Source organism: Salvelinus fontinalis, unplaced genomic scaffold (assembly GCF_029448725.1).
Source record: "Salvelinus fontinalis isolate EN_2023a unplaced genomic scaffold, ASM2944872v1 scaffold_0059, whole genome shotgun sequence".
Taxonomy (NCBI): domain Eukaryota; kingdom Metazoa; phylum Chordata; class Actinopteri; order Salmoniformes; family Salmonidae; genus Salvelinus; species Salvelinus fontinalis.
Genome location: NW_026600268.1, coordinates 232,705 through 300,840, shown reverse-complemented (window position 1 = coordinate 300,840; position 68,136 = coordinate 232,705). Strand labels below are relative to the sequence as shown.

The following is a 68,136-nucleotide window of genomic DNA, read 5'->3' as shown; positions in this document are numbered from 1 at the left end:
CAATCAGCTCCTTTGTCTTGATCAAGTTGAGGGAAAGGTTGTCTTCCTGGCACAACACTGCCAGGTCTCTGACCTCCTCTCTGCAGGCTGTCTCATCATTGTCGGTGATCAGGCCTACCACCGTTGTGTCGTCCGCAAACTTAATGAGGGTGTTGGAGACGTGCTTGGCCATGCAGTCGTGGGTGAACATGGAGTACAGGAGGGAACTAAGCACGCACCTCTGAGGGGTCCCCGTGTTGAGGATCTTTGTGGCAGATATGTTGTTGCCTACCTTTACCACCTGGGGGCTGCCCGTCAGTTGTTGAAAAACAGAGACGAGTGTACGTGTAATTGTGTATAAACTCTGTTTATACACACACATACATACTGTACATACAAACATACACAAAAGTATGTGGACACCCCTCCAAATTAGTGGATTCTGCTATTTCAGCCACACCCGTTGCTGACAGGTGTATAAAATCAAGCACACAGTCATGCAATCTCCATAGACAAACATTGGCAGTAGAATGGCCTTACTGAAGAGCTCAGTGACTTTCAACGTGGCACCGTTATAGGATGCCACCTTTCCAACAAGTCAGTTTGTTGCCCTGCTAGAGCTGCCCTAGTCAGCTGTAAGTGCTGTTATTGTGAAGTGGAAACGTTTAGGAGCAACAACGGCTCAGCCGCGAAGAGGTAGGCCACACAAGCTCACCGAACGGGACCGCAGAGTGCTGAAGCGTGTAAAAATCATCTGTCCTCGGTTGCAACACTCACTACCGAGTTCCAAATTGCCTCTGGAAGAAATGTCAGCACAAGAACTGTTCGTCTGGAGCTTCATGAAATGGGTTTCCATGGCCGAGCAGCCACACACCATCCTAAGATCACCATGTGCAATGCCAAGTGTCCACTGGAGTGGTGTAAACATTTGGACTCTGGAGCAGTGGAAACGCATTCTCTGGAGTGATGAATCACGCTTCACCATCTGGCAGTCTTACGGACTAATATGGGTTTGGCGGATGCCAGGAGAACGCTACCTGCCCCAATGCATAGTGCCAACTGTAAAGTTTGGTGGAGGAGAAACAATGGTCTGGGGCTGTTTTTCATGGTTCGGACTAGGCCCTTTAGTTCCAGTGAAGGAAAATCTTAACGCTACAGCATACAATGACATTCTAGACGATTCTGTGCTTCCAACTTTATGGCAAGAATTTGGGGAAAGCCCTTTCCTGCTTCAGCATGACAATGCCCCCGTGCACAAAGCGAGGTCCATACAGAAATGGTTTGTCGAGATTGGTGTGGAATAACTTGACTGGCCTGCACAGAGCCCTGTCCTCAACCCCATCCTACAGTTTTGGGATGAATTGGGACGCCGACTGCAAGCCAGGCCTAATCGCCCAACATCAGTGCCCGACCTCACTAATGCTCTTGTGGCTGAATGGAAGCAAGTCCCCGCAGCAATGTTCCAACATCTAGTGGAAAGCCTTCCCAGAAGAGTGGAGGCTGTTATAGCAGCAAAGGGGGGGACCAACTCCATATTAATGCCCATCATTTTGGAATGAGATGTTCGATGAGCAGGTGTCCACATAGTTTGATCATGTAATGTAAATGCATACATAAATACACAGATTGACATGACAGAGACAAGTGTATGAATTAGTGTATGTTAATTCCTTACCTACACATAAATGTAGGCAGACTGACATAGAAAGAGACAAGTGCACGTTAATTACCTACCTACATACAGCATGGCATGACTGAAGAAGAAGAAGTTAATCAATGTCAGAGCAAATTCCTGTCATCTTTTGTTCATGGGCAATAAACTATCTTCCAGCCTATTCCAATTTAGATATGGGTGGTCAAATATGTAACTTATTAAGTGGAAATGTTCACTATACAATGTACTCTATGGCCTTGACTTCCTTTACGTTATCAAACTAAACATGGTTTACGATAGTTGTGACTTCCTGTCATTGTAAACTACATTATATTCTGACTTCTACAGGAAGGAACATAGTTGAGCAGGAAGTGGATCTGGGTCAACTCCCTGACTGACACTTCCTGTTAAGGTATCCATAGTAACTCTGTTGTAGGGTTAGGGTTGAGGCTAGGGTTAGGCTTGTACTGAGATGTGGACATGAATCTAGGGTTAGGGTTGAACCGACATGTGGACATGAAGCTAGTGTTAGGGTTGAGGCTAGGGTTAGTGTTAAGGTTGAGGGTTAGGGTTTAACTAGGATGTGGACATGAAGCTAGGGTTAGTGTTAGGGTTGAGGCTAGGGTTAGGGTTTAACTAGGATGTGGACATGAAGCTAGGGTTAGGGTTGAGGCTAGGGTTAAACTAGGATGTGGACATGAAGCTAGGGTTAGGGTTTAACTAGGATGTGGACATGAAGCTAGGGTTAGGGTTGAGGCTAGGGTTAGTGTTAGGGTTGAGGTTAGGGTTGAGGCTAGGGTTAGTGTTAGGGTTGAGGCTAGGGTTAGTGTTACTACTGTTACCGAAAATGCTTGCCCAACAGAAACTGTAAGTATTAATTACATTCCTACACTCCATGTTGATAATGACGACTCATTTCCATCACATCTACTGTTGCATGCTGGATTATTTGGTTGCTGAATCAAGGCGTCCACGGTCACATCTATGAATCAGTGGCTCCTATCACAATGGATATGTCTCTCTGACAGAGTACAACAGAGCATTAAAGAACCAAACATCCTGCCTGAGCAACGCTCCAGCAGTATCCTATATCACATTATCTAAAAACACAGCGGCAGTGGTAGTCTACACTGTACGTCCTAGAGAGTGATTGTTTTGTTTTCTGCTGAACAGTAGAATGTTTTGTGTGTGTGTCCTTGACAGATAGATAGATGCAGCCAGTCAGGCCATGTGCTGGTTGGACTGGAAGCTGATACCACAGCCCTGTACTCCAGTGGAGGCTGCTGAGGGGAGGATGGCTCATAATAATGGCCGGAATGGAGTCGATGGAATGGTACTACAAAACATATTTGATACCACTCCATTCCAGCCATTATTACGAGCAGTCCTCCCCTCAGCAGCCTCCACTGCTGTACTCTCAGGCCCAGCTCTATAGGATAGGGCGGGAGGAGGGCTACACTCTGCTCCAACTCAGGTCTAACTATCAAGGCCTCTGATAAGTGCTTCATCCTCTGACACGGCAAGAGTGGAGATGCCCATTGTGTCCATACACACGTGGCCAGTGAAATAGGATGTGGAGATGAAGGTAGGGTTAGGGCTACTACCGTTACCAAAAATGATTGCCCAACAGAAACTGTGAAGTATTGATTACTTTCCTACACTTCTTGTTGATAACGATGACTCATTTTCATCACATTCCATCCTATCTACTGTTGCATGCTGGATGAGTTGGCTCACTCAGGTGCTGAATCAAGGTAGTTCACACCACTGTCACACCTTGGATTTGATTGTTTTCGACATCTTTTGTGTTTTTATGTATCTCTTTCTTTTATGCATCTCTTTCACTGCTCCTGTTTGCTTTGACTTCCCTAATGTGTGTTTGCGATTTTAAATGCACTTTGATTTGAATCATTGACTCCTATAAAACAATCTGGAATCTTGAACTTAAACGAACCCCGAGGCTGACAACTGATCTCCCTTTCAGACAGAAAGTGCAACATGGAGCATTTGTGGGAACCAAACACCCTGCCTGGGCAACACCTATATCACATTATCTAACAACACAGGGTTTTCAGTGCAGTAGTCTTCAATCAAGTAACGTTGCATTTCCTCGAGTGATTATTTCGTGTGTGTGTCCTTGACAGATCGATAGATGCAGCCAGTCAGGCCATGTGCCGGTTGGACTGAAAGCTGATACCACGGCCCTGTACTCTGTATACAGCATCTCAAGCCCAGTGCTAGGATAGGGTGGGAGGAAGAGGGCTACACTCTACTCCAATTAGGGCCTAACGTTTAAGACCTCTGACTCTGATAAGTGCTTCATACTTTGGTACAGCAAGAGGGGTGATGACCATTGTGTCCATACACACACTAGCACTCACGCACACACAGACAGACTCATGTGGCCTGTGAAAATGGTACCTCTCCCCATCCCTCGTAATGGACAGGATGGCTTTAGCTTTAATCTTGTCTGGCCCTGTTGGTGTGTGCGAGTGTAAAACATATTTTCTCAGAGGCTATTGATTGACTTCATATAACCTTTTTCATATGACCGTTAGATAGCAATCCTAAGGACTCTACATTCAAAACAACAACTTGTTTTCCAAGTTAGGTAGTGTTTACCCTCCCTGTTCTACTCACGTTTAGGACCCGTTCTATGGACATGGCTTTCCCGCTCCCCTTCCTCCCTCCAACTGGGAGAACATGAACGTGCCGCCCCTCCCCCTTGACAGATGTGAACAGCTCGCTGAGACTTGCTCTGGATGTGTGTGTGCGCGTTCCTCCAGAGGTCCAGACAAGGGGTTCCTAGAAGTCAGGAAGTGTTCCTCGAAGCACGGCTCCAGAGTGAGAAACCCATCCAAGTCAAACATTGGGGCCGCTGTCAAAACACACACACACTCTATTGCCATCAACTCGCCCCCTAGAGAGACTGCACACTACACTGACCGCTCTCTATCCTGTGCCTACTGTCAATGCTCCACAAAAATAAACATCCGTTCTGATTGGTGTAATCCAGGTTGTTGATATCAGTCAGATAGTGAGTCATTTATTGGACCTCTTGTCATGTTGTGGACAAACCTGAAATGTGTTTTTAACAGTTAAGGTTGACCTGCATCAAGTGAGTAAGGTAAGGTTGAACGATCACCTAATGATGTGGCTTAACATCAACCAGAAACAAAAATATAGGCTCCATACATTTGCTGCAGTTTGTAATTAATCCCCTAGTTGATTGACACACCAGTGCATCAATCTAAGTAACAATTTAAAAAATCCCCATCGAAATCCATCAGTTTAAAGGAAAGGTTCACTGATGTTTTATATTATATTGTTTTTGTGCATCTCTGAGTGGTGTTCTATCGATTCCCTTCGTCATTTCATGTTTTCACGTGTATCTGAGTTATTAGCGTTCAAGCAGGCAGAAATCCGGCCAGTATGACGTAGCACTGTGATAAAGTCTCTCACTACACTGGAAGTTAATAAGTGTAAGACTTTTACATCGCCAAAACGTCTATCATACGTGTCAAATTTCAAAACTGGCCGATGTCATAACTCGGAGGATGTCTTCTCTAGAATGAGCCATTGATCAAATTTTTGTGATATTCCTACCTCGAGAAATGTGTAATTTAACAGAGGGTCTAAATGTCCAGAAAGCTATTCTAGTCTACATCACGGGTGGCGTAGGAATTTATTTCTAACCCCCTAAATCAGTGGTTCCCAAACTTATTCACTCAGGTCCCCATTCCAGCATTGGGGAACATGCACGTACGCACACTGCACGTCTATTTCAAACTGTTCACACCTCTCTTGTTGGCGGAGAGAACATTTAGCAGTTTAAAGCTAATTGTCTTGCAATTATATACATTTTGCCATGTCTAATGTTTAATCATGTGATATTTGAGTGACTCAAACATTACAACAAAATCTATGGGCTAAAAAACCTAGCTAAAATAAACGTTAGCTGACATGGGCTAGTTGATCTCTATATTTCTGACAAGTTATAAATAGCTCTCTAGGGCCTGCAATGACCGACATGACAAGAGGAATACTGATGATGCACTACCCAATTTCGAAATTGCACCTTGTGCATTCTACTTTTACAACTTTCGAGAGTAAGTTGAAATCCCAACAAAGTTCCTAAAATAAAAAAAATAAACCAGTGGCCTAAACTGTTCAAATTGTGAAGGCTCCTCCTCCCTACTAGCTTTTGCCCAATGAGGTGATGGGCCTTTGCCTGGTGCCCCATAACTCAGCATAATCGAATCCACCCAATGTGCCGCAAAATTAAACATCAGTTCTGATTGGTGTAATCCATGTTGTTTAAACAGGTTAGATAGAAAGACATTCATTTGTTGACCTGAGTCACCTGACCTTAAATGAACCTCTTGCAACCTCTTGTTGAGGAGAGTTTGTGTCTGTGGAATAACATAAAATGTGTTTTTGGTTGACCTGTCAAGAAGTGTTCTTCGCATCACTGCTTCTCTGTCAGAGAGAAACCCTTCCAAGTCATTCACCCTCTGTCAAAATACCCCACTAACACACACTCACTCAGACTGAGACAGAAGAAGGAAACAGAAATAAAAACGCATTAAAAAGATCTATCTAGTCTACTAATGAGATAGGAGCACACCTCAGTTTAGCTGGGAAAGGCTGCTTGGAAGGTTTGAGTGAGATCGCCTCACTGTGGACAAGAACTGCCATTACACCATCAAGCACTAATCACAATTACCTGTAGATCTGAAATGGAAATCATCAAGGTTCTTTATAAGAAATTGAATATGAATACTGTAGCCTATATCTCTATATGGTTTCCTTACTGTAGTCTTGAAGATCCAGTGAATGACAACATGATACAGAGCTCCCCAACATCGAAGGAGGGAGTCGAATACTGCCGCCTTGGTTGATACCTCTTCTAATGCCCTGTGTTTTGCGCAATCATTTATCTTGTATCTAAAACCTTTTCCAGAAATGATCATTACACCAAAAATCGAAGCAATTGACTTAGGATGGCCCTGAACTATATGACATGAAAGTAAAAGAGGACAGTTTGATGAAAAAGCTTTAAATAAAGGTTCAAATCCAGGCATGTCACATAATTGCACAAAACACTCAGACCTACTCATAACATTAACTTTGTCATATGAAATAATACAGTATATTTGATTGTATCCTACACACATACACTGAGTATACACAACATTAAGAGCACCTGCTCTATCTACGACAGACTGACCAGGTGAATCCAGGGGAAAGCTGTGATCTCTTATTGATGTCACTTGTTAATCCACTTCAATCAGAGTAGATGAAGGGACAGGTTAAAGAATACATTTTTAAACCTTGAGACAATTGAGACATGGTTTGTGTGTGTGCCATTCAGAGGGTGAATGGGCAAGACAAAATATTTAAGTGCCTTTAAACGGGGTATGGTAGTAGGTGCCAGGTGCACCGGTTAGAGTGTGTCAAGAACTGCAACGCTGCTGGGTTTTTCACGCTCAACAGTTTCCCATATGTATCAAGAATGGTCCACCATCCACAGGACATCCAGCCAACTTGACACAGCTGTGGGAAGCATTGGAGTCAACAAGGGCCAGCATCCCTGTGGAACGCATTCAACACCTTATAGAGTCCATGCCCAGACGAATTGAAGCTGTTCTGAGGGCAACAGGAGGCGCATCCCAATATTAGGAAGGTGGTCCTAATGTTTTGTACACTCAGTGTATACATGCATATCTAGAATGACATAACCATAGATATCTAACACCGTACCGCCATGAGGCATACATGAATACAGAGAAGAACTACTGTCCCTCTGGTCCGTCATCTTAAAAACAACAAACATGAAAATGTGCAAAAAAGTAGATTCAAACAGTCTGACATTTTGTTTAGCTACGCTAGGAAAGCAGCACAACATCCAAATAGAAGCATTTGAAATTTCACTTACTGCTACATTACTGTATTATTAATACTTAGGGGCAAACTTAACTTCCATTTAAATATCATTTTCACGTAGTCAGCATTGACGTCAATGGGAGACTTTGGGATAGATTTCATTCGATCGGCCCTTTCCGACTATGCACCATTGAAAGTCAACATTTCCGCGGAGACCGCATTCACGGTAAACGCTGCCTATGTAGGCTCAATCGGGAATCACCTTTAAATGTCAATGGCGCTATAACGAGGATCATCCACACTTCCGGATTGAATCCAGGCCTAAGTGAGACTAAGTGAAAATTTGACCTAAATGGAAGATAGGATTTGCCCCTTAATTAATTGTTATACAATCGTCAGTAATAACAGAGTGTATAGTAATAGCAGTTACAACTACTGTAAGCAGCGTCTCTGGTGCAGTTACTGGGTGAGTTATGGTATAATACATGGACAGGTACTGTATGTCAGTTTTAGCTTGGGGTCAATTCCATTTCAACTCAAGTCGGTTTAGGACAGAGCCTTGCTCAAATGTACACAGATTCCTAGAACCAACACTGAAAGAAACGGTGGCAATTCTAACAGAGGGCCTCTGTCAACATAGACGATTAACACACACCTACAGTGTCTTCAGAAAGAATTCACACACTTAGATTTTTTCCACATTTTGTTGTTACAGCCTGAATTAAAAATGGATTAAATTGAGATTTTGTGTCACTGATCTACACACAATACCTCATCATGTCAAAGTGGATTCTTTTTTTTTTTTTATTAATAAAAAAATAAAACCTGAAATGTCTTGAGTCTATAAATATTCAACCCATTTGTTATGGCAAGTTCAGGAGTAAAATGTGCTTAACAAGTCACATAATAAGTTGCATGGACTAGTGTTAAACATGATTTTTGAATAACTACCCCCTCTCTGTATCCCACACATACAGATAATTGTAACGTCCCTCAGTTGAGCAGTGAATTTCAAACACAGATTCAACCACAAAGACCAGGGAGGTTTTTCAATGCCTAGCAAAGAAGGGCACCTATTGGTAGATGGGTAAAAATAAAAGCAGACATTGAATAACCGTTTGAGCATGGTGAAGTTATTAATTACACTTTGGATGGTGTATCAATACACCCAGTCGATACAAAGATACAGGCGTCCTTCCTAACTCAGTTTCCAGAGAGGAAGGAAACTGCTCAGGGATTTCACCATGAGGCCAATGGTGATTTTAAAACAGTTACAGAGTTTAATGGCTGTGATAGGAGAAAACTGAGGATGGATCAACACCACTCTAGTTACTCCACAATACTAACCTAAATGACAGAGTGAAAAGAAGGAAACCTGTACAGAATAAAACTATATCCTGTTTGCAACAAAGCACTAAAGTAATAGTACAAAAAATGTGGAAAAGCAATGCAATGTTTTTGTGGGCAAATCCATTACCGAGTACCACTCTACATATTGTAATTGTTAAGGACTGGGGGAGTTTTTCTGGATAGAAATAAACAATGCAGCTAAGAACAGTCAAAATCCTGGAGGAAAACCTGGTTCAGTCTGCCTTCCACCAAATACTGGGAGATAAATTCACCTTTCAGCAGGGCAATAACCTAAAACAGAAGGCCAAATATACACTGGAGTTGCTTACCAAGAAGACAGTGAATGTTCCTGAGTGGCCGAGTTACAGTTTTGACTTAAATAGGCTTGACAATCTATGGCAAGACCTGAAAACGGTTGTCTCGCAATGATCAATATCCAATTTGACAGAATTTTGAAAATAATAAAAGGTAAATGTTCCACAATCCAGGTGTGGAAAGCTCTTAGAGACTTACCCGGAAAGACTCACAGCTGTAATCGCTGCCAAAGATGCTTCTACAAAGTATTGACTCAAGTTATGTAAATGAGATATTTCATTTTCAATACATTTGCAAACATTTGTAAAAACATGTTTTCACTTTGTCATTATGGGGTATTGTGTGTAGATGGGTGTCCCAAAAAAAGTATATATTTTGAATTCAGGCTGTAACACAGCAAAATGTGGAATAAGTCAAGCAGTATGAATACTTACTGAAGGCACTGTATATGGCCTCAACTTACCCCCCAAAAGACATCAGACATAATAAATAACACTTTTAGTAATTGACACATATTACATTACCAAGGTTGTTTAGATCGACTAACAGGATGAGGCAGAATTCGTCTATTTTCCAGACCTAAGCAGTGCGTCATGTCCAGTAGTTGATGTTATGAAAGCTGTGCTAATGTACATAACAGGGTGGGAATTGGCATCAATATTAAGTGAAATTCCACATTCCCAAGTAGATATGAAATGGAGTTGAACAAAACCTGGTAATAATGGAAGTAGAGTTGGACCTTGGCGTAAGCAGCTAGTTTCCATTTAGGATTCTTCATCAGTGCCACTAGGGGAGCGTTCCTGTGAGAGGTGGAACAGGAGAGGAGAGAGACAGAAATATAAAGAGAGAGAGAAGGGGGAATATTTCTGGGTGTCATGCACAATATGGCCAACACATTTTTGCAGAGGGATCATAAAACAAAACATCAAAGATGGAAGGTGCAAACAAACACACACACCTCCTCTCCCCTCACCTCCTCCTGCTCCTCTTCAGTGTCGTCGTCGCTGACTACAGGTTTGGCTCGGGTGCGTCCCATACGTCTCCTACCCTTCCCCCGGTCACTACTCTTCTCTCTCCGTCCCAGGCGGATCTTCACCTTCACTGAGCGGGCTAGAGGATGGACACACACACACATTCATATCATACACATGCAGATGCAGACACACACACACCACAGGATCAACACAACACAGTTTATTGGTCACAGAGATGGCTGGTTTAATCGTTCTCTCTCCGTCTTTCATTCTTTATTTTTCTCAATATTTTTTTCCCCTTCTTCCTTCCTATGCTTCTTCATTCCTTACATCCTTTCTTCAGTGATGACTCACACTCTGACTCGGAGCCTTCGTCCAGGTCCTCCTCCTCTTCCTCACTGTCCTCTCCCTCGCTGTCCTCCTCCTTCTCGATCTTCTGTCTCAGACTGGTGAACACCGACTGGAGCACGATGGAGTCCTCGTAGATCTGGGAACGAGGCAGCAACCAGACGATAGACCGATGTAGCTATTTTAGGCTCATGCACAGATGCAGTTGGACACGTGGCAACAATGGTATTGTTATTTGGTCCACTGCTTATTGTTATTCAGCCTTAACCTGCTTCAAAACATTCAAATAAAAAGTTTATCAAAAAAAGGACTGGTCCCTTGATACATTTTTATACAGTAACAAGAGCGCATATAGGAAGAGCAGATTACTCCTGTAATCAGCATCTCTAATGAAGTTACTGGACGATGTGAGTTAAAGTCGATAAACACACAAAGTCATTCACTTATTTCATATATTGTTACATCTATTGTTATCGATGTGTTTGTGTTGTTGTGTACTCATTCCAGTATAAAGTGTGTGTGTCTCACCAGTGATCCCTCCAGGTTGAAGGTCTGTGCGTTCTGAAAGAGTAGCATCACATCTCTCTCCAGGTCTCCTAGACTACGGTATCTGTGGCTACGGATCCTCTCCTACAGGAGGGGCAGACAGGGGAGAGGGAGAGAGAGAGATTAGAGGGGGGATGAGAATGAGAGTGTGTGTGTGTGTGTGTGTGTGTGTTAATTGACCTTGATTTTCCTGAAGTCGACAGGCTTGCGGATGAGCTCGTAGTACTCTGGCAGCTCTTTGCGCGAGGGCAGCTGGATGAAGACCTCACTCAGTTGACGACCATTACTGCTGTGAAAGACATCACCAGAGACACTGATGTTAGTGCCCGTAGTACTGATGTTACACAGCAGTTACACAGATATTCTGTATTGCAGCATGTTGTGGCCCATATGGGAATCAGTCTCACAACTCTGGTGTTGCAAGCACCTTGATCCAACCTAGCCTGGTCCCAAACATGTTTGGCATGACAAGGAGTGGCGTGACGGCACAAACAGACTGGTACCCAGGCTAGCTCAAACCAGCATGTAAGTCAAAATTGTAAAGCAAGCTAAAGAGAACACTAGCCTCAGTCTTACCTGTCTTTGTATTTAATAACAGCGTCCACTATCTTCTTCATCTTCTTGGTGAGAGCGGGGGGGTTGGGGGAGAGTTTCTCTGCGGGGGGGCGTCCCCTCTTCTTCTGTCTCTTCCCGTCCTCGTCCTTGTCCCGGCTCCGCCTGCCCCCCGAGGAGGAAGAGGGGCCAGGGAGGTCATCGCGGTCACGCTTTCGCTTCCGGGTGGTCTTCTTGTGACGCACCTCCTCCTCGATCTCCTCTAACGTGCCTTCCTCAATGGCCTGGAGGGAGAAAGAGAGAGAGAGAGAGCGAAAGAGAGGGAGGGGGAGAGAGAGAGAGAAAGAAAGAGAGGGAGGGGGAAAGCGCGCGCGAGAGAGAGAGAGAGAGAGAGAGAGAGAGAGAGAGAGAGAGAGAGAGAGAGAGAGAGAGAAAGCGAGAGAGAGAGGGAGGCAAACATGATGAGCACCTTGTCACTTAATAAACAACATCAAATGAATACACCAATTCCAGAGTGTAATTTAACCCCTGACCCTTGACCTCTAACCTTGAGCCACTGCTTCTCAGTGAGTGAGTCACTGTAGTCCACCTCCTTGCGCTGGCGGGACCCCCTCCCGAACATCTTCTCCTCTTCCTCCTCACAGGTGAGTCTCTCCACCTCTGCGTCGTCCTTCATGATCCAGGTGGGCAGCTCGTCCTCCTCCATCAGACGGGGCTTACGGCGGGGGTTACGAGCGTCCTCACGCCTCCTGTCCAGGTCCATACGCTGGAGGGGGAGAGGGAGAGACAAGGAGAAGGGGCAGGAGAGAGAAGAAGACAGAGGTAGAGGGAGGAGAGGAGAAAGAGGAAACGAAGGTGTAAGGTAGTAGGAAGAGAATAGAACAGAGTATTCTGCATCATTGTAAGTATAGATATTGGATTGGCCCTTGACACGTTGACCCAGAGAAATTTTTTTTTTTAATTTTTTTTAAATTTAACCTTTATTTAACCAGGTAGGCAAATTGAGAACACGTTCTCATTTACAATTGCGACCTGGCCAAGATAAAGCAAAGCAGTTCGACACATACAACAACACATAGTTACACATGGAGTAAAACAAACATATAGTCAATAATACAGTGAAAAAATAAGTCTATATACAATGTGAGCAAGTGAGGTGAGATAAGGGAGGTGAAGGCAAACAAATATATGTATAAATAAATAAAAATATAAAAAGGCCATGGAGGCGAAGTGAGTACAACACAGCAAGTAAAATAAAAACAAAAAAAACACTGGAATGGTTGGTTTGCAGTGGAAGAAAGTGCAAAGTAGAGACAGAAATAATGGGGTGCAAAGGAGCAAAATAAATTAATAAATAAATACAGTAGGTAAAGAGGTAGTTGTTTGGGCTAAATTGTAGATGGGTTATGTACAGGTGCAGTAATCTATGAGCTGCTCTGACAGCTGGTGCTTAAAGCTAGTGAGGGAGATAGGTGTTTCCAGTTTCAGAGATTTTTGTAGTTCGTTCCAGTCATTGGCAGCAGAGAACTGGAAGGAGAGGCGTCCAAAGGAAGAATTGGTTTTGGGGGTGACTAGAGAGATATACCTGCTGGAGCGCGTGCTACAGGTAGGTGCTGCTATGGTGACCAGCGAGCTGAGATAAGGGGGGACTTTACCTAGCAGGGTCTTGTAGATGACCTGGAACCAGTGGGTTTGGCGACGAGTATGAAGCGAGGGCCAGCCAACGAGAGTGTACAGGTCGCAGTGGTGGGTAGTATATGGGGCTTTGGTGACAAAACGGATGGCACTGTGATAGACTGCATCCAATTTATTGAGTAGGGTTTTGGAGGCTATTTTGTAAATGACATCACCGAAGTCGAGGATTGGTAGGATGGTCAGTTTTACAAGGGTATGTTTGGCAGCATGAGTAAAGGATGCTTTGTTGCGGAATAGGAAGCCAATTCTAGATTTGACTTTGGATTGGAGATGTTTGATGTGGGTCTGGAAGGAGTTTACAGTCTAACCAGACACCTAGGTATTTGTAGTGGTCCACATATTCTAAGTCAGAGCCGTCCAAAGTAGTGATGTTGGACAGGCGGGCAGGAGCAGGCAGCGATCGGTTGAAGAGCATGCATTTGGTTTTACTTGTATTTAAGAGCAGTTGGAGGCCACGGAAGGAGAGTTGTATGGCATTGAAGCTCGCCTGGAGGGTTGTTAACACAGTGTCAAAAGAAGGGCCAGAAGTATACAGAATAGTGTCGTCTGCGTAGAGGTGGATCAGAGAATCACCAGCAGCAAGAGCGACATCATTGATGTAAACAGAGAAGAGAGTCGGTCCAAGAATTGAACCCTGTGGCACCCCCATAGAGACTGCCAGAGGCCCGGACAACAGACCCTCCGATTTGACACACTGAACTCGATCAGAGAAGTAGTTGGTGAACCAGGCGAGGCAATCATTAGAGAAGCCAAGGCTGTCGAGTCTGCCAATGAGGATGTGGTGATTGACAGAGTCAAAAGCCTTGGCCAGGTCAATGAATACGGCTGCACAGTATTGTTTCCTATCGATGGCGGTTACGATATCGTTTATGACCTTGAGCGTGGCTGAGGTGCACCCATGACCAGCTCTGAAACCAGATTGCATAGCGGAGAAGAAATGACCATGATGACCAACAGACACTAACTAACCATGAAGTGGTCAAACTCCTCCTCGCTCCTGGCGATCATCTGGTTGACCGTCTCATCGTCTGGCACCTCGTCCTCCTCCTGAGCGGTCAAACACACATCAATGGACAGACACAACACACAGCAGGACAGAAGGACATGAGCAAAGCTATAGCTCTATCCACTCTAGCCTGGTTCCAGATCTGTTTGTGACCATATGACCAATGACAAGAGGATTTATCAGACAGAACAAACAGGTCTGGGACCAGCCTATCCAATCCACCACTCTGTAAAGAAGAGCTCTGTGACAACATCAAGGAATGGGTCAATATATACAACATGTAATTTACAGTACATGTAAAGTCTTTAAAACAGTATTAGCATTCAAAAGAAGTGTAGATGAAATACCATCCACATTGTTTTTGTCCACCTAAGACAAATACACAAGGCACAAAATATGTGAGAGAAAGAGAGTGGTGAAAAGAAGAAAGAGGGATTGAAAGAAAGAAAGAAAGAGATGTACAACGGATGAAAAAGAGGAAGAACAGTACAACGGAGAGAGGTAGGTGTGTCAGTGGGCAGCGTGGGAATTCTGAGGGTGTGGGAGTCCCGGGCTTTCGTCAGTCACACCCACCCAAGACCCCCCAGACTTCCACACGCCGCCCGGGGCCCCGACCTCGTCCTGTTCCTCGTGCTCCAGGATAGCCTGCAGGAAAGCCCGGCGCTCGTGGCTCGATGACTTCTGGTCAAACATGCCGGCCTGGATGACCTTCTGGTCCACGTTGAGTTTGTACTTGGCCGCTGCCAGGATCTTCTCCTCTACGGAGTTGACGGTGCAGAGACGCAGGACACGGACCTCGTTCTGTTGGCCGATGCGGTGCGCACGGTCCTGGGCCTGCAGGTCCTGGAGAGAGAGGGAGAGATGGTTAGAATACGGTAGGATACTTTGGGCTGAATCGTTAGATATTCGTTGTTCAAATTCCGATGGCTAGCAATGATTCAGTTAGCATCTGGCCCATGGTGGCATGTCAATACTAACATGGCAAGTTTAGTGGGCTATTTTGTACTTCTAACTGAATACTCACTCAAGTAATGTTAAAATATGACTTCAACTACTAACATTGCAAGTGTACCTGCTGTGGGCTCCAGCCAATCCCTTAGGAGTTGTGTGTGTGTTACTCCCCCTACCTGGTGAGGGTTCCAGTCAGAGTCGAAGATGACCACGGTGTCAGCTGACTGCAGGTTGAGGCCCAGCCCCCCGGCTCTGGTACTGAGCAGGAAGATGAAGTACTGGGAGGCCGGGTCGTTAAACGCCTTCAACAGCATGCCCCTGTCATCTGCTTTGGTGGTGCCTGGAGGGAGAGGGGGGCGGAGGGCGGAGGGAGAGAGGAGGGGAGAGGGAAGTGGATGAGTAAAACACAGCAACTAAGAGAGACAGAAATCCCAACTTTGATTTTGTATCATATGCGTAGCAGACATGGGTTCAAAAAGTTTATTTTCTAGACTATAAAATACTTTGAGTATGATTGAGCCTGTATGGAATGCCAGATGGGTGGGGTTTGTACCATTTGTTCTCTTGCACCAGGCATGTATTAGAAAGACGCCAAGTAAATATTTGAACCCAGTTCTGATACCGAGACACACACACCGTACCGTCCAGACGCAGGTGCTTGAAGTTGCGGTAGGCGAAGTAGTCCTCCATGATGGTCATGAGTGAGGTCATCTGACAGAACAACAACACCTTGTGGTTGGTGGCCCTCAACTTGGGCAGGATACGGTCCAGCACCTCAAACTTCCCTGAGGCTCGGTACAGGTCAAGACTAGGGGCAGAGAGAGAACACAACCAGGCCAATAGAGAGAAAGCATTTCGGGTCGTTGTTGTGAAAATTATTCTCAATCAACTTATGCACTTACCCACTCACTATCCCTCCGGAAAATCCTAAATGCTCAGAGAAAGATTCCTGTGAACAAATTCAGAATTGTGGCGGGGTTAGTTCATCAATAGAAAGTATACTGCCACTGTATGTACCTCTATCTGTGTGTGTGTGTGTGTGTGTGTGTGTGTGTGTGTGTGTGTGTGTGTGTGTGTGTGTGTGTGTGTGTGTGTGTGTGTATTCCCACTGTACCTCTATCTGTTGGAACATGTAGGGATGGTTACAGATCTTCCTCAACTGCATGATGGTGTTCATCAGAGTCTTGGTACCTCCTTTACCCTACAATAAACACACAGATATTATAGGAGTAGTTCAGGATTTACTCTACAATAGACACACAGATATTACAGGAAGAGTTCAGGATTTACCCTACAATAGACACACAGATATTACAGGAGGAGTTCAGGATTTACCCTACAATAGACACACAGATATTACAGGAGGAGTTCAGGATTTACCCTACAATAGACACACAGATATTACAGGAAGAGTTCAGGATTTACTCTACAATAGACACACAGATATTACAGGAGGAGATCAGGATTTACCCTACAATAGACACAGATATTACAGGAGGATATCAGGATTTACCCTACAATAGACACACAGATATTACAGGAGGAGATCAGGATTTACCCTACAATAGACACACAGATATTACAGGAGGAGATCCGGATTTACCCTACAATAGACACACATATATTACAGGAGGAGTTCAGGATTTACCCTACAATAAACACACAGATATTACAGGAGGAGATCAGGATTTACCCTACAATAGACACACAGATATTACAGGAGGAGATCAGGATTTACCCTACAATAGACACACAGATATTACAGGAGGAGATCAGGATTTACCCTACAATAGACACACAGATATTACAGGAGGAGATCAGGATTTACCCTACAATAAACACACAGATATTACAGGAGGAGTTCAGGATTTACCCTACAATAGACACACAGATATTACAGGAGTAGTTCAGGATTTACCCTACAATAGACACACAGATATTACAGGAGGAGTTCAGGATTTACCCTACAATAGACACACAGATATTACAGGAGGAGTTCAGGATTTACCCTACAATAGACACACAGATATTACAGGAGTTCAGGATTTACCCTACAATAGACACACAGATATTACAGGAAGAGTTCAGGATTTACCCTACAATAGACACACAGATATTACAGGAGAAGTTCAGGATTTACCGTAAAATAGACACACAGATATTATAGGAGGAGTTCAGGATTTACCCTACAATAGACACACAGATATTACAGGAGGAGTTCAGGATTTACCGTAAAATAGACACACAGATATTATAGGAGGAGTTCAGGATTTACCCTACAATAGACACACAGGTATTATAGGAGGAGTTCAGGATTTACCCTACAATAGACACACAGGTATTATAGGAGGAGTTCAGGATTTACCCTACAATAGACACAGATATTATAGGAGGAGTTCAGGATTTACCCTACAATAGACACAGATATTACAGGAGGAGTTCAGGATTTACCGTAAAATAGACACACAGATATTATAGGAGGAGTTCAGGATTTACCCTACAATAGACACACAGATATTACAGGAGGAGTTCAGGATTTACCGTAAAATAGACACACAGATATTATAGGAGGAGTTCAGGATTTACCCTACAATAGACACACAGATATTACAGGAGGATTTACCCTACAATAGACACACAGATATTACAGGAGGAGTTCAGGATTTACCGTAAAATAGACACACAGATATTTCAGGAGGATTTACCCTACAATAGACACACAGATATTACAGGAGGAGTTCAGAATTTACCCTACAATAGACACACAGATATTATAGGAGGAGTTCAGGATTTACCCTACAATAGACACACAGATATTACAGGAGGAGATCAGGATTTACCCTACAATAGACACACAGATATTACAGGAGGAGTTCAGGATTTACCCTACAATAGACACACAGATATTACAGGAGGAGATCAGGATTTACCCTACAATAGACACACAGATATTACAGGAGGAGATCAGGATTTACCCTACAATAGACACACAGATATTACAGGAGGAGTTCAGGATTTACCCTACAATAGACACACAGATATTACAGGAGGAGTTCAGGATTTATCCTACAATAGACACAGATATTACAGGAGGAGTTCAGGATTTACCCTACAATAGACACACAGATATTACAGGAGGAGTTCAGGATTTACCCTACAATAGACACACAGATATTACAGGAGGAGTTCAGGATTTACCGTAAAATAGACACACAGATATTTCAGGAGGATTTATCCTACAATAGACACACAGATATTACAGGAGGAGTTCAGGATTTACCCTACAATAGACACACAGATATTACAGGAGGAGTTCAGGATTTACCCTACAATAGACACACAGATATTACAGGAAGAGTTCAGGATTTACCCTACAATAGACACACAGATATTACAGGAGGAGTTCAGGATTTACCCTACAATAGACACAGATATTACAGGAGGAGATCAGGATTTACCCTACAATAGACACACAGATATTACAGGAGGAGATCAGGATTTACCCTACAATAGACACACAGATATTACAGGAGGAGTTCAGGATTTTACCACTTGATGTTAGATGGTTCCTCACCATGAAAATAGTATATGGGCCTGGGGAAACTAATCTGTTTTCTTTAAACTGCAACTTCAAACTTTAGCTGACTTTAGCCACCACAAGCTATGCATTTATGGAAGTGAGGCATGTGAGACTGTTTTCAAAACAAGACAAAACTAATATTGCCTTGTACATTTTATAATTATTTTACCTTGTAATATAATCAAAAAGCTTCTTACACATATTCATATATGCAGAATATGATCTAAAAAGAGCATATTTTACAAACTGTATGTTTTGGACAAAGAACTTGAGTTATTCCTCCTCACCTTCTTGTCCTTCTCAGAGCCGTCTGTCAGTAGGACTCCCTTGGCCTGCATATGTCTGTACAGAACCCTCTGGAGCGCTGACATATCACACTTTATTACATACTCCACCTGGAGGACAGAGAGAGAGACAGAGAGAGACACAGCGAGAGAGAGACAGAGACAGACAAAGAGAGAGAGAGACGCAGCGAGAGAATAAAAGAGACAGAGAGAGACACAGCGAGAGAGAGAGAGAGAGACGCAGCGAGAGAGAGAGAGAGACGCAGCGAGAGAGAGAGAGAGACGCAGCGAGAGAGAGAGAGAGACGCAGCGAGAGAGAGAGAGAGACGCAGCGAGAGAGAGAGAGAGAGACGCAACGAGAGAGAGAGAGAGACGCAGCGAGAGAGAGACGCAGCGAGAGAGAGATGCAGCGAGAGAGAGAGAGAGAGAGAGAGAGACGCAGCGAGAGAGAGAGAGACACAACGAGAGAGAGAGATCAATAAACCAATCAATCAGCCAATCAATCAATTAAAACCACAGAATGGAGATATTATGCAAACAGAGTCAGCTGAAAAATACCTGACAGCATAGGTAAGAGGACACCCAATGGACAAAATACTGAAGAAAGCTGTGAACACAAGTTTGTATTTAAAAGAAATGTGAAGATGGAGAGACGACCTATACCTTTTCCGGTAGCTGAGCCTCTACTTCCTTCTTGAGCCTGCGTAACAGGAAGGGGCGGAGCACCTTGTGGAGGCGACGGATAATCAGGATGGTCTCCTCTTCATTTAGATCCACCTGGAGAGAAGAAGAGAACGGAGTTAAATATTATTTAATTTCATGAACAGAAATGTATACAATTGACTAAAGGTACACTACTGTTCGATAGTTTGGGGTCACGTAGAAATGTCCTTGTTTTTGAAATAAAAGCAAATTTTTTGTCCATTAAAATAACATAAACTTGATCAGAAATACACTGTAGACATTGTTAATGTTGTAAATGACTATTGTAGCTGGAAACGGCAGATTTTTTATGGAATATCTACATAGGTGTACAGAGGCCCATTATCAGCAACCATCATTCCTGTGTTCCAATGGCACGTTGTGTTAGCTAATCCAAGTTTATCATTTAAAAAATGCTAATTGATCATTAGAAAACCCGTTTGCAATTATGTTAGCACAGCTGAAAACTGTTCTTCTGATTAAAGAAGCAAAATAACTGGCCTTCTTTAGACTAGTTGAGTATCTGGAGCATCAGCATTTGTGGGTTGGATTACAGGCTCAAAATGGCCAGAAACAAAGATCTTTCTTCTGAAACTCGTCAGTCTATTCTTGTTCTGAGAAATGAAGGCTATTCCATGCGAGAAATTGCCAAGAAACTGAAGATCTCATACAACGCTGTGTACTACTCCCTTCACAGAACAGTGCAAACTGTCTCTAACCAGAATAGAAAGAGGAGTGTGAGGCCCGGGTGCACAACTGAGCAAGAGGACAAGTACATTAGTGGGTCTAGAGACAGTTCGTGATGTTCTGTTAAAAAAATTAAAAAATAATGGAATGAAAAACATTCCATAAAAAATCCAGCTACAATAGTCATTTACAACATTAACAATGTCTACACTGTATATCTGATCAATTTGATATTATTTTAATGGACAACATTTTAGCTTTTCTTTTAAAAACAAGAACATTTCTAAGTGACCCCAAACCTTTGAACAGTAGTGTACGTAGCAGTGATTGGCAGCTGGCAGCCCGCGGGACAGATGAGCCGATTAAATGTGGGCTGCAGCCTCCCGAGTGCGCAGCGGTCTAAGGCACTGCATCGCAGTGCTTGAGGCGTAACTACAGACCCGGGTTTGATCCCAGGCTGTGTCACAACCCGGCCATGACCGAAAGTCCCATAGGGCGGCGCACAATTGGCCAAGTGTCGTCCGGTTTAGGGGAGGGTTTGGCTGGGGGGCTTTACTTGGCTCAATGCGCTCTCGTGACTCCTTGTTACACCTGGTCTGCGGTTGTGAGGCCGGTTGGACGTACTGCCAAATTTTCTAAAACGCCGTTGGAGGTGGCTTATAGTAGAGAAATTAACATTCAATTCTCTGGCAACAGCTCTGGTGGACATTCCTGCAGTCAGCATGCCAATTGCACACTCCCTCAAAACTTGATACATCTGTGGTATTGTGTTGTGTGACAAAACTGCACATTTTCAAGTCCCAGCACAATGTGCACCTGTGTAATGATCATGCCATTTAATCAGCTTCTTGATATGCCACACCTGTCAGGTGGATGGATTATCTTGGCAAAGGAGAAATGCCCACTAACAGGGATGTAAACTAATTTGTGCACAAAATTAGAGAAACACACTTTCTGGGATCTTTTATTTCTGTTCATGAAACATGGGACCAACACTTTACATGTTACGTTCATCTTTTTGTTCAGTATATATAGCATTTCTCCATTTTTTTCAGCTAAAAAAAACTCACCTTCTCTCCAGTCATAGCGAATGGTGCATTGAACCACTGTTCGAAGGTACTGCAGCTCTTAAAGATGGTGGGCAGGAGAAAGTTGAGCAGGGCCCAGAGCTCAGGCAGCTTGTTCTGGAGCGGTGTCCCAGTTAGGAGCACTCTCCTGGGGGCCAGGTAGTGGGTGTTGAGGACCTGGGTCAGCTTACAGTGGTGGTTCTTCATCCGGTGGCCCTCGTCCACAATCATGTACTTCCACCGGATCTGTGGGGGGAGAGGGAGCAGGGGAGTGATGGAGAGAGAGAGCAAGAGAGAAAGAGGGTTGGGGAGTAGGAGAAGACAGAAAGAGGGTATATAGGTCATCAGTCAAATGGTCATGGTGAGAGTTGTTCAGAATCACGCTGGAGGTAGAGTGTGTGTCTGTGTTACCTTGGCTAGGACCTGTTTATCCTTGATGATGTACTCATAGGTAGTGAGGAGAACGTTGAACTTGCCGCTGCGTAGCTGGGGGATGAAGGCCCTTCTGGCCTGAGGGGAGCCCTACAGAGACAACATGAAGGACAGGAACTTGGACTTAACTTGACATTAATGAATGAATTAAATTAATAATTACTAGAATGGCGTGACTTTACATTTGTATTCATAATAGGCCTAGTTGTTGTTGTTCTGACTGCAAGTGATACACTTTGATTTGAATGCTTAATAGACAGGCTTCCACACGGCCGCCCATATGGCTGTATTTCAGGACCCCAAGCAATGAGTGTTTCCATGGTTACCATATAGTTGGCGGAAGGTTAGCTGCTCCAACTCACCTTGTAGGAGACTTTCACTACAGACGGAGCCCACTTGTCAAACTCATACACCCAGTTAGAGAGAGTTCTGTCAATGTGAGAAGAGAGGAAAACAGAGGGCCAAACTTACCTAAGCAAACAAATAGCACTGTACCCATAGCGATAGATACATATATATTACTATTCTATTTCTATTTTAGTTATTACTTTTTAATTATGCGACTGTACCAAACCTTACCCACCCCTCTCTCCGGATCATTGTTTCCCTCTCATTAGTACTGTACTCCATCATATCATGTATGACAGTCACGTTAAGTGTACTATGAATACAGTTACAATTAAAGGGACAGTACTCTTCAAAAGTCCCACACCATCAGTTGTGTATATCCAGCTATATACTGTACCTCAACCCCAAATTAATGGAAAAAATAAGCACAGCAATTCTGGAAAATGATGTGGAGCTTATGTCTTCCATTCATTTTGGATTGTGGCATACAGCTGAATCTACAAAATGGCCTGTGACACGGACTTACAGTAGCTCAACATACAACCAATGTTGCGGTCTTGAAAATGTGATTGATTTTGGAGTGTAACGTCCCTTTAAAGTTAAATTGTAATTGAAGCCATGGTTCTCCGTGCGTGGCAGAGCGGTACAGTACTCACGAGAGCGGTACTATGATGAGGAAAGGTCCGTTGACTCGTTTGTTCTCCATCAGGTACGTGATGAGAGCGATGGTCTGGATGGTCTTTCCTAGTCCCATTTCATCAGCCAGGATACCATTCAGATTGTTGTTGTAGAGAGACACCAGCCACTCCAGACCTTTAATCTGAGGGAGGGACAGAGGGAGGGAGGGAGGGAGGGAGAAACAGTTTGAGTGGAAAGGCGAGACAAGGAAAGGAAGAGGAGAGAGTCAAGGAGAGGAAGAGGAGAGAGGAAAGAGAATCAACAGAGGAAGACAAAGGACAATGTCAGCCAGTCAAAATTGTACAGGTTGGTCTGGGTCTCTTCTAATGACTTAAGAAAGGAAATGTCACTTCTCAGGCTTATTCAGCCTCTTGTCAGTGCTGCTTCACCTGGTACTGTTTCAGTTGTCCGTTGATGAGTATAGTGGACTGTTTCTCCACTCTCTCAGTGACCGCATGGGCCACAGCGTAGTAAGACTGGAGTCCCCGAGCGAACGCTGCCTCTGCACTGTTATACTCATCATCCACATCCTGTTTAGCGTGCCTAGAGACGGAACCAGGGAAGAAACCATATCAGTGGCTGAATGGCTTTAATGCAATCACTGTAGCACTTTGAGATAGTTTTTCAATTAAAAATTTGTTATAAATTCAATGTATTATTATTTATTATTACATATTGGCACGAGCCCTATAAAGTAAGTGTGCTATTTTTTTTAAATGCTATCGCTATGAAAGACAAGCATCTTTAGCTGGAAAATTCACTCCGTCATTGATAAGGATTTGCAAGTCAGCAAAACAGCATTAGGTTCAATTTCTCACTGAATATTAAATGGAACTTTTGACCCCAAACCTGAATTGTAGGCATTTCTGTCTTTATGGCTTATTTAAATAAATCCAATGTGTCCTATCTTCTTGCCTCCTCAAAACACATTGGAGAAGGTCAGAGGTTTGAGATTCACCCAATTCCTCACTGAAAATGAATGGTTCTTTTGACTCCAACCCTGAATCAGACACCAGACATTTCAAATCAAATCTAAATGTACTTGACACATGCTTGTAAACAGCAGGTGTGGACTAACAGTTAAATGTACTTAACACATGCTTGTAAACAGCAGGTGTGGACTAACAGTGAAATGTACTTGACACATGCTTGTAAACAGCAGGTGTGGACTAACAGTTAAATGTACTTGACACATGCTTGTAAACAGCAGGTGTGGACTAACAGTTAAATGTACTTGACACATGCTTTGTAAACAGCAGGTGTGGACTAACAGTGAAATGTACTTGACACATGCTTGTAAACAGCAGGTGTGGACTAACAGTGAAATGTACTTGACACATGCTTGTAAACAGCAGGTGTGGACTAACAGTTAAATGTACTTGACACATGCTTTGTAAACAGCAGGTGTGGACTAACAGTGAAATGTACTTGACACATGCTTTGTAAACAGCAGGTGTGGACTAACAGTTAAATGTACTTGACACATGCTTGTAAACAGCAGGTGTGGACTAACAGTTAAATGTACTTGACACATGCTTGTAAACAGCAGGTGTGGACTAACAGTTAAATGTACTTGACACATGCTTGTAAACAGCAGGTGTGGACTAACAGTTAAATGTACTTGACACATGCTTGTAAACAGCAGGTGTGGACTAACAGTTAAATGTACTTGACACATGCTTGTAAACAGCAGGTGTGGACTAACAGTTAAATGCTTACTTATGGGCCCTTCCAAACAATTTTTGTCAAATCACGTCTCAATTATAGAAACACTTAAAATAAGGGCTGTGTTTCATGTAGGCTTACCCTGGCATGACATTTTGATAACCATGTAAATCTCTCTAGGACAAGGTGACTTTTATCAATATATTCGTCTCCATTTACTACGATATTTGAAAATGCTACATTAGCAGCTCATTAGCATTCAATTTTTGGGGGGTAAATACAGGCGAATATATTGATAGAGAGATTTCCACGGTTATCAAAACGTCATGCCAGGGTAAGCCTACACGAAACACAGCCCTTATTTCAAGTGTTTCTAAAATCGAGAAAAGGGAAAAAGGAATGGTGACGATTGGAACCATTTCCCTGTGACTGCTAGGTTTTATGGGTATTATGACTCATACTTTGTTACTCTATAGGGACCCAGGTGTAGTGTGCTCACTCTATGATGTGTCGTACGTCCACCTCTGATACTTCTTCACTGTCGGGGTCTGGGATCTTCTTCTTCTTCTCCTCTAACCCCACTAACCCTGGGAGGACCACTACTGGAGGCACTGCCGGCTGGGGCTCCTCCTCTTCCTCCTGACAGGCCAATGACAGGCCAGGGGCGGGACAACAACAACCTGTCAATCACCACTCAGACAGACTGGTCATAGCTTTGGTACAGAGAGAGTGTGAAATGAATCTAGTCTTTATGACTGTACAACCAATCCAGTTGATTTGGTTCCTACTTAGCGTTTTCATCCTGTAATCTCTATAATAAGAGTTTAGTCATAGTTGGTTACTATCTTTTATGACCCAACCCACCTCCTCCTCTTCCGATCCACTGTCTTCACTGTCAGAGCGAGGGGCCACTTCGTACCTGGAACAGAAAACATCAGTACTACAACCACAAACATACCTTTACCCCCTCTAAAATATACCCCTAAACACCTAATAGGCCCATCTCATCCTCCTCCTCCAGCCTCGTACCCAGGGTTCATCTCCAGCCATGTGTCCAGCTGTCCAGCTTTAGGAGCGTCCGCCCCTGTCAGGATGTTACCACTGTCCACGTGGATCACCTTCACTGGTAGGTCACTCATCTGGGACGTCTCATCTAGAGGCTGGATGGGGGGGGGGGGGGGGGGGGGGGGGGGGGGAGTCAGAAAAACACTGGATGCTGACGTTGAAGGGGAAATATACTATTCTTGGCGTCTACAAATACTGATAATTTTTTGCATTTTACTAGGATCCGCATTAGCTGCTGCTAATACATCAGTTAATCTTCCTGGGGTCCAATACGTCTGGTGATAAGAGTCAGAACGTCTCTGGATACTGATGCAGATACCTGCTGCTGGGTAATGTAGATACCTGCTGAACCATGACTATTTTTATTTAACCAGGTAGGCCAGTTGAGAACAAGTTCTCATTTACAACTGCGACCTGGCCAAGATAAAGCAAAGCAGTGCGACAAAAAACAACACAGAGTTACACATGGGATAAACAAAAGTACAGTCAATAACACAATAGAAAGATCTATATACAGTGTGTGCAAATGGAGTAAGGAGGTAAGGCAATAAATAGGTCAATAGTAGCAAAGTATTTACAATTTAGCAAATTAACACTGGAGTGATAGACGTGGAGATGATGATGTGCAAGTAGAAATACTGGTGTGCAAAAGAACAAAAAAGTAAATAAAAACAATATGGGGATGAGGTAGGTAGTTGGATGGGCTATTTACAGATGGGCTGTGTACAGCTGCAGCAATCGGTAAGCTGCTCAGATAGCTGATGCTTAAAGTTAGCGAGGGAGATATAAGTCTCCAACTTCAGCAATTTTTGCAATTGGCTTTAGGGATGACCAGTGAGATATACCTGCTGGAGCGCGTGCTACGGATGGGTGTTGCTATGGTGACCAGTGAGCTGAGATAAGGCAGAGCTTTACCTAGCAAAGACTTATAGATGACCTGGAGCCAGTGAGTTTGGCGTCGAATATGTAGCGAGGGCCAGCCGACGAGGACATACAGGTCGCAGTGGTGGGTGGTATATGAGGCTTTGGTGACAAAACGGATGGCAATGTGATAGACTGCATCCAGTTTGCTGAGTAGAGTGTTGGAGGCTATTTTGTAAATGACACTGCCGAAGTCAAGGATCGGTAGGATAGTCAGTTTTACGAGGGTATGTTTGGCAGCATGAGTGAAGGATGCTTTGTTACGAAATAGGAAGCCAATTCTAGATTTAACTTTGGATTGGAGATGCTTAATATGAGTCTGGAAGGAGAGTTTACAGTCCAGCCAGCCACCTAGGTATTTGTAGTTGTCCACATATTCTAAGTCAGAACCGTCCAGAGTAGTGATGCTAGTCGGGCGGGCGGGTGTGGCAGCGGGCAGCGATCGGTTGAAGAGCATGCATTTAGTTTTACTAGCATTTATGAGCAGTTGGAGGCCACGGAAGGAGTGTTGTATGGCATTGAGGCTCATCTGGAGGTTAGTTAACACAGTGTCCAAAGAAGGGCCAGATGTATACAGAATGGTGTCATCTGCGTAGAGGTGTATCAGAGAATCACCAGCAGCAAGAGCGACATCGTTGATATATACAGAGAAAAGAGTCGGCCCGAGAATTGAACCCTGTAGTACCCCCATAGACTGTCAGAGGTCCGGACAACAGGCCGTCAGATTTGACACACTGAACTCTATCAGAGAAGTAGCTGGTGAACCAGGCGAGGCAGTCATTTGCGAAACCAAGGTTGTTGAGTCTGCCGATAAGAATACGGTGATTGACAGAGTCGAAAGCCTTGGCCAGGTCGATGAAGACGGCTGCACAGTACTGTCTTTTATTGATGGCGGTTATGATATCGTTTAGTACCTTGAGCGTGGCTGAGGTGCACCCGTGACCAGCTCGGAAACCAGAATGCACAGCAGAGAAGGTACGGTGGGATTCGAAATGGTCAGTGATCTGTTTGTTAACTTGGCTTTCGAAGACTTTAGAAAGGCAGGGCAGGATGTATATAGTTCTGTAACAGTTTGGGTCTAGAGTGTCACCCCCTTTGAAGAGGGGTATGACCGCAGCAGCTTTCCAATCTTTAGGAATCTCGGACGATACGAAAGTGGTTGAACAGACTAGTAATAGGGGTTGCAACAATGGTGGCGTATAATTTTAGAAAGAGAGGGTCCAGATTGTCTAGCCCAGATGATTTGTACAGGTCCAGGTTTTGCAGCTCTTTCAGAACATCAGCTAAGGAGAAGCTGGGGAGGCTTGGGCAAGTAACTGCGGGGGTGCGGAGCTGTTGGCCGGGGTTGGGGTAGCCAGGAGGAAAGCATGGCCAGCCGTAGAGAAATGCTTATTGAAATTCTCGATTATAGTGGATTTATCGGTGGTGACAGTGTTTCCTAGCCTCAGTGCAGTGGGCAGCTGGGAGGAGGTGCTCTTATTCTCCATGGACGTTACAGTGTCCCAAAACTTTTTGGAGTTAGAGCTACAGGAGGCAAATTTCTGTTTGAAAAAGCTAGCCTTTGCTTTCCTAACTGACTGTGTGTATTGGTTCCTGACTTCCCTGAAAAGTTGCATATCGCGGGGACTATTCGATGCTAGTGCAGTACGCCACAGGATGTTTTTGTGCTGGCAAATACTATGTTTAGAAGTACTGTATAACAACAGGTAACATACTGGTAACCATAGTGATGTAACAGTGTACTGTAGATTGGTTATGAAAAAGTATGGACATGTATGCACTCATTACAGTAAGTTGCTCTGGATTCGAGCGTCTGCTAAATGACTCAAATGTCCAGTACGTTAGTTTAATATCCCACTCACTTCTCCATCAGGTCCCAGTACAGGAGTCTGACCCTCAGCGTTCTCCAGCTTCTGTAGGAAAGACATCCACACATCAGTATGTTTATCAAGCTCACAACCACATCTACACACTGACTCTATCAACTCCCTACAGAGACGAGTGCTGACTACAGCTCACAAACACATCTACACACACAAATTCCTCAGGAGATCCCGGTCGGGTTGAAACCTCGTCTGTCATGTGTCCATCTCAACAAATCACTATAGGAACATAGCAGTCGTGGACATACGCCCCCCCCCCCTCTTATGTCCAGCACCTGAACATATTGGATGTGTGTATGTGTCCTTTGTCGCACCTCTCTCTCTCTCTCATACCTTCTTCTTCTTCCTCTTCTTCTTCTTCTCTTTGAGGGCCTGTACCAGCTTGTGAGCCCGGACCAACTCAGTGAGGTTGGCCACGTACTCATCCGTCTGCTGCAGCAGGTAGGCCAGACGCTTGTCCTTCTTCTGGTCAATCAGCTTACGGTAGCCCTCCTCATCCTCAGCCTGGAGAGAGAGAGGGTGGAGAGAGAGGGTGGAGAGGGAGAGAGGGTGGAGAAGGAGGGAGAGAGAGAGAGGGGAATGGGGGGAGAGGGAGAGAGAGAGAGGGGGAAAGGGAGAGAGAGAGAGGGAGAGAATGGGGAGATATTCAGACAAAACTCAATTATGTGAGATGGATGAGTGTGTGTGTGGGAATCAGAGTAGAGAGAGTAGTGTAAAGTAATGTGCATTGTAAGAGTGTGTTTCCACATTAGTGTGTGTCTTTGTATACACCAGAGTGTGTGTCTAAGTATGTGAAAGAGTATGAGTGTTTGCACGTGTGTCTTTATACACACAAGTGTGTGATTGAGAATATGTGCTGTCTGTCTATGTATGTAATGGTCCTCACCATCAGCCTCCTCATCCTCTCCTTCTCGATGCGCTCGTTCTCCTTTTTCTGCTCACGCTCTGTGTTGGCATGGTACGTGGCCATGGCCTTGGTGGCTTTCTGGATCTTAGCTGTGATGGAGCGGTGGTACTCCTTAAAGTCTTTGGCGTGGGCCATGATAATGCTCAGATACTCCTGGAGACAGACAAGAGATGAGAGTCAGTATTCAGTTCTGTCCCATAGCAAGCATTTCTAGCTGGCGTGGTGGTACTGCTGCTGCTACTACTACTGCTGCTACTACTGCTGCTGCTACTACTACTACTACTACTACTACTACTACTACTACTACTACTACTACTGCTGCTACTAATACTACTACTGCTACTACTACTACTGCTACTACTACTACTACTGCTACTACTGCTACTGCTACTGCTACTGCTACTACTACTACTACTGCTACTACTACTACTACTACTGCTACTGCTACTACTACTACCACTACTGCTGCTACTACTACTACTACTGCTGCCACTACTACTAATACTGAGGAAGGCAGTTAACCCACTGGTCCCCGGGCCCCGAAGACGTGGATGTCGATGAAGGCAGCCCTCCCGCACCTCCAGAGGGGTGGGTTAAATGCGGAAGACACATTTCAGTTGAAGGCATTCGGTTGTACAACTGACTAGGTATTCCCCTTTCCTACTGCTACTACTGATTAACGTAATGTACTGTATCTAATAACTTTTGTTTTTATGATGAACAGCGAAAGAGTGCAATATATTACAGTGAGATATACTTCTCCCAAATGTCCTCATTAAGGATTAAAGGAATTAAAATAATCTAAACTTCAGGAAGGATTTTATCTGACATTGTGCCTTGAAAAGCACTTCACTTCTCGTAAATAGCTTTTAGTCTAGAAGCAGGTGTAATCCGGCCCTAGGTTTGTGTTAGTGTACCTGGTGTTTTTGTCGACGTTTGCGCTCCTGTTCGATCTTCTGCTGTTTCTCCAGTTTCTCTGTGATGCGGGCCTCTCGTAGGGACTGGCGCTTGCTCCTCTTGTAGGCCTTAGCGTCCAGAGCCGTCTCCAGAGCTGTGTCCCTACGCATACACACCACTACCTCCTGACGCAGCTGTGGGGTTGGAAGAGACCGGAGGAATGAGAAATGTGGATATAAATGCATCGTCACCATCATGTGTGGGAATACTGTATGGGAGAGGGTCTCAACAGTCTCCAATGTTTTCAGGACCGTTACAACAGTACAACACAGTTAAAGAGTCATGACTGTTTATAGGACTTCTGTAATGACAGTGTCATGTAGCCATTATGAAGGGTCATTGTAATGACAGTGGCATGTAGACGTTACGAAGGAGTGCTGCAGTACAACAGTCCTGTGTGTGATCCGCAGGGCGGGCCAGTAGCCTACCTGTCTCTGGAAGTTGAGCAGCTGGAGGGCCTTGAGTTCGATGGTGGCCTTGGTCCTCAGGTCTCCAGCCAGAGAGCCAGGGAGGTTCTCCAACTCAGCTATACGGTGGGTGATACGAGCCTGCAGTCTGGAGATACCACAGAGACATGAGATAGAGAGGAGGGAGGGAGAGAGAGAGAAGGAGAGAAAGAGAGAGAAAAGGAGTGAGAGGGGAGGATAGTGTGAGAGAGAGAGAGGGGGATAGTGTGAGAGAGAGGGGGGATAGTGTGAGAGAGAGAGGGGGGGATAGTGTGAGAGAGAGAGGGGGGATAGTGTGAGAGAGAGAGAGGGGGATAGTGTGAGAGAGAGAGAAGGGGGGATAGTGTGAGAGAGAGAGGGGGGGATAGTGTGAGAGAGAGGGGGGATAGTGTGAGAGAGAGAGAAGGGGGGATAGTGTGAGAGAGAGAGAAGGGGGGATAGTGTGAGAGAGAGGGGGGATAGTGTGAGAGAGAGAGAAGGGGGGATAGTGTGAGAGAGAGAGGGGGGGATAGTGTGAGAGAGAGGGGGGATAGTGTGAGAGAGAGAGGGGGGGGATAGTGTGAGAGAGAGGGGGGATAGTGTGAGAGAGAGAGAAGGGGGGATAGTGTGAGAGAGAGAGGGGGGGATAGTGTGAGAGAGAGGGGGGATAGTGTGAGAGAGAGAGGGGGGGGGATAGTGTGAGAGAGAGAGGGGGGGGGATAGTGTGAGAGAGAGGGAGGGTAGTGTGAGAGAGAGAGGGGGGGATAGTGTGAGAGAGAGAGGGGGGGATAGTGTGAGAGAGAGAGGGGGGGGATAGTGTGAGAGAGAGGGGGGGTAGTGTGAGAGAGAGGGGGGGGATAGTGTGAGAGAGAGAGGGGGGGATAGTGTGAGAGAGAGAGGGGGGATAGTGTGAGAGAGAGAGAGGGGGATAGTGTGAGAGAGAGGGGGGGATAGTGTGAGAGAGAGGGGGGATAGTGTGAGAGAGAGAGAAGGGGGGGTAGTGTGAGAGAGAGAGGGGGGGATAGTGTGAGAGAGAGAGAAGGGGGGATAGTGTGAGAGAGAGGGGGGGTAGTGTGAGAGAGAGAGGGGGGGATAGTGTGAGAGAGAGGGGGGATAGTGTGAGAGAGAGAGAAGGGGGGATAGTGTGAGAGAGAGGGGGGGTAGTGTGAGAGAGAGAGGGGGGGATAGTGTGAGAGAGAGAGGGGGGGATAGTGTGAGAGAGAGGGGGGATAGTGTGAGAGAGAGAGGGGGGGATAGTGTGAGAGAGAGAGGGGGGGATAGTGTGAGAGAGAGAGGGGGGATAGTGTGAGAGAGAGAGGGGGGGATAGTGTGAGAGAGAGAGGGGGGATAGTGTGAGAGAGAGAGAGGGGGGATAGTGTGAGAGAGAGAGAAGGGGGGATAGTGTGAGAGAGAGGGGGGGGTAGTGTGAGAGAGAGAGGGGGGGATAGTGTGAGAGAGAGAGGGGGGGATAGTGTGAGAGAGAGGGGGGATAGTGTGAGAGAGAGAGGGGGGGATAGTGTGAGAGAGAGAGGGGGGGATAGTGTGAGAGAGAGGGGGGGATAGTGTGAGAGAGAGGGCGGGGGATAGTGTGAGAGAGAGGGGGGATAGTGTGAGAGAGAGGGGGATAGTGTGAGAGAGGGGGGGGATAGTGTGAGAGAGAGGGGGGATAGTGTGAGAGAGAGGGGGGATAGTGTGAGAGAGAGGGGGATAGTGTGAGAGAGAGGGGGATAGTGTGAGAGAGAGGGGGGGATAGTGTGAGAGAGAGAGGGGGATAGTGTGAGAGAGAGAGGGGGATAGTGTGAGAGAGAGAGGGGGATAGTGTGAGAGAGAGACAGTACTAGTGCTGTAGTGTGAGAGAGAGAGAGGGGGATAGTGTGAGAGAGAGGGGGGATAGTGTGAGAGAGAGGGGGATAGTGTGAGAGAGAGGGGGGATAGTGTGAGAGAGAGGGGGATAGTGTGAGAGAGGGGGGGGATAGTGTGAGAGAGAGGGGGGATAGTGTGAGAGAGAGGGGGGATAGTGTGAGAGAGAGGGGGATAGTGTGAGAGAGAGGGGGATAGTGTGAGAGAGAGGGGGGGATAGTGTGAGAGAGAGAGAGGGGGATAGTGTGAGAGAGAGAGGGGGATAGTGTGAGAGAGAGAGGGGGATAGTGTGAGAGAGAGACAGTACTAGTGCTGTAGAGAACTCAGTCTGCTTTTATAAATGTATATATAGTAGGACTAGCTTTGTAACTATGTATCTATCTATTCAATTAATGTATGATGAATGATAGGTATAATGCTTTTTGCTCTTTGGGGTCTAGGCCAGGTTACTGCTCTTTGGGGTCTAGGCCAGGTTACTGCTCTTTGGTGTCTAGGCCAGGTTACTGCTCTTTGGGGTCTAGGCCAGGTTACTGCTCTTTGGGGTCTAGGCCAGGTTACTGCTCTTTGGGGTCTAGGCCAGGTTACTGCTCTTTGGGGTCTAGGCCAGGTTACTGCTCTTTGGGGTCTAGGCCAGGTTACTGCTCTTTGGGGTCTAGGCCAGGTTACTGCTCTTTGGGGTCTAGGCCAGGTTACTGCTCTTTGGGGTCTAGGCCAGGTTACTGCTCTTTGGGGTCTAGGCCAGGTTACTGCTCTTTGGGGTCTAGGCCAGGTTACTGCTCTTTGTGATGTAAAAAGGGCTTTATAAATACATTTTGATTAATTGTGTACTGTACCTGTAATCCCTTTCCTGCAGTATCTCCACCAGGTTAGTGGTCAAGTGTTAAGGGTCAGGGTTAGTATATTACCTGTAATCCCTCTCCTGCAGTTTCTCCACAGGGTTAGGGGTCAGGGCTTAAGAGTCAGGGCTTAAGGGTCAGGGTTCATAGGTTACCTGTACTCCCTCTCCTGCAGTATTTCCACCGGGTCGAGTCCGTGGGGTTTCTGGATGGGGGTAATGCGGTTCTGCTTAGCATGGTGGGGCACCATGGGTGGGGGCTGGACCGGTTGCCCAGGGGACTGGGTCTGGGGGGGCATGACTGGGGAGGCCGCGGGGGGTATGGAGGGTGGAGCGGGGGAGGGACGGCCCGTCGGCTGGGGAGGGATCAACTTCTGGGGGGCGTTAGAGGGGGCGGCGGCGTTTACCATTGGACCTGGGGGAAGGAAAGAAAGGGCAAAGGTAACTAACCATCAATCAATTTATTGATGTGATTGTAACTGACCAAAACCTAACATGGATTAAAATCATGAAATACCATCATGAATAATGTTTTAACAATTAACTCTGTGTTGACTAACTGCTATGTGACTAACTACTATGTGAGTACAGATGTAGGATCTTAGTTCGCTACAGCAGGAAAATAATCCTGCAGCAACAGGACATTTTTGTTTGGGTTGATAGATTGTTCATTAGGGCAAATCAAGTCAACAATTTCAAAGTGGAAATTACAAACTTTAGAAGACTTTTGAAAACTCAAATACACTACAAGTTCACATTTTCAGCTTCGAAGGAAAATTCTCAGTAACAAAACAGTGATCAAATTAAGATCCCACATCTGTTCCTACTATGTGACTAACTATAATAAACTTGAACTCATTGCCCCTCAGAAGAAAGTGACAATAATGCTGGTGTTATTATGTTCACCTTCAGACCAGGACTTGGGGGGTCCGTTGGGGTTCTGGCCCTGCATGCCTGTTGGACCAGAGGGGCCTGGAGGGGGCATGTTGGGTCCCATCATCCCTACAACATTATATCAGTGGTATATTCAGAGAAAGGCTAATGTTTCATACTTTTCAGACCTATTGGAAAACAGTTTTCCAGCTACTGTACCAGATCAAAACAATACAAGCTTGCTACTTCTCACAGCATTTAGATGCTGATTCATTGACTGATCAAATCAAATCGTATTAGTCACATACACATGTTTAGCAGATGTTATTGCGGGTGTAGTGAAATGCTTGAGATAAAATATATTTTATTATTCCACACGAGATGGAAATGTGTCTTCTGTTTTGTATCCAACCCCACCCGATACACACACATTAGGTTGGAGAGGCTGGAGCAGACTGATCAATGCTTTGACTGATCAATCTTCCCGTTTCAACTAGCTACTGTAATTATACAGATCAATATCCAATGCTCTTCATTCTGCCTCCCTCACCGTGAGCTCTGCTGTAGCCCTGGCCCATGGGTCCTCCTGGTCCTTGTCCTGGCCCCACACCTCCAGGACCTCCAGGAGCCAGGCTGGGCATGGGCTGCCCCAGTCCCCCCTGCCCTGGCCCCGGACCCGGCATCCCTGGGCTGCATCCCATGGGCCTCTTCCCCTGGACAGCCATCTGGAGATGGTCCGGTATTGGCTGCCCCCTGGCCAGCATCTTATAGAGAGAAAAGTTTATTAAAGTATCAATCCAGTATGTTAATGTTAGTTATTGTAACATGTGAATGATGTTCATTGACTTGCTTGTCTACCCTTTAGTCATGAAATGGTAATTTAATTAAAAAGCATATAAAGTGTCACTCTACAATATTTATACAACAGGTGACAAGGCATATTAGCTACAAATTAAAAACAACATTGTGGACTGCTCAGAGTTTGGAGACATTATAAATAACCATAGGCAGTCATTACACATTATATATCAGTTATAATGTATCATCTTAAACACGTATCGGTCTTTCAACCATTAAATCATCAATATTCTGTACATGCCTTATAGGCCATGATCTGGGCCCGCAGCTGGTGAAGCTGGTTCTGGTTGAAAGGAGTAGGGCCTCCTCCGGGGCCAACAGGGCCGGGGCCACTTTGCTGGGGCCCACCGGGACGGTTGTGCAACTGGTTCTGGCCCCCCAGGGTTTGGGAGTCCGGGTTGGAGGAGGTGTCTGAGGGGCTTGGGCCTGCGCTAGAGGGTTGGAGAGGGCCAGAGGGGGGCCCGTTGGAAGGGACGGGGCTGGAGTGGTCAGAGCCGCCAAGTGGGGAGTGGTAGCCTGGTGGGGAGAGAGGGAGACGGAAAGAGAGAGAAAGATAGAGAAAGTGGATATTTAGTGAGGTGAAACATGACATATAAAAATGAATAGATCTGACACAATATCCAATTCTACCATAATAGATAATCATATAGGTTCTATACAATACAGTTAATTCTGAACATTGTTCAACTGTGCACCCTCCTGAACAGACCCCTGGTGAGAGTGTGTACCTACCTTGAGAGTGTTGGTCCATGGGGCTGGGAGGAGGGCCCATGCCACTGTGCCCTCCCTGTCTCATGCCCTTCATCTGGGCAAAGCGTGACTCCTCACTCATGCCCTTCTCATGCATACCAGTTCTCTCCATACCAGTCCTTTCCATACCAGTCCTCTCCATGGCAGTCCTCTCCATGGTATTTCTCTCCATGGTATTTCTCTCCATGGTATTTCTCTCCATGGTATTTCTCTCCATGGCAGTCCTCTCCATGGCAGTCCTCTCCATACCAGTCCTCTCCATACCAGTCCTCTCCATACCAGTCCTCTCCATGGCAGTCCTCTCCATGGCAGTCCTCTCCATGGCAGTCCTCTCCATGGCAGTCCTCTCCATGGCATTTCTCTCCATGGCATTTCTCTCCATACCAGTCCTCTCCATGGCAGTCCTCTCCACACCAGTCCTCTCCACGGCAGTCCTCTCCATGGTATTTCTCTCCATGGTATTTCTCTCCATGTTATTTCTCTCCATGGCAGTCCTCTCCATGACAGTCCTCTCCATGACAGTCCTCTCCATACCAGTCCTCTCCATGGCAGTCCTCTCCATGGCAGTCCTCTCCATACCAGTCCTCTCCATACCAGTCCTCTCCATTCCAGTCCTCTCCATGGCAGTCCTGTCCATGGCAGTCCTGTCCATGGCAGTCCTCTCCATGGCAGTCCTCTCCATGGTAGTTCTCTCCATACCTTCCAGTGGCTACAGGGAGGGAGACATAGATACAAACAAATGTAGATATATCGACATGGAAACAGGTTTTGATTGTTGCAAGGAATTGTTTAAAAAAAGTGTATGCACTGTATTTATAGGGAGGAGTTACAGTTCAAGTCAAAGGTTTGGACACCTACTCATTCAAGGGTTTTTCTTTATTTTTACTATGTTCTACATTATAGAATAATAGTGAAGACATCAAAACTATGAAATAACACATATGGAATCATGTAGTAACCAAAGTGTTAAACAAAGTGATTCTTCAAAGTAGCCACCCTTTGCCTTGATGACAGCTTTGCACACTCTTGGCATTCTTTCATCCAGCTTCATGAGGTAGTCACCTGGAATGCATTTCAATTAACAGGTGTGCCTTAAAAGTTAATTTGTGAAATTTCTTTCCTTCTTAATGCGTTTGAGCCAATCAGTTGTGTTGTGACAAGGTAGGGGTGGTATACAGAAGATAGCCCTATTTGGTAAAAGACCAAGGCTATATTATGGCAAGAACAGCTCAAATTAGCAAACAGAAACGACAGTCCATCATTACTTTAAGAAATGAAGGTCAGTATATGTGGAAAATTAAGAACTTTGAAAGTTTCTTCAAGTGCCGTCGCAAGAGGATAAGTTCATTAGCGTTACCAGCTTCAGAAATTGCAGCCCAAATAAATGCTTAACAGAGTTCAAATAACATCTCAACATCAACTGTTCAAAGGAGACTCTGTGAATCAGGCCTTCATGGTCGAATTGCTGCAAAGAAACCACTACTAAAGGACACAAATAAGAAGAAGAGACTTGGTTGGGCCAAGAAACAAGAGCAATGGACATTAGACCGGTGGAAATCTGTCCTTTGGATGTTTAGATTTTTAGTCCCAACCGCCGTGTCTTTGTGAGACGCAGAGTAGGTGAATGGATGATCTTCGCATGTGTGGTTCCAACCGTGAAGCATGGAGGAGGTGGTGTGATGGTGCTTTGCTGGCGACACTGTCAGTGATTTATTTAGAATTCAAGGCACACTTAACTAGCATGGCTACCACAGCATTCTGCAGCGATACGCCATCCCATCTGGTTTGCGCTTAGTGGGAATATCATTTGTTTTTCAACAGGACAATGACCCAACACACCTCCAGGCTGTGTAAGGCCTATTTGACCAAGAAGGAGAGTGATGGAGTGCTGCATCAGATGACCTGGCCTCCACAATCACCCAACCTCAACCCAATTGAGATGGTTTGGGATGAGTTTGACTGCAGAGTGAAGGAAAAGCAGTCAACAAGTGCTCAGCATATGTGGGAACTCCTTCAAGACTGTTGGAAAAGCATTCCAGGTGAAGCTGGTTGAGAGAATGCCAAGAGTGTGAAAAACTGTCATCAAGGCAAAGGGTGGCTACTTTGAAGAATCTCAAATATAAAATATGTTTTGATGTGTTAATTCCTTTTTTGGTTACTACATGATTCCATATCTTTGCAGAAATTTGACCATGAAGGCCTGATTCACACAGTCTCCTCTGAACTGTTGATGTTGAGATATGTTGTTACTTGAACTCTGTGAAGCATTTATTTGGGCTGCAATTTCTGAGGCTGGTAACTCGAATTAATTTATTCTCTGCAGCAGAGGTAACTCTGGGTCTTCCTTTCCTGTGGCGTTCCTCATGAGAGCCAGTTTCATCATAGCACTTGATGGTGTTTGCGACTGCACTTGAAGAAACTGTCAAAGTTTCTTAAAGTAATGATGTTTCTCTTTGCTGATTTGAGCTGTTCTTGCCATAATATGGACTTGGTCTTTTACCAAATAGGACTATCTTCTGTATGCCACCCCTTCCTTGCCACAACACAACTGATTGGCTCAAACACATTGAGGAAAGAAATTCCACAAATTAACTTTTAAAAATGTACACCTGTCAATTGAAATGCATTCCAGGTGACTACCTCATGAAGCTGGTTGAGAGAATGCCAAGAGTGTGCAAAGCTGTCATCAAGGCAAAGGGTGGCTACTTTGAATAATCACTTTTTTGGTTACTACATGATTCCATATGTGTTATTTCATAGATTTGATGTCTTCACTATTATTCTACCATGTCGAAAATAGTCAAAATGAAGAAAAACCCTTGAATGAGTAGGTCTGTCCAAACTTTTGACTGGTACTGTAGATGGCAGACAGAGTAGCATGGAATAGAATAGAAGACAATAGAAGAAGAAACAACGTTATTGTCCACAGAATGTAGAAATGTGCCTTTGGTTCTGAAGGGTACAGCTGGTTAGGTACAGTAGCACTCAATAATCCACAAGGTGTCCTTACTTTGTGCAGAGGGTGCATGTTCTCCTGGGAGTATCCAGAGGGCCCAGCCTGAGGCAGGGGGTGACCTGAGGATGGAGGCCCTGGGCTGGGCCCCATCATGCTGTGAGAGGACCCCCCTGGAGAAGGACCAGGGCTGGGGCCAAGCATTGCCCCAGGAGAGGGCCCCGGGCCTGGGGAAGGACCCTGTCGAGGGGTACCCCCCATGGGAGGGTCTGGAGTGGACATCCTGAATGGATGGGTTGGTTGGAGGGGGAAGACCCTCCTGCTTTTGGATGATAGTAGGGACCACTGGAGAGCGAGACAGAGGATAAACGTGCATTAAGACTGATCATTAATTAGTACTGAAATCTCATTGGGCCTAATTCTTTAAAATGTGTGTAGTTAGTAATTTATTTATTTATAGACATGACAATGTAATAAGCGTTTTAATAGGACCCACCCATGATAGCAAAAATGGTATGGCCATAATAAAATTAATGTTTGGAATGATGACATGCCGGAGGTTTATTGAAGAAATATATAAAGCCAATAACCTATCGATTATCTGTCTATCGCTACTAAATCGCGATTGCTTGATAGAAAAATATGATTTCACTAGTTATCCATCCTTTCTGTCTGGCTGTTTGATGCACTCACACCCTGCGCTGCATCAAAGCACTCGTTGCGCACAGCCTCCCGTTGCATAGCAATTACACCGCTGTTTATACACGTCGGTCTATCGCCTCAACTTGAAAAGGGGGTTAACATGAACATTATATTATCACTTGCCTATAGAGCATTAAATGGGAGTCTTGATGAAGGGGGAATGGCGGACTGTCTGTGATTGTGCCACAGTCGGACTTACCCGGGATAAATTCAAGGCTCGCCGGTGTCCCGTTGTCCTGAATTTGGTTCTATTAGAGACGTCGCGACTGTCGTAATTAATGTTCTCACCCTTGCTCTTTCGTAAACAGTGGAGCTGCGCTTGAAGCGGTTATTTGATTCAACGACTTGGCTCGAGCGCCCCCTTCCTCACCGTTGCAGTGATGACCGACTGTAGAGTCACGGCCGCCGAGAATTGCGCATGCGTCCCTGTGCAGCAACAGAGCGAAGGTAGCCTATTGTGTATTGTTGCAAACTGACCGTAGGCTAGGATACACACTATACATTGTATATTAGTTATTTTTCTTGTCTAGATTTCCAAGTCATGTTATTTCATAACTGATATTTAGATAAAAACCAAATGCAAAGATGAATCCTTCGCACAGACTATTATTTCCAGACTGAATTTAGATCAACATCAGTTCCAAGGATACCATTTGATTTGAAGCTATTACAGCAAAGGGTCTATTCTGTGTTACAGATGTTATATCTAAAACAAATACCACTATCCATGTAGGAGCATACAGTGCCTACAAAACACAGATTCAACCACAAACACGTAATGTATTGTGTTAAGGGTTATGTAATGTCATGTAATATTTTAAATAGTATATAACTGCAGTAACGTTGCTGGACCCCAGGAAGAGTAGCTGCTGACAGGATCCTTAATAAATACAAAGACCAGGGAGGTTTTCCAATGCAAGGAAGGTAGATGGGCAAAACAATAATATTGTTAATACTATTGGTAGATGGGCAAAACAATAATAAAAAAAGCAGACATTGACTATCCCTTTGAGCATGATGATGTTATTAATTACACTTTGGATGGTGTATCAATACACCCAGTCACTACAAAGATACAGGCGTCCTTCCTAACTCAAATGCCAGATAGGAATGAAACCACTCAGGGATTTCACCATGACGCCAATGGTGACTTTAAAACAGTTTAATGGCTGTGATAGGAGAACACTGAGGATGGATCAAGAACATTGTAGTTACTCCACAAATGTAACCTAAATGACAGAGTGAAAATAAGGAAGATTGTACAGAATAAAAACATTTTCTAAAACATGCATCCTAAAGTAAAACGGCAAAAAATGTGGCAAAGAAATTAACTTTATGTCCCGAATACAAAGCATTAAGTTTGGGGCAAATCCAACACAATACATCACTGAGAACCACTTATTTCAAGCATGGTGGTTGCTGCATCATGTTATAGGTATGCTTGTTATCAGCCAGGACAAGGAAGCTTTTTGGATAAAAACAAACAGAATAGAGCTAAGCACAGTCCAAATCCTAGAGGAAAACCTGGTTCAGTCTGCTTTCCAACATACACTGGGACACAGTCACATTTCAACAGGACAATAACCCAAAGCACAAGGCCAAATATACACTGGAGTTGCTTACCAAGAAGACATTGAATGTTCCTGAGTGGCTTATTACCAGTTTTGACTTAAATAGGCTTGAAAATCTATGGCAAGACTTGAAAATGGCTGTCTAGCAATGATCAACAACCAACTTGACAGAGCTTGAAGTTAAAAATAATAAAATGTGCAAATATTGTACAATCCAGGTGTGTAAAGCTCTTAGAGACTTACCAAGAAAGACTCAAGCTGTAATCGCTGCCAAAGGTGATTCTAACATGTATTGGCTCAGGGGTGAATACAAGAGATATACAGTGCCTTCAGAAAGTATTCAGACCCCTTGACTTTTTCCACATTGTTACGCTACAGTAACAATATTCTAAAATAGATTCTCCCCCCCTCATCAATCTACACACCATACCTCAAAATGTAAAAGCAAAAACAGGGCTATTTTGTGTAGATTCCTGAGGAATTGTTTTTATTCAATAAATTTTACAATAATGCTGTAACGTAACAAAATGTGGAAAAAGTCAAGGGGCCTGAATACTTACCGAAGGCACTGTAGATAGAGATATACAGTGCAATCAGAAAGTATTCAGACCCCTTCCCCTTTTCCACATTGTTACAACATTATTCTAAAATGGATTAAATATATTTCCCCCTCATTAAGCTACACACAATACCCCATAAACATAGCAAAAACAGTTATTATTTTTTGCAAATGTATTACAAATAAAAAACAGAAATACCTTATTTACATAAGTATTCAGACCCTTTGCTATGAGACTCAAAATTGAGGTGGTGACCAAGAACCCAATGATCACTCTGACAGAGCTCCTTTGTGGAGATGGGAGAACCTTCCAGAAGGACAACCATCTCTGCAGCACTCCACCAATCAGGCCTTTATGGTAGAGTGGCCAGACGGAAGCCACTCCTGGGTAAAAGGCACATGACAGCCCGCTTGGAGTTTGCTAAAAAGGCAACCAAAGGACTCGGACTATGAGAAAAAAGATTCTCTGGTCTGAATGCCAAGCGTCACCGCTGGAGGAAACCTGGCACCATCCCTACGGTGAAGCATAGTGGTGGCAGCATCATGCTGTGGGGATGTTTTTCAGCAGTAGTGACTGGGAGACTAGTCAGGATTGAGGGAAAGATGAACAGAGCAAAGTACAGAGAGATCCTTGATACAAACCTGCTCCAGAGCACTCAGGACCTCAGACTGGGGCGAAGGAACAGGATAACGACCCTAAGCACACAGCATGTCCTTGAGTGGTCCAGCCAGAGCCCGGACTTGAACCAGATCGAACATCTCTGGAGAGACCTGAAAATAGCTGTGCAGCGAAGCTCCCCATCCAACCTGACAGAGCTTGAGAGGATCTGCAGAGAAGAATGGGAGAAACTCCCCAAATACAGGTGTACCAAGCTTGTAGCGTTATACCCAAGAAGAATTGAGGCTGCAATCGCTGCTTCAACAAAGTACTGAGTAAAGGGTCTGAATACATATGTAAATGTGATATTTCAGTTTATTTTTAATACATTTCTAAACCTGTTTTTGCTTTGTCATTGAGACATTGTGTGTAGATTGATAAGAGGGGAAAAAAACATTTGAATCCATTTTAGGATAAGGCTGTAACGTGACAAAATACTGAAAAAGTCAAGTGGTATGCATACTTTTCAAATGCACTGGTGTGTGTGTGAATATATATATATATATATATATATATATATATATATATATTTTGAAGTGTTAGAATTTTTCCTTCCACAAAAAGTAAATTCATTTTAATCCCAATTTGTAACAACAAAATATGGAAAAAGTCAAGGGGTGTGAATACTTTCTCAAGGCACTGTAGGAGAGGTTTTTATACAGGATAAAGATGGTGACTATGTGGGACAATAGATAATTGGATAAGGAGGTTGTTACTCGCCAGAATCCTGGCTGGCACAAAACAACATACACATGTAGGCCAAGAATTCAATCAATCTTATATTCAGACAATAAATACAAAAAAAGTTACCTTTAATAACATTCTATACAACAGTTTTACAAAGTCATGTTGTCCACATGAATGCAGTCCCCTATTAGGGTGGTCATTAGCACATTTAAGACTTCTACACATGACAATTCTTCACTTTATTGAGAAAATAAATGTCACCTTTATGAGATAATATACACATGGATAAGAGTGAAATAGACAGATTACTGGGGTGAATCCTAACTCGCTAACCTCACATTTTCTCTTACTCTCCCATTGACTTCAATGAATGATCAGTGAACCTTCAGGTTAAGTGAAAGTCAAGATTTGCCCCTTAGAGGATCCCTGTTGCACACAGTGCCATTTCCAGGACATGAAAACTAAAGCAAGCCACTGTTGTTTTAGTGCGTCACATGATACACGATGTGGATGGAGCACATCCATGAAAGCAAGATCACATGACTGGACTGCTGACAACACTGCAACATAGAAATAGAATAATTTACTGATGGACTTGAATGGAGAAATGCATTCTACCGATTCTATTTCTATGCATGCATATTCTGTAGGCAATGACATGCTTCTGACCATAGTGAGATACAGCACTTATTTCCATGTTTCTGGCTACAGGTCAGAAGCCTGATTAAAACGTGAGATCAAGCATCCAATCAACAGTGTTTTAACCACTGCCCAGACTATTTCATTTTATTTTGGGATTGATGGAGCTTGTGACGTGACTTTGAAATCTAACTTGGGGGGGGGGGGGGGGGGGGGGGTAATACTTAGATCAGGGCTGTTCAATGTCGGTTCTGGTTTTCATCCTCTTCTAATAAGGACCTAATTCAGACCTGGCTGACACACCAGGTGAGTACAACTAACTACCAGGTAGAAACAATACAACAGAAGTTTTTTGGCCCTCCAGGACCAGAATTGAACAGCCCTGGCTTAGATATTTATATGCAGGTCTCCAAAGTGCAAGGCTTTTAACTCTACCATAATAAATTGAAGTTACACATGTTCAAAAACGCAATCTGAGTCCAAAGTGAGGCATCCCCACCGCCAGAACTCAGCAGCACCACCTTGTTAAAACAATGAGGAGGACCCTAAAAGGAACGGAGCTCAGAATCATTCATTCAACAAGTCTCACTCCAACCAATAACTGTCTTCATCCAAAAAGGCATCCTATTCTCTATGTAGTGCACAATGTAGGGGATAGGGTGTCATTTTGGACACAGCCTCTTGGTAAATGTATAATTTCCCATCATCTAGATAGGAGCTGGTGTAACACATTACACAGAAGAGGCTATTGTTGTAACAGTGGAATCCTGTGTTGGAAGTTGATACTGGTAGACTAATTGACAAGAGAGAGCTGATGAAATAGTGTGAGAGTGTAGCAGACCTGGGGTTCAATTAGTATTGGTTTTCTGAGCTTGCCTGGTGTTTTCTGAGCTTGCTAGGGCAAAAAGAATAGTCCCAAAAATGCAAACGTTGCCCATCTGGCACTCCAGGCAAGTTAAATCAACTCAGTGCCTTTTGGAGAAAAAAACCCAGGTCCCAGGTCTGGAAAACAGTGAGCCCAGCCCAGGTTGACCGAATGGTGTGTCAAAGGACGGCACAACTAAAGAGAGGGTTGGAATGCTGCACTGAAATTCATATAGCCATGTAGTATGAATGTAGTACTATAGCCATGTAGTATGAATGTAGTACTACAGCCATGTAGTATGAATGTAGTACTATAGCCATGACACTGAATTAAGGCATAGGGAATATAAGAGAGTACAGTAGAGGAATGTGAACATAACAGCAACGCAACACACCAACAGCTTCAGTTCACACACAAATCATTTCACACACACACTTAATAGCTCTTACAACACAGAAATGAATGTAAAAAGTGTACAGCAGTATTATAATACAAGTCAGAGAGAAGAGGGCTGAGTACCTCATCTTCCACTACTAGTGACCCCTGTCATGTATCAAACAGGCTCCGTGTTTCCAGTTGTTATTAGTCCCAAAATGAAGTCAGAGGCCCCATCCCAAATCCCTACGGCCTTGGAGATCTGAGCGGATTTGATTGGTATAAGCAATATGGTGAAGCTTACGCCTAGCCTAGTTTATATTACTAACACCTGTCAGATCCTCTCAGATCTCCATACGTGTATAGGGCTTAGGGGTCCATTTGGGATGGGGCAACAGTCCAATTTAGTAATGCCTAGCGTTAGTTTCTAAGACCTGTTTCTGCCCAGACAGAGACAGACCGACAGCGAGATTCAGTTGAAGCCTCGCCTCGAATATGACGGACACAAAAGCCAGAGTTTGTGATATAGCAGAAAGCATTTACCAACTTTGAGCTCTATAAAAACAGGGAAATGGAATCCATCCCAAAAATTCTAAGTCAGTCTTTCCCCGTTTGCTTACATTTCGTTCCTCAGGAACACAAACCAGTACTCACAGGAAGACAAAGTCGTCAGAGCTGCCTATGTTGTTGCTCCTGCTGAGCTTGCCTTGGGGCAGCATGTGGGCGGGGCCAGGGATGGGGGAGGTGTCAGAGTGAGGATGGGAGGAGCTGTGGCCCACCAGTCCATAGTCCTGGGCCTGGCCCTCCATGAAGGTAAAGATGGGGTACTTCTCGTCGGGCGACGATAGGGCCTAGGGTGGGGGGGAATATGAAAGTGTTGAATTGGTCACTTATTAAAGTCCCCCAGAATAAGATAAGAGCTTTATGTAAGTGATGTATACAGTGACAGTGCAACTGATGCATAAGTGATGTATACAGTAACAGTGTAACTAATGTATACAGTTGGTGTAATCAGTCAAAAGTTTGGACACACCTACTCATTCCATGATTTTTCCATTATTTTTGCTATTTTCTACATTGCCCAAGCAAGTCTCATCTTCTTATTGGTGTCCTTTAGTAGTCGTTTCTTTGCAGCAATTCGACCATGAAGGCCTGATTGACACAGCCTCCTCTGAACAGTTGATGTTGAGATGTGCCTGTTACTTGAACGCTGTGAAGCATTTATTTGGGCTGCAATCTGAGGTGCAGTTAACTCTAATGAACGTATCCTCTGCAGCAGAGGTAACTCTGGGTCTTCCTTTCCTGTGGCAGTCCTCATGAGAGCCAGTTTCATCATAATGTTTGATGGTTTTTGCGACTGAACTTTAAGAAACTGTCAAAGATCTTGACATTTTTCAGATTGACTGACCTTCATGTCTTAAAGTAATGATGTACTGTCATTTCTCTTTGCTTATTTGAGCTGTTCTTAACATAATATGGACTTGGTCTTTTACCAAATAGGGCTATCTTCTGTATACCATCTCTACCTTGCCACAACACAACTGATTGGCTCAAACGCATTAAGGAGGAAAGAGGCACACCTGTTAATTGAAATGCATTCCAGGTGACTACCTCATGAAGCTGGTTGAGAGAATGCCAAGAGTGTGCAAAGCTGTCATCAAGGCAAAGGGTGGCTACTTTGAACAATCTGAAATATATTTTGATTTGTTTAACACTTTTTTTGGTTGCTAAATGATTCCATACGTGTTATTTCATAGTTTTGATGTCTTCACTACTATCCAACAACGTAGAAAATAGTCAAAATAAAGAAAAAAAACATGGAATGAGTAGGTGTCAAAACCTTTGACTGGTTCTGTATAAGTGATGTATACAGTAACAGATGTATAAGTGATGTATACAGTAACAGATGTATAAGTGATGTATACAGTAACAGATGTATAAGTGATGTATACAGTAACAGATGTATAAGTGATGTATACAGTAACAGATGTATAAGTGATGTATACAGTAACAGATGTATAAGTGATGTATACAGTAACAGATGTATAAGTGATGTATACAGTAACAGATGTATAAGTGATGTATACAGTAACAGATGTATAAGTGATGTATACAGTAACAGATGTATAAGTGATGTATACAGTAATAGATGTATAAGTGATGTATACAGTAACAGATGTATAAGTGATGTATACAGTAACAGATGTATAAGTGATGTATCGATGATGCGTAAGAGACGTGTAACATGTCTATCTATAAGTGACGAATAAGCCATCTAAGTTGCGTCGCTTCAACTCATGCATCTATAAATCATATCAGCGTCAAAGTTAGAGATCTATAAATTATGTTAAGATCTATAAATGATCTATATGTGATGCATAACTGATGTTTAAAATGATGCATAAGTGATGAATGTATACATGAGTAAGAGACTTGAAATGAGGCCAAGAGGCTGAGCTCACCACACAGACGGCAGAACACAGAGACTCAAAGTCCTTCTTGTTCTTGGCGTAGAAACCTATAGTACAGCTGGGGTCCATGCGACTGAAGGGCATCTTCCTGGGCGAGCTACAGTGGAACGACTGGGGAGGTGGGGAGGAGAGAGAGGGAGGGGGGAGCGAGAGAGGGAGAGCATTACAGACAAGGTACACGTCTGAATCTGAAATGACCTACTTTGATCCAGTCAAAACATGCTTATCTGGGTCATAGCACAGACAGACAAAGTCCAAAGACAGACGGAGCGGCAAAGGAGAAAGAAGAGTGATATAAACCTCCAGTGGGAAGTTGTCTTGAGTGACATCCACCACGGCCTGACAGTAGTGAGGGTCCAGATACAGCAGCTGCTCGTCTGATTGGACAGGAAATAGGAAGAAGGCGAGGTTAAATGACAGCCCACCGTCCAATCAGAAGCAACTGAACCAGGAAGTAGAGTGCAGTTCTTACCTTGGCAGCCGATAAAGAACAGCGAATGCTTGGGTTTGCCGCCGATGATTCCGATACAGCATTCTAACCTGAGAATGTTCTTCAGACACAAAGAAATCCATATTCATGTTAGAGCGACATCAACCATGGAGAAAAACAAGCTTTGTGACTAAGGTTAGGTTATGAAAGTGTGTGTGTACATGCGTGTACACACCCTGACACACTCGATGTAGGAGGGGTTGAGAGAGTCTCCTCCTAGTCGGACTGGAACCAGTATGATGACAGACTTCCAGCCTGGACCACTGGGCTCAGGATCTGATATACTCTGGTTCAACGACTGGTCACACAGATGCACCACGTCCTTTTTGTACACTGAAAGAAACACGATGACACTATGGGCCTAAGTTTCACTAGGGACATGTCCCCCCCCCACATTCTGAAATGTAGTTTTTGCCCTCCCCATTTTGTAATTGAATTGTGATACAGAAATGAGATACACAGTTCAGCTACATTCAGAAGACCAATGACAAAAACATCACTTATGACGAGAACATTTGAGATGGACCAAACATACAATATCTGGTGAATTCGACAAATGACAACACTAACCAACAACACCAACCAACCACCCAGTAGGAAAGGCACAGTGTAAAGTCACACTCACCGGTACAGTCCTGCGCTACATATACAGCCAGGTTGTGAACCTCAGAAGTCTTGGCAACTGCTTTTCTGGAAAACAAACATACGGCTCATGTTGAATATCACAACATACTGATGCTACTGGGCATGAAGTAAATATCAGGGTTTGGTTCAATTCCATTTCAATTCAGAAAGTAAACCAAATGTTGATTCTAATTCCAAATGTTCCTCATTGAACAACATTGAAAACAACTGGAAATTCAGTTTACTTCCTGAATTGAGTGGAATTGTAATGTAATTGACTCCAACCCTGGTAAACGTCAACATGCAGTCAGGCATACCACCGAGCCTTCTTAAAAAATATAATAGCAACCAAAACATCTACGCAATAAAGGTGCATCCGTAAACATGTCTGCTGGAGATCATTCTGATGCACTATGGCATTACAGACATCTATCAAATCTAGGTATAGAAATCAAATGCATGCTGATGCCATCATTGACTTGAATGAGGTGTGTTCAATAGATTCTACTTCTATGGCTGATGCTCTGACAGCATCATTATCTTGACCACACCCCATGGAGGGCCCCTCACCGTAGTATGTGTGCCACCACTGAGGGGCCGTACCAGTCCCCCGCCTTTTTCCCTGAGCTCTTCCCCAATTCTACCAGCTGGTGCACCCCAAACGGGGCCGGGGGCTCATCCCCAAACCAGGCCACAACCCTCCGGTGGAGGGGCTCAGCCTGCCTGTCCGACTCGGGCCTCTTCTTCTGGGTATGGTTGAGAGCCGTGCCCCCTGGCATGGAGGTCTTCTGGGGCGTGGTGGGGGTCCGCAAGGAGGAGGAGGAGTAGCCGAAGGAGGGGATGGGTACGCCCCCAGCGCGGGACGGGGAGCGGGGTCTCAGAGCCTCAAAGTCCACGTCGGCGAACTGCTGGGCGTCTGGCCACGACCAGTCTAGACAACACAATACAGACAGTTAGTAGTGATCGATGGGGAGGTGGAAGGAGGAGACATAGGGAGGAGAGAGGGGAGACAGACCAAGAAACAGAGAGAGAGAAACAGTTGAAGAGAGATGTGGCAGAAAGAGAAACAAGAGTGAGAGAGACAGGCAGGGGCCCCATCCCAAATGGACCCCTACGCCCTATGCACTGGTGGAGATCTGAGAGGATCTGACAGGTGTATGCAATATGTTAATAGCTCCACCCTGCTAGGGGTAAGTTTCACCGATCATATTGCTTATACCAAACAAATCCTCTCAGATCTCCACAATTGTTTGTGCATAGGGGTCCATTTGGGATTGGGCCAGAGTTGGTGCAGTTGTCTCAGAGTTAGGAAGAGGACCCATCGTTGTATCTCTACCCATTTAGAGCCCTCTTTCTAACTCTATGAGTTGTCTCACCTCGTGGCAGCAGATGTAGCAGTAGGCCCTGGGCCAGCAGCATCTGTCCGCTCCGCAGCATGCAGCCCCAGCCACAGTCTGTAGTCAAGGTGGAGCCCTCCAGCTGGGGGAACTCCCTACGGTAGGTCAGCCACAGCCGAGACACGAACGCCCGTCTGAACCGCTCCACCTCGCCTGGAAGGGGAGAGAGATACCCAGTGAGCAGAACTGGTTAGAATACATCTTTCTAACCAGTTTCTCTCACTGGGTATGGAGCAGAGAGCATCATTTATTTTACCAGGAAGTCTTTTGAAGACTTGTGGGGTTGTTGGAGGTTAGCTACCTTCACTATTGAGCAGATAGGAGTGGCCCATTACAGTCACCGGAGAGCTCTTGTTGAATGTGGTCTTCGACTTGACCGACCAGCCTAAAGAGGGAAAAGAAACAGAATGGACCTTTTTAGAGGGGATTCTTTATGTCTTGATGACTGGGTGAGGAAGGGGGAAGTTGACTTCGGGAGGGCTATTACACATAACGGAAGTCTCATACAAAGCTATAAAAAAAAATAAAAAAAGACCTAACAAAGATTATTCATACAGAAAGAACAAAGACTATAAAATCCCCCTTGTTGCTATTTCTTAAGAAAATAAAGGCATTGTTAAAACTGACTGTATGGAAACACTGGAAGTTATGTTTGTTGCTCATTAAACAGCGATACAGAACTATCCGCCTTATGGAAAAAAGTTCAACTGAACCCACTTACTGACCGTATTTGACATTATTCCACGCCGACATCAGTTTGGTCTTGAGTTTGTCCACCTCGTCTGGCTCTCCAGCGGTGGTGGCCTCTCTGGTTCCACCCCCACCGACATCAGTACCCTGCTGGTTACCAAAGCTACTTCCTCCGCCAGGGTCCACCACCTGGGGCTGCTGAGACCTCTTGGTCTCCTCTCTCTGGAGGGTGTCATCCTGACACACCACTCCTACTCCCCCCACATACTGAACTGCACTGGGAGACACGGAGTTCATGGCTCAGGCTTACAGCTGGGCTCTGCAGATTCTCATAGCAATAGGGGCCTGACGGAAGAGAGGGATGAGAGAGAGAGGGGTGGGGTGGGGAAGAGATATAGAAAATCAATGTTTACGACAGTGCATGCATGTGTAATTTGATTAGCTATGGAGTAAGGGCTATATGTGTCGCTCTCCTTTTGTCTGCACAGCACTAAGATGAAGTTTAAACATTAACATTGAAAGACAGAGAGGTTAAACTAGTTGTGCGTCTAAACAATGACTGATGTGAGGCTGATTTTCTCTCATTTCATGCAGATTCACAAGAAAGTGGATCTGAAATGCCACATCTGTCAGGTGAATGGATTATCTTAGCAAAGGAGAAATGGTCACCAACAGGGATGTAAACTAATTTGTGCACAAAAGTTGAGAAAAATAAGCTTTTAGCGCATATGGAAAATGTCTGGGATCTTTTATTTCATCTCATGAAACATAGGACTAAAACTTTACATGTTGCGTTTTATATTTTTGTTCAGTATAGTTGAAAAAAGCTGTGGGTATCACTTAGTTTAGAGTCATCACAGGATGATGTGCCTGAGTGACAAGAGAACAAATGTTACACAGTAACAGACACGGTAACACTGGAATGTAGAACAAGTGACTTCACTTCCTACTCTGTACTGAAACTGGAAATAGTTTATTTAACCTAATGAGGAATTTCTGTCCTTTCTGGGAAAACACGATAGAATAGCCATCATGTGATTGGTGTGTGACAACAGCTGGGGGTGACAGTGAGAAGCCTTGGTAGCGGATGGTCAAAAGATGTAGCTAACTAACTAGCATTTTCTACACTGTAGCCCAGGGGTGTCAAACTCAAATACCCAGTGGGCCAAAATGTAAAACCTGAACAAAGTCGCGGGCCAACATTGAACAAATTAACCTTTTAATATGGACCCAAACAAGTTTTGCTTTAACATTGAATATGGAACAAGCATCGCTTATTACCATACAATATATAATTTAATAGTGGAGACATGCAAAATCGAATTTCAAATGAAAAAACACATCAATGGCATTCATTTATTAAATAAATAAAATGTAAATAAAAATCGTATGCCTCTTTTCTATTTGCAGCCTTCTGATTTAAATACCAAAATAAACTTTTTTTTTACTTTTTCCACTGGCTAATAATTTTACAAATAAAATGATAATAAATCAATCAACCATTCAAGCCCATGCCTTGTAGCAAGAAAAAGTGCACAAAGAAAACGTTAATTATTGCACACTGATCTAATCTTTTTCACGAACTCTCCCTCATTAAAGGGCCGGGCTGATTTTGCGATCTCTGCTGCCACTATATAACTAGCCTTTACAGCAGCCTCACTTTGTGATGTGGCTTTTTTGAACATATTCTGTTGTGAAACCAAACTTATTTTCATCTCCTCTACTTTCTGGCTCCTTTGAGTCATGTCCAGGTCCTTGTATTTGTCATGGTGTTTCGTTTCATAGTGTCGTTGTACTCCTTACTTACAGCCACGTTGACTCCACAAACAAGACAAACAGGTTTGTCTTTTACATATGTAAACAGACATTCTGCCTCCCACTTGTCCAGAAAGCTCCTGTTTTCTGCCTTTCTTTTCGCCATTTTTGGGAAGGGATAGCGCGCTGACAGTTGTAGCGTCTATGTTGCTATGACTAGAGAGGGCGTTTCTGGGTCCTGTCCTGATTGGCGCGCGAAAACAACAGCAGAGCATTATGGGATTCGTAGTATTAGCGGTGAATGCGCTGTATAATACCGGCGGGCCAGCTCTAGTAGTAATTTGGTATTGTCTCGCGGGCCAAATATAATTACCCCGAGGGCCAAATTTGGCCCGCGGGCCAGAGTTTGACACCCATGCTGTAGCCTACCTATTAGCTATGATAACCATCCTGTTATTTAAAGAAGTAACCAAGCTGTCACGTTTCTTAAAAATCACTAGTTCTAACATGACAGCTAGTTACACCTATTAAGGGGCTACAGGCTGGCTTAATTATATGATATTGGCTTAACTACTAACTTACCTAGCTAGTTAGCCGGCTAGTTACTAGCTAAACCTCATCCAACACAACATAGCCAAGATCATAACCTTACCACTTTGTGAAGAGTGTCATTGACATGAGGTCTTTAACCAAGTAAAATCCTAAAATTGCTTGATAGGACGGCGACGGCTCGGGAGTGCAGGGTTGAGACCACGTACTACGTAGCTTTGCTGTGGTAACTCAATACGGATAGTTAGCTGCCAAGCTACAGTAGCTAGCTAGCTGTCAACGCATCTGGTTAGCAACTTTGTAGAAAACAGGCTAACGCGTTAATGTCTCGCCTTTCTTGACGACTCCAGGACAACCACAGCCAATGTCAGCGATTGAAAGGAATTATTCTACATCCAACGAGTAACGTTAAACTCAGTCGAATTATAGCTCACCCATCGATTTACTTCGCATGCTAGCTAGTTGCTCTACGTCTGCGCTAGTTAGCTTGCAGGATCAGCGGGTTGACAACATACAACAAGGAGGGCTCTAGATACTTCCTGACAGGCTGTACTAACAACATGATTGGTCAACCTACTGATACGAGCAAATATATTGATTTAAATCCTAACAATAAATCATAGCGCTCGTTTTATTGGCTAATATTTTACACATTGACGTTCGTTATATTACGTAAATAAGCTGGCGTCTATGGGGTGTATAGACCTAGTGTGAATGAAATGAGTTCATGCATTTTATTATGATTAACCTGTACTGCTTATCCTTGGCATGCTCCCCTGAGCATGTCATGTGACTAATCGTGCAAACTACCAAAAGCCTGCTGTCTAAATATCGTTCAGTCATAATTGTAGAACTCTGGGATGATCTTGTTGTATATTTCTCAACTAGCTAAAAAAAACAAAAACCTAGCTAAGTCTCTACATAACTTTACCCTGAGCAAAAAATACTTAAAAAAATAATTCCAGTAACATAGATAAGAAACTCGAATTCATTGTTAATGTTATGATACTTATGGGTAAATTATATATTCATAAATTACTTTTTTTAATGACCCCCAGATTTCAAGCCTTTTGAATTCCCTTAAGTTACAAAACAAAGTATTTGTACATTAAAATATTATTGTTGATGTATAAAGAAATTGTGATCTCTCATCTCCTTTATTTGATTTATATTATTTATTTAAATGTGTGTGTACAGTGGTGTGTGTAATGTGGGATCTTGCCTGACTTTTATATTGAATTGTTATTTTTTGTCAATATTTTTTAATACGCGTGCACAAAACATAGATAAACCAAAAAAAGTATTGTTTTTATTTCGCAATCCTGTATTTGCCAGGGAAAATTGCCATTTTACTGGCACTCTGTTGCAACTGGGAGCTTTCTGATATTGAAGAACATTGTGACATAGCATGACAGCAGAGCTACATGTATAAGACTGGACCCCTCTAGCTAAACCCGTGTTCGATACAGACAGACACATCAGTGACACATAGACAGACATACAATAGATAGATACTATAGACATAGAAATATATAAGATAGATATATTGAGAAAAATACATTTATAACATAGATATAGTGATACATATTGTAGATACTATAGATATAGATAGACCCACAGTAGATAGATATACATCTGCATTGCATGCGGTTTGGGGTTTTAGGCTGGGTTTCTGTATAGCACTTTGTGACATCGGCTGATGTAAAAAGAGCTTGATAAATACATTTCATTTATTGATTGATATACTGGTGCATAGATATAGTGAGACCTAGACACTGAAGCCATGTTCGCTCTATGTGCCACGACTCTCCTCTGCTTCCTGTCTTTTAGCCAATCAACTCCTGCTGCTCTAGGCTGTGAGGACCTCCTTAAGCCCATGGATCCTCCCCAACTAGACCAGCAGCTCTTGGGGAGATGGCCCTCGTAGCAGGAAGCCTGAGCCACCCTGCATCCCTGGAGGCTCTCGACCAGAGGAGGCGATGGATGAGTACAGGCGACAGGTGGAGTGCCTGGGGCTGCTTCTGCCAGTGGTGATGGAGCCTGGGAATGCCTTCTGTGGATATTCTGTCTTTCGTCTTATCTGGAGAGATAAAAGATCGATCAGTGTGATCAGAGAGAGTACCGATGATCAGAGAGTGGGGGCAGTGAGACAAATGTATACACTTTTTCTGTCATCTGTTTTGTAATACAACAATTCTGTGTTTACTCTTTCTCGATGTACTGTATAATTTGTAATAAAAATGTATGATTTATCATATCAAAATATATATATATATATATTTAAAGGCATAGCGCGCATTTCATAGGATAATATTTTACACTAACGTCATGTAAAGCATCTGACGTCCATGGGTGTTGGCTACAGATACTGTACCAGTGAAATTGCATGAACTAATTTCCTTCACATTTTATTATGATTAACCACTACTACTACTACTACCAAAGGTCTCTGTTGTCTAGTTTCCTACATTTAGCCTAGTTGATCTGCATATAATTCTATATTTTTTTATGATGGACATAATGTAGTTATGAATGCACATTAGGTTACACTAGACTTATTAAGTAATTTTAATAAATTCACACAAGGTGTTTTGTGGAAAACAAAGGTTGTAGAATATAAAAATGTTTCTGTAACCTTTTGCTGTTGAACATTGACCATCTGGAGTCAGGTTGTGCAGATCATAGGCTGACGTTATGAGCTCCACGCCTGTATTTCTTATCGGCATGCACAAGAAAATGACGGTGGCAGAAGTTCAAGTTTGGATAAATTCTCTGAATTTTATTACACATTCTCCCCGTCACGTGTCTAGTATTAGACTGTTGTACTTGTCTTTCTGGCACTAACGCTCCCATTTGTCCTTTCTTACTAGCACTGATTTAGCTGATATCTGGTTTATTGAGGAAATACCCGCAATGACTGTAATATGTGATTGCTGTATCTACCGTAGTTGACTATACTGTCTGTAAGTAACTCTTGATAAGAGCATCTGCTAGCTAACGGACCAACATGTACAATGTAAATAAGAAACACCGAAATGACAAACAACAAGAGAAAGGTAGAATGTCACCATGCTTGCCCTTTATCTACATAATATTTTCAAATGAGGTGAATGAGATATATTAATCGTTGGTGGCCATTGCGAATAAATATAATTGCATATTTGGTTAAGTACAGTTTAGATTTTATTTTCGCCCAGATAATACACAACTGTAGCAATACAGACCAAAACAAACACTTAGAAATGAAGAAAAAAACGCTTGAAAATATAAAGTGCATTTCAAACAAGTCATCATAATCATGATTAGGATGTGCATTTTCTGCCATCGTTAACATATAAAACAGATCTCTATATACCACGGAATTCCTCCATGCAAAGTTTTGAGTAAAATATGCCTGCAAAAAACCTCACATACAAATAAACAAGAGTTTATTATTCAAAATGTGCATGTATTTTCTCTTCACAGACCAGTTTTGACTAACTTATCTACTCCTGATGTTTCAATGATTATAATACGATAAAGACCACCTTAGTGATCAGGTTGATAACATGGGAAATATGACAAAATGTTATCTGGTTCCCTTTATATTTGAAGGTAGAACTAACAGTCACAGAATAACGCTAAAGAGCCACCCATCTCTGAACAGTTAGAGAATAACAAGAAGTGGAATGATTCATATAACAATAAGAATATATTGTAAACTACTGCAAACATTCAAGTTATCTACCAAAACAAGAGACAACTGTATATATTCAGTAGGGGCCAAATTCAGACTTGAGATAAGTAGTTAACATGGATTTAAGTCCACATTTCTTGACTTGAGTCCAAGTTAAGTGTTCTTATCTCAAGTCTGAATAGGCCACGGCCCTAGGCCTCTTCATTACAACAGCATCCCTAAAATATATCTTGCTATATGAAGTACCTTGACCTGTCGTTACAACAATATGTAGCTCTCAGATATGATGATAATAAACTCCATAATAGTATAAAATGAGATATTTATTTTGAATAGACTATGTTAAATTACATGGCATTATGATTATGATATGGAACAATGTTTTATATATATACAGTACCAGTGAAACGTTTGGACACACCTACTCATTCTAGGGCTTTTCTTTATTTTTACTATTTTCTACACTGTAGAATAATAGTGGAGACATCAAAACTATGAAATAACACATATGGAATCATGTAGTAACCAAAAAAGTTTTAAACAAATCAAAATATATTTTATATTTGAGATTCTTCAAAGTAGCCACCCTTTGCCTTGATGACAGCTTTGCACACTCTCGGCATTCTCTCAATCAGCTTCACCTGGAATGCTTTTCCAACCGTCTTGAAGGAGTTCCCACATATGCTGAGCACTTGTTGGCTGCTTTTCCTTCACTCTGCGGTCCAACTCATTCCAAACCATCTTAATTGGGTTGAGGTAGGGTGATTGTGGAGGCCAGGTCATCTGATGCAGCACTCCATCACTCTCCTTCTTGGTCAAATAGCCCTTACACAGCCTGTAGGTGTGTTAGATCATTCTCCTGTTGAAAAACAAATTATAGTCCCACTAAGTGCAAACCAGATGGGATGGCGTATCGCTGCAGAATGCTGTGGTAGCCATGCTGGTTAAATGTGCCTTGAATCCTAAATAAATCACTGACAGTGTCACCAACAAAGCACCCCTACACCATCACACCTCCTCCTCCATGCTTCATGGTGGGAACCACACATGCGGAGATCCTCCATTCACCTACTCTGCGTCTCACAAAGACATGGCCGTTGGAATTAAAAAATCCCAAATTTGGACTCATCTGACCAATGGACATATTTCCACCGGTCTAATGTCCACTGCTCGTGTTTCTTGGCCCAAGCAAGTCTCTTCTTCTTATTGGTGTATTTTGGTAGCGATTTCTTGGCAGGAACTCGACCATGAAGGCCTGATTCACAGAGTATCCTCTGAACAGTTGATGTTGAGATGCAATTTCTGAGGTGCAGTTAATTCTAATGAACGTATCCTCTGCAGCAGAGGTAACTCTGGGTCTTCCTTTCCTGTGGCAGTCCTCATGAGAGCCAGTTTCATCATAGCCTTTGATGGTTTTTGCGACTGCACTTGAAGAAACTGTCAAAGTTCTTGACATTTTTAGGATTGACTGACCTTCATGTCTTAAAGTCATGATGGACTGTCATTTCTCTTTGCTTATTTGATCTGTTCTTGCCATAATATGTAAGTGGTCTTTTACCAAATAGGGCTATCTTCTGTATACCACCCCTACCTTGTCACAACACAACTGATTGGCTCAAACACATTAAGAAGGAAAGAAATTCCACAAATTAACTTTTAACAAGGCACACCTGTTAATTCATTTGCATTCCAGGTGACTACCTCATGACGCTGTTTGAGAGAACACCAAGCGTGTGCAAAGCTGTCATCAAGGCAAAGGGTGGCTACTTTGAAGAATCTCAAATATAAAATATATTTTGATTTATTTAACACTTTTTGGTTACTACATGATTCCATATGTGTAATTTCATCGTTTTGATGTCTTCACTATTATTCTACAATGTAGTAAATAGTCAAAATAAAGAAAAACCCTGGAACGTGTTGGTGTGTCCAAACATTTGACTGGTACTGTATATATACACACACCATAAGGGGGCGGTATGGTCCAAGTTATAGGCTACAGTCAGAAAGTCACCTGAAAAGTAGCCAAGTAATGTAGTACATAAAAGCTTGCATATCGTCACAAAATATTCTACCAGACTAATTCCAACATCTGATATTCTTCACCCGCTAACAAACATTTGCCTATCATTCGCATAAAGATTATGGGTGTTACATGTTTGATAGAGAAGATACATGAGAGAGCGAGAGATCATCATAATTTCACCATTGAAATAATGCACAGTGTATTATCTTAACACACATACAGTTGTAGTGCTCAACTTCCAGTGAATCCTACTGTGGTGAGTGAAACATGGATAGTCATATTACTATTTCACAACACAGACTAGCCTGATCCCAGATCTGTTTGTGATTTTGCCTACTCCATTGGAATTGTTGGCATGACAACTCCATACAGAGTTGGCAAGAAACAGACTGGCACCCAGGCTAAAAACAGACAGTTAAAATCTTAGATACCTGACACCAGAATTAGGAAGGAATCCAATATGAAAATAAGGTTAATAGAAAAACAGATGGATAAAAGATAACAGCAAGTGAACATTTGACATCAAAGAATGAAAAACCTTATCCATCCATAAAGCCCTTAATATGCATTTTACATCTATTAAATATGCTACATCCATTTTCACCTACATCTTCTTCACCTTTTTGGTTCAAAACAAAACATGATGAGTGACAATTAGAACGTACGAATAGTAGAGCCATAGAATAAATACTTCAGTATAACAATAAGTATTTTTCAAGTCTTTACAGATATTTACAGTAATCTCCTTACCGTAGCTGTGCAGTCAGGATCAAGTAACAGATAATTTTATTCACAACAAAATACAATTATTCTAGTTTATCAATGTTATTCAAGTTTGGATTCTGTTCATTTCTATAGTTTCTGGCTTACTGAACCCATCCCTGAACTGGCACACACACACTCACACGGCCCAAATCATCCACCACAGGGGTATGGGATTTAAATCCATGAATATCAACTCCGCTTACACCAGTGTGTGTGTGTGTGTGTGTGTGTTGGGGCTGCAAGTAGTAGTCCTGTTCTGTAGAGATAAGCGCTCTGAGCTTCAGAACTGTCAGAGGAGCTTTACTCTTCTTTACCAAGGCACCAAATGCATCCTATTCCCTATATAGTGCACTACCACAGGGGCTCTGATCAAAAGTAGTGCACTTTATAGGGAATAGGATGCCATTTCGGACGCAATCCATGACACACAAATGTGCCATAGCCTTCAAGATTCACCCAGAACTAACTCAAGGTTGTTTCATTTCATCCTTCACTTACAGACATTCACTGACAGCATGCTATGCTAATCTGGCTATGCTAATCAACTGAGGACTTCAGTGGGTGTAGTGTTGGACAATCATTCTTTGTCATGGGCCTTACAGTAGTAACAGAAAACTACAGTAGTCATTGGTCCTGTGTGGCTCAGTCAAGGGCTGTGGGTTCGATTCCCACTGGGGTTACCCATACGAAAAATGTATCCATGCATGACTGTAAGTCGCTTGGGATGAAAGTGCCTTTCTAAAGATAAAATCTAGTGGCCGCGTCATTGTCTTTTACAGTAGTCATTTTGTCATTTACTTTTAAAAGACAAATCTACAGTGGCCGATTGGATTTTGTGTTTTGTTGTTGTTGCTGTCAAGGTTGTAATGGTTTGATTGTGCCTCAGCATACCCTCTGCTTGTGATAACGTTTATTTGAGTGAATTACAGAAACAGAAGTGATTGGTCGTTTAGTCGAGATAGAAAAACCGAGTAAGTAACTGGATTTGGTGTTTCACAGTATTCAGCATGTTTTGATCAGTAAAGCACTTTTCACTCCTTTTTATTCTAGAAACACACAAACTGTACCACGTGACATGCATTCATTTCACATACATACATACAGATCTGTTATAGATATCTAATAGTTCATAAAGTGGAGCGTTGTCTTAATATATACTAACTGTATAATAGAAAATGGCCGTAACAGCACCTTTACAATGGTTCTGCTCACTCATGGTTACAGATCAGTCAATACCATGTTGATATTCTCTTCTAGAACTGGAATGTTCCCTTAAGTGCTTGACATTGTGGAATTGTTCTAGAACTCTGAAAAGGCATCTCATTTCTCAATGCCCTCCTCTCTAAACTCCCTTCAGATAGAAGGGTTACAATTTGGGGGGGTTTCTACCTGTGTTCGCCTTATCAGGCTGAGGAACAGAGTTGGCTGGACTTTGGGCCACTGTGGTGCCACCGCCAACCATCCGGACTCCGAGTCCGGACGAAGCCTCAGACTTTCCTGCCGAGGCACCTTGCTTCTCCTCACCCGGCTTGGGCATGTCTTTCAGCTCCTTCCCCTTGGGCCCCTCCTGGGACTGGGACACCATTGACCCCTTTATAGGCCCCAGGACCAATTTAGCGGCACTGGTCAGCTGGGTGACAAAGCTGGTCTTGTCGCCGGGGGAAACAGGCCTGGACCTGCCCGGACAGAAGGAGGGTGCGCAGAGCGAGGGGGTGACGCCTGTGGGGGAGGGGGAGGGGGATGGAGAGTGTTCTTCCACTACCTCCAGCCGACATTTATCCTCCCAGTCCAGGGTCCCTCGGTAGCAGTTGACAGGCCCCAGGCCCTGCCTCACCTTGCCCAGGGAGAGGGGTTGTCCGTGGGGTGGGACAGCCGGAGCCAGGGCCCTGGCTGGAGGTTTGGGGCTTTTGGGGCTTCTCAACCCCAGTTCTGAAGTTCTTGGAGAGCCATTGTTCTCGGCTCCATTCTTTCTCAGGCTCTCTCCTACTATTCCTGATGGATTACTACTAGCCTTGAACATACCCGTAGACCCTGACGTTATTGATGATCCACCCATACCCATGCCTCTGTCTGGACTAGTGCCTCTCCCTAGAGGGCCCCCACAGGGCATGCTGGGCCTTGGAGGAGGAGGAGGAGGACACACCTTGTTGTCTCCATTTAGCTTTGGTTCCGTTCTGTCCTCTCCGTAATTCTCCTGGGAGTCTTGGCTGAGAGGGCTTGTACTCACAGCTGTTCGGAGGCTCTGTTGCTTGATAGACATGTTTGTCTGACGCTGGCTCTTCTCTGCTCCTTCTGGATGGCTCCTAAAGATACCTGGTGACCCAGTGGGAGTAATGGGACTTGTAGTTTTGATGGACTCCAGATTTGGCGATTGGCTGGATTGAGCTCTGTAGGTGGGGCTACTCTGAGGGCTAAAGGTATGCTCACTGGTTGAGGGTTTTCTAGCTATTGATTGGTGATTATCTGTTGTGGCTCCTCCTCCTCGGTTAGGTGACCTCTCTGGGACGGTTGTTGTCCTGTTGCTATAAGCCATAATGATCTCTCCCACCCTCTCCCTCGATCTTTCTCTTTCCCTCTCTCTCTTCCTCTCTCTCTCTCTTTCCCTCTCCCTACCAGCCAGCAGTGTATCCCTACTCAGCGGCGACTCCTGCCTCCCTAACTTCCTCATCGGCTTGAGCACCCCAGTCTCGGGTGTCGTGGTAGTTGCCCCAGTAGATGAACCCTGGGAGCCCGGGGCGGAGGGCAGCAGTGGGGGGTTCGGAGGTGGTAGATTCTCCCCTTCCGTCTCCAACAAACTCTGGAGCCCCAGCTCACAACAGTGGAACTGGTCCTTGCGGTACAAGTCAGAGTGCTGGACCTAGGATAGGATAGGATAAACTTTTATTTAGGGGGAAATTGTCTTAGACACATAATGATGCTGTATACAGTAGGTCTACTAAAAAAGGCTCAAGTTCTTTTAATTCCCAATGTGTTGTTTTAACTGTATTTAAATGTCTTTCCCGTGTATACCTAAACTAATAAATGAGATGAAAATACTAAATCAACACTATACTGTACATTACAAACTGGACACATTCATAATACACACATAGCACACGTTACCTATGTGTCACACCTCTAATACACATCTCAGACCGCCACATTCACAATACCTCCAGGCTGTGTTTCCTCAGAGGCCCTCCCACCCCACCACTCGACGACTGGGAATGAGACAGTGGCGAGGTGAGCTTCTCTGCCGACTGGACCCTCTTGAGGAGTGGGGAACGGGGCGGCTCGGCGGACTTGGGCCTGGGGCGGACCACGGGTGGTGATGAGTGGAGCTTTGCCCCGGCAGGGAAGGTCTGGGTGGTGTTGGAGCTACCGATGGTGTGGCCCGGGAGTGGGGGAGGGGAGGACTGGGTGGGGGATGGTGTGTGGGCTAAGGGGGAGAGGGGGATGTTGCCGGCGGACTTGCAGCGGGCCGAGCGGTACTGGCGGTGGAGCTTGGGGGAGAGGCCGTGCAGGGAGCTGGGGCGCATGTGCTGGGAGGCGGCAGGGGAGTTGGGGGTGCTGGAGGCAGGAGAGCTGCTCTGAGAGGACACACCTGGGGGGAGGAAAGAGAAAGACAAGAGAGGTTACAGTGAAGATAAAGAGAAAAAAGAGAGGAGTAGAGAAAGAGAGACAAGAAGAGAGAAGATAGAAAAGAGAAAGGTGAGAGAGGAAGAGGGAAAAACAGATTCTTCAGTTACAAAGTAATAATCAGTTCAGCCACAACTGGTATTACAATGTTGGATTCAGCTTGCCTGGTGCAATGGAACCAAAACTGGTTCCCAAACCCTGTCCATCTGACACCCATCTGACAATCTCAAACACTCTATTTACTTCAAAGAAAACAAATACTATTAGGAACCCTGAGGCGTATACTACAAAGCGGGATCAATGAGTTAGCCAGCTAACTTCCATAAACAACCAGAAATAACTATTGATTTTCTAGTTCATCAAGAAAGCTAAACTTCGATATGTGGTTTTGGTTGTTGAGTCAATTAGACCACGCACATTTCAAGCTTATCTTTCAATTTTTTTTATTTCAGAATAGTTAGGCAAGTTAGCTGGCTAACTCATTGATGCTGCTTTGTAGTGTACCCCTCAGGTCTGTTACTCACCCAGGTAGGAGGACTCAGGTGTGGACCTGTATCCCTGCTGTGTTGGGGAGCGGGCTGACAGGTTGTGGGAGGGAGAACCTGGTAGACTGTCACTGGACGACAGAGAGCGGTTCAGAGAGGACAGGCTGCGGCTGGTGTGGAGCAGGTTAGACTGTTTAGTGATCTTCCTGAACAGGGAGCTATGCTTCTTACTGTAGGGAGGAGAGAGGGAGGAGGGGGACAGAGGGATAGGGGATGGAGTAGGAGAGGGTAGTAAAGAATCGTTTTCATTAAAAAAAACGTTTCGCAATGTATAACATGGAGAGATACTGCAACGTATTAGCAGACTGCTAAATAAATACTTGTAACTGTTCTTCTCCATGTTACAGCATACATGATAACACAGCTACTGTCAATGAGAGCACCATACTACAGTACCTCTCTTGTCCCTCTTTGCCGATGGGCCTCTTATTGCGTCGGGCCATCTTGCACTTGTAGTTGGACTTGCGTGCCGGACCCACCTTGATGGAGGTGTTCTCAAACGGTGTGGTGGTCACTGTCACCTTGTTGCCACTCTGCAGGGGCACACAGAATGATGATGAGCCATGTCTATGTGACTGACTGGGGTTTGATCACAGGTTTTCTGCATGCCACAAGTCTAGGTTAGTCTGCTGAGCTAAAGCCTGGGCACTAGCTCAGGGAACCAACGCTAGTATGCAGGCAAGTGACTCATCATATGAGCATGGTCACAGAACGACCTCCTTCACATCTACATTGACGAATAACACCCTTACTCATAGCTTAAGAGACCAACACAGAGCATGGATGTTACGCAAACCTACGAATATGTAGAACCCAGTCTCTTCTTCCATCATACCTTTAGAATGAGTTCCACCACTTCCGTGTGGACCAATCCGTGGACAGACTCCCCATTCACATGGGTGATGAGGTCACCAGCATACAGTCCTGCTTCCTGGGCGGGGCCTCCATCCTCCACGTGCTGCCATTGGACGAGGATACATTGTCAATCAATAAATAGGATAGTGTACACCTTTCAAGTTAATTAATTAATTAATCCACCCCTCCCCCTTCTCCTCCCCCTCTCCTCACCCAGATGATGTGATGGACACTGTAAACATCCGTATCTCCCATGTAGACCCGTATCGCCCTGAGGGTAAATCCGTACTTCTTCCCTGAGCGGTGGATGGTGATGGGAGAGCGCAGCACGCTGACGGCGGGGGCCGGACAGTAGTCACGGCTGGGTGACGAGTCCCGGGAGGAGGGGTTGGAGGACAGGGAGCGGGGGGACATGGGGCTGGCCAAGGGGGAGCTGTGACTGTGGACGTACTGGTCTACTGTGGTGGGGGGGGGGATGTTAGGGACAGAAGTAATGGGAAAGGGGAAAGATGAAGGGATGACAAATTGGGAGAATGGAATAGTGATTGTGGGTAAGAAAAATAGTAAGAAAGGTTTTAGGCATAGAGATACACATATTACAATGTACTATTTCATCATGTGGTTTGAAGCATGCTGTGTAAACTCAGCATTAGAGTAACATCCCAGCTCACAGCATCCTCTAGTGGCAGGAGGCCATAGTGATTAATTGACTGCCTGATTAAATGTATTTGATTATTAAAATACATATAAAGCTACTCAAGCCAGTGACAACACATACAAATTCAGCATAGTTACCTGCAGGTATGATGACAGACAGGGCTGTGGCCGAGGCTGACTTGATAACCTTGTTGCCAGGCCGTGAGTTCCTCTTCTCCCCTGTGTCTCCTGACATCTGCTGGTGTCTCGCCCTGCGGAGGACCAGGTCATTCGTGGCCCGGGGGCCCAGGGGGTCATACACAGGCCCTGCCCCCAGCTCCCTATTGGCTGATGTAGGTCCAGGAGTAGTGGAAGGGGTGGGCGTGGCTCCCAGAATCTCGCCTGGCCTTGGTGGTTTCTCTGTTGGCGGAAAAAAATATTACTCTCCAGTCTCAAGTATATTGTTGGAGCTTAGCTAATGTCCTCTCTTGGCTTACTTACAATCTATACACATCATCAATTTCCACTGACTTTTCAATTGTCACCTCACCTGATAAAATCACCAGTTTGTCAGGTGACAATACAAGAGAAACAAACCTCTACCACCCCGTAATCTCTGTCTCTGTCTCTGTGTCTCTCTCTCTATGTCTCTCTCTCTGTCTCTCTCTCTCTCTCTCTCACCTCCTACATGTTCCTCTGTTGGGTCAGGGGTGGTGCTGGGGGTGGAGGGGGGTGTGGAGGGAACGGAGGCCACCTCCAGTGAAGTCCCCCTAGCCTTGACAGGGGGCTGGCGTGTCAGGGGGTCTGGGTTGTCCTCCTGCTGTGAGGCGAAGCGATGCGTGTCCATGAGGGCGGAGAAACGGCGCCGGGCCCCGAGGGGAGGGCTGGAGTCACCGTCCATGTAGAGGGACTCAGAACCGGACAGACGCTTCCTTTGAGGGGCCAGGAGAAGAGGCTATTTTTCCCAATGCTAAGGGACTTTTATTTTGAAAACTTCTTTAAACTGATGTTGAATCAATGTGTTGTGAATGTTGGTATAAAGGTGTCATGACTTGTACACATTTCATGAATGCCTATGTATACCCCCTTAAAGTTAGTGTAAACATCTCTCTGTTTGGATGATTTAATGGCTGCTACCACCGTCTTAGGTTCTGACACTTCTCCAACACAGGAGCTCAGCGTGAGAGTTCACACAATCACACTCGCTAGAGTCAATTATGGACCGTGGATCTCACTTCTATAAACAAATCTGTGTATGAAACTCAGACATGAAATCCCCCCCCCCATATCTCTCGCTCTCAACCCACCACACTCACATCTCAGGTGATCCGGTCCTCCAGCTCTTGTCCCTGATAGGGAAGCTTCCCAGACTCTCTCTCTTCCCCTTGTTGTCCTCCCGGGAGCCCTTGTGTTCCCGTCGAGTCACTGAGGGGGCCTTCTGCTCCAACTGGGACAGGTGCTCCATGCTGCTGTACACCTGCAGATGGGCCATGGAGAGAAAGTCCAAATCTGAGCCACACTGCTGATTCTAGGTCAGCACTCCTACTCTGAAACACTTTATGAATACATGGTCTGAACATAAAGAAAGGAAGCAAGTTGGTTAAAACACTCATCATCACTACCCTTAGCCTTAAGCCAAACATAGAACATGATAGTCAGTTACATACTGTAGATAGAAAGATTGCGGAGCTAATTAACTTACAACAACTGCATTTAAATAAGGATAGGCTAGAATCAACTACTTTACATGTAATACAAAGTAGGTGGGTGTTTCAGCTAATACACACACACGCACGCACGCACACTCGCACACACACACGGCAAGGTCTCGTAAATGAGCTGTGAGTATGCTGGTGTGTGTGGGAGACCAGCTTAACAACATGAACAGTGCATTAAAACAAGGCTAAAGAGTATTCAGCACCATGGTAACTGAAGCAGTGGCAATAACATGAGCTGTACTGTGATATGTACATTGGCTTCTAAATCCAAACTACTGTAATAAATCAAATCACATTTTACTACAGTTGTAGACTAACAGGGAAATGCTTACTTACGGATCTTTTTCCAACAATGCAGTTCAAGATAAAGATACAAAATAATATAAAAAATGTAAATAGTGACATGAGGAATAAATACACAGTGAATAATGAATAACAATAATGAGTCAAAATAACATGTCTATATACAGGGAGTAGCAGCAGCGAGTCGATGTGCAGGGGTACAAGGTAACTGAGGTAGATATGTACATATAGGTAGGGGTAAAGTGACTAGGCAACAGGATAGATAATAGACAGTAGCAGCAGCTTATGTGTAAAAGTGTGTGTGTGTGTGTGTGTGTGTATGTGTAAACGTGTGTGTGCGGCGTCAGTATGCATGTGTGTGCATCTTATGAGTGTGTGGGTGTATGTAGTAACGTGTGTATGTGTGTGGTGGGGTGTCAGTTTAAGTCAGTGGAGGCTCCTCAGAGGAGGCGGAGGACCATCATCCTCAGTGAATTTCTGAAAAATGTAAATAGTGAAACATTTAAAAAGTTATCCTTTTTAGATAAAATTATACTAAATATATATTTACGTCACCAAATAATTGATTAAAACACACTGTTCTGCAATAAAGTTCTACAGTAACCTCAACAGCACTCTTAGGATAGCACCATGGTGTAGCCGGAGGACAGCTAGTTTCGTCCTCCTCTGGGTACATTGACTTCAATAGACTTACACAGTAATTATGACAACTTACGGAGGATATCCTACAACCTATCAGAGTTCTTGCAGCATGAACTGACATGGTGTGCACCCAATCAAAGGATCAGAGAACAAATCTAGTACTGAAAGCAGAAACTACAGCTACCTAGCACTTCAGTGCATAAAATGTGGTGAGTAGTTGACTCAAAGAGAGAGAAAGACAATAGTTCAACAGCAAAATAGTTTAACCTACTCAAAAACCTGGCTCAAACAGAAAGGGATGCTATGCTAGCTGGCTATGGCTAGCCAACACAGG

At 44.1% G+C, this 68,136-nt stretch overlaps 3 protein-coding genes across 5 annotated transcripts in view; all 3 read right to left on the bottom strand.

Annotated features, from left to right (window-relative positions):
* Positions 1-8,440: 8,440 nt before the first annotated feature.
* Positions 8,441-40,071, bottom strand: LOC129842661 (transcription activator BRG1-like). Its single transcript, XM_055911287.1, has 36 exons — positions 39,888-40,071; positions 39,044-39,331; positions 36,689-36,742; positions 36,016-36,199; positions 35,525-35,799; positions 34,976-35,189; positions 34,459-34,554; positions 33,709-33,967; positions 30,861-30,987; positions 30,393-30,566; positions 29,455-29,628; positions 28,902-29,072; positions 28,548-28,595; positions 25,729-25,859; positions 25,564-25,618; positions 25,199-25,338; positions 23,424-23,577; positions 23,013-23,176; positions 22,371-22,437; positions 21,988-22,098; positions 21,580-21,822; positions 19,784-19,897; positions 19,124-19,231; positions 16,371-16,457; positions 16,159-16,205; positions 15,898-16,064; positions 15,433-15,596; positions 14,879-15,148; positions 14,269-14,346; positions 12,152-12,370; positions 11,629-11,888; positions 11,233-11,341; positions 11,035-11,136; positions 10,489-10,645; positions 10,158-10,294; positions 8,441-9,984 (listed from the first exon to the last, which is right to left on the bottom strand). The coding sequence occupies exons 2-36, from the start codon at positions 39,266-39,268 to the stop codon at positions 9,949-9,951; spliced, it is 5,121 nt and encodes a 1,706-aa protein (XP_055767262.1). The 5' UTR covers positions 39,269-39,331; positions 39,888-40,071; the 3' UTR covers positions 8,441-9,948.
* Positions 40,072-45,637: 5,566 nt separating this feature from the next.
* On the bottom strand, positions 45,638-51,054 carry LOC129842651 (cysteine protease atg4da-like). The gene is made up of 10 exons (XM_055911275.1): positions 50,750-51,054; positions 50,326-50,409; positions 50,004-50,177; positions 49,198-49,558; positions 48,629-48,693; positions 48,179-48,336; positions 47,986-48,064; positions 47,814-47,890; positions 47,505-47,624; positions 45,638-45,893 (listed from the first exon to the last, which is right to left on the bottom strand). Exons 1-10 carry the CDS (start codon positions 51,009-51,011, stop codon positions 45,693-45,695), a joined length of 1,581 nt encoding a protein of 526 aa, XP_055767250.1. The 5' UTR covers positions 51,012-51,054; the 3' UTR covers positions 45,638-45,692.
* Positions 51,055-60,510: 9,456 nt separating this feature from the next.
* The window catches only part of LOC129842647 (microtubule-associated serine/threonine-protein kinase 1-like), a 96,430-nt gene continuing 88,804 nt past the window's right edge, over positions 60,511-68,136 (bottom strand). For all 3 annotated transcript variants that reach the window (XM_055911271.1, XM_055911272.1, XM_055911273.1), the window contains 9 exons: positions 66,456-66,616; positions 65,821-66,071; positions 65,299-65,559; positions 64,717-64,961; positions 64,484-64,606; positions 64,045-64,181; positions 63,628-63,818; positions 62,638-63,068; positions 60,511-62,342 (listed from right to left, as the gene is read on the bottom strand). In XM_055911271.1, the coding sequence (XP_055767246.1) occupies positions 60,852-62,342; positions 62,638-63,068; positions 63,628-63,818; positions 64,045-64,181; positions 64,484-64,606; positions 64,717-64,961; positions 65,299-65,559; positions 65,821-66,071; positions 66,456-66,616 (3,291 nt within the window). In that variant the 3' untranslated portion in view covers positions 60,511-60,851. The remainder of the gene's footprint in view (positions 62,343-62,637; positions 63,069-63,627; positions 63,819-64,044; positions 64,182-64,483; positions 64,607-64,716; positions 64,962-65,298; positions 65,560-65,820; positions 66,072-66,455; positions 66,617-68,136) is intronic.

What these genes read in the sequence shown, in the direction of transcription:
- LOC129842651 (XM_055911275.1), bottom strand. Translation starts at nt 51,011, where the DNA reads ATGAACTCCGTGTCTCCCAGTGCAGTTCAGTATGTGGGGGGAGTAGGA. An exon ending in TGTAGCGCAGGACTGTACCG is followed by an intron (nt 48,337 to 48,628) that starts GTGAGTGTGACT and finishes TGTTTCTTTCAG; the next exon opens with TGTACAAAAAGGACGTGGTG. An exon ending in TGTGTTCTGCCGTCTGTGTG is followed by an intron (nt 45,894 to 47,504) that starts GTGAGCTCAGCC and finishes CCCCCACCCTAG; the next exon opens with GCCCTATCGTCGCCCGACGA.
- LOC129842661 (XM_055911287.1), bottom strand. Translation starts at nt 39,268, where the DNA reads ATGTCCACTCCAGACCCTCCCATGGGGGGTACCCCTCGACAGGGTCCT. An exon ending in TCCGGAGGGATAGTGAGTGG is followed by an intron (nt 16,065 to 16,158) that starts GTAAGTGCATAA and finishes CTCTGCCCCTAG; the next exon opens with TCTTGACCTGTACCGAGCCT. An exon ending in CTGACTGGAACCCTCACCAG is followed by an intron (nt 15,149 to 15,432) that starts GTAGGGGGAGTA and finishes CTCTCTCTCCAG; the next exon opens with GACCTGCAGGCCCAGGACCG.